At 35.6% G+C, this 72,089-nt stretch overlaps 2 protein-coding genes across 3 annotated transcripts; both read left to right on the top strand.

Annotated features, from left to right (window-relative positions):
- Positions 1–21,068: 21,068 nt before the first annotated feature.
- On the top strand, positions 21,069–23,382 carry H2AZ1 (H2A.Z variant histone 1). Its single transcript, XM_081049483.1, has 5 exons — positions 21,069–21,256; positions 21,689–21,766; positions 22,046–22,159; positions 22,509–22,638; positions 22,934–23,382. The coding sequence occupies exons 1-5, from the start codon at positions 21,254–21,256 to the stop codon at positions 22,993–22,995; spliced, it is 387 nt and encodes a 128-aa protein (XP_080905609.1). The 5' UTR covers positions 21,069–21,253; the 3' UTR covers positions 22,996–23,382.
- A 1,308-nt stretch (positions 23,383–24,690) lies between these two features.
- On the top strand, positions 24,691–71,803 carry DNAJB14 (DnaJ heat shock protein family (Hsp40) member B14). 2 transcript variants are annotated; one of them, XM_081053923.1, is made up of 8 exons: positions 24,691–24,990; positions 41,822–41,993; positions 49,129–49,274; positions 61,075–61,260; positions 62,845–62,939; positions 63,733–63,842; positions 64,712–64,884; positions 66,746–71,803. In XM_081053923.1, exons 1-8 carry the CDS (start codon positions 24,858–24,860, stop codon positions 66,868–66,870), a joined length of 1,140 nt encoding a protein of 379 aa, XP_080910049.1. In that variant the 5' UTR covers positions 24,691–24,857; the 3' UTR covers positions 66,871–71,803. The 2 variants fall into 2 exon arrangements, with proteins under 2 accessions (XP_080910049.1, XP_080910050.1); XM_081053924.1 differs by lacking the exon at positions 41,822–41,993 and having other exon boundaries at positions 24,750–24,990; positions 66,746–71,739.
- The last annotated feature ends 286 nt before the right edge of the window (positions 71,804–72,089 follow it).

Below are 72,089 nucleotides of genomic sequence, written 5' to 3'. Positions count from 1 at the left end.
AATCATCCATATTTTGTACATGGATAGATGAATGGATAGCGAAAATGTGGCATTATCTAACACTGAACCCCAGGACTGGAGTGTAACAATCCAAAGATTCAGAAAATGATTGCACAAGCAAAGCACCTCTTGGCATTGAGGATGGTGCAAGGCCAATGTTTTGAGAATCGCCATCTTAGGCCAACAAGGGCAGATCAAGATTAAAGCAGTAAGTGTACATGATACAGAATAGAGAAAGGACAGGAGATGAACAAAAAAATAAAATAAAAATAAAATAATATGAAGAAAATGTGGTATATACATACGATGGGATATTATTCAGTCTAAAAAAAAGAAATCCTGTAATATGTGACAACATGGATGAACTTTGAAGACATTATACTAAGTGAAATAAACTAGTTACAGGACAAATATTTCATGATTCCACTTGTATGAGGTACCTAAAATTGTCAAACTCTTAGAAGCAGACAGCAGAGCAGTGACTCCCAGGGACACAGGGCAGAGGGAAACAGAGAGTTGCTAATCAACAGGTACAATTTTTAGTTATGCAAGTTTAATAAGTTCTTGAGATCTGCTGTACAACATTGTGCTTATAGTTAACAATAGTGCATTGTACACCTAAAAATCTGTAAAGAGGGTAAATCTCATGTTAAGAGTTCTTACCACAAGAAAATGAAAATGTTTAAAAAATCATACATATCTTGCTTCATATTTTATCACATAGTTGATATATACTTCTTCCTGAATAAAAATTATTTCTTAATATTCCACATACCACTTTTCATTAAATCAAAATTTTGACTTTCTAATATTTATGAATTTCACTTGTATTCAATGTCTGTTGAATATATTTTTGAGTAACAGAAATTTAGCACCATTATGTATAATTAAGCCTATTTTGAGTAAAGTTGTTCTAAAAGTTATCACTTAATTTCAAATTAACATCAATAATTTATGACAATTTTAAAACTTTTTGGTGAGTAGATAGGTATTTGCAATTCATTAGCTCAATTATATGTGACATTTCAAAATATTTGCATTTGTCCCCTATTGTATAACTCTAACACAAATAGAAATTTTGCTTTGTTTCTTGTGCCCTAGAAATATACTTCGTTGTTTAGAAATAGGGCTACTCATTGACAGCAAAGCACATTTGCAAGGCAATTCTGAAACCAGGGCAATACAATAGTTTCCTGCCTAACAAAATATTGTTTCCCAGTAGTGCCTAGTGTCCATTTTTTTCTTTTTAGTGTGTGTTACATTTGTGGTTCTAGAAACACTCACAAATTAGCTGATAATGATAATCACCACAGTTGCACGTGGTAACTGAGGAACAATTTTCAATATTGTGTAATTCATATTACAATTGAACATGTAAGTCTATCTAGCTATAGCATCAGTCAAGTCTGCTATCAATTCTTTATATTACTGTACAGATACAAGTATTGCTTTAAGAGACAGGATACATTGCTATGTAGGTAACGGCAATGAAGTTTTAAGTGTTTTGTAAAACCTTATGGGGTACCAATAATTTGTCACATGAGAACCCATTACAACAATTGAAGATGACGTGTAAAATTCATGATTCATTACCAAATCTAAGTATTATTGCTCTAAGAATTGTATTAAAAATCCAGATACTATTGCTTCAGCCAAGTAGTTTTGCCCAATTAAAATTAATTTTTAAAACTATCAAAAAGTTTTAATGAATCAAAAATTGTTGTTTAATTTGGTATGTTGTCAACACATATTAAATGAAAATCTTGATCATAACATAGTGATTTTTCTAAAATGAAAGCCAGAAAAACAATTCTTACAGAGTAAATATATATTTTCTTAATTGCACATACCTTTCCTTTATACTATCCAAACATCGCTGGTCTATCAACAGAAGGCCAGACATGCCAACCATAATTAAAATCAGTCATTTTTTACATTTTCTGTGTTGGAGGTATTATGAAAATAACACAGCTCTTCACATTTTTCTATTTTTGTCATTGTAAATGTAATTTGGTCAATGTAGGGAGATAAAGCATAAATTATTTAACAATGTTAGGTTAACTCTTAAATTGTAAATATTCAGGAATATAGTATTTGAGCCTGCACATAATGCTATGGCTGATTTATTCAAGGTCACTCCATAAAGGCATAAAGTAAGTATTGTTTCATTGTCAAAGAACTGAGGATTTATATCTTATTTACCTGCCTCATATGCAGGTTATCAGCGAATACAGTTTGTGATGCTGCAAAGAGATGGCTCCCCATACTAAAGAAACTCGTTGGAGATTGCAAAACAAAGCCAAATGCAGTAGTAGGATAATAAAAATTGGTCGCTTATTAAGTTATTGACATCTGTGTTGTTTTATTTCCTGTCCTATAGAAACAGTTTATTTCTTGGAGCTTTATTATAATCTAATAAATATAACCTGTAGATACAAATAGAATTATTAGATATATCATGTCAGACATTATTATGTCAGCGTTAAAAAGATTCTAACAGAACGATTAGAAAATAGTAGGTTTATTGTATTGGAACTATCCTATTAGAATCTTAGAGATACAAATTTAATAATTAGATAGATTTATACATTGACAGTCCTGTTAATACCTAAGTTTGTGATAAAGATCTTGACCCAGGTGCATTTGAGACTCCCCATTCCTAAAGTATACCAACATTTCTAAATGAGAATTATTCTAGATTTTTAGAAAATTAAAACATATTTGAGACAGTCTTTAATATTGAAATATATTTTTATGTTGTTTTAATATTGAAATATATTTTTATGTTGTTTTATTGTCACATTTCTTTATTCCCCAAAGTATTTCTTCTATGTCAAGGGCTTCCTTGCAATGTAAATATTCCCTATTTGGAAGACTTCCCAGTACAGTAGGTGAACCCTAACTTCTCAATAATACAGACAGTTTCCATGCAGGGTGTACAAAAGCTCATCAGCAAAAGATGTTCCACTGGAGATGAGTGAGGAGGGGGAAGAATGGAGACAGGAAGCTGGAGAGTATGTTTGGGCGAGAGGCTAAAGGGAAAGGGAAACCTATTAGTTGATGGAAGATTTGGGAGCGGAAAGGAGGTTGTGACCTGAAGAAATTTAGGGGAAGAGGAGAGATGTGTAAAAGGTGTTTTATGAAGTTTTTCATGATTTTCTTAAACTCATCTCCCTTCATTTTATAGTCTTCAAGTGAGTTTCATTTGTAGATTATAGTCTTTTCCAATACCACTGAAAAGAAATATTTATCAATTAAGGTAAAAAATTTTTCAACCATTTACTCTCTGTAATCATCTTTATGTACAAGTGGTACATAGAAATGAGTAGAGAAAACAGAGGCTTTAGGACGAAGCCCTGGGAAGCTGCCATCTTGAAGTCTGGTAGCAAAGAGGCAATAAAAGGGGAAGAGGCAATGGAGGGAGAGAAGGAGCAACAACGTGGTATCCTGAAAATCAAGAAAAGACAGTGTTTGAAGCCAAGAATTGTCATGTGGCTGAGAGACAGAAGGCAGAAAACTGACTCTTGGGTTTGGCAACACAACAAGAACATTTTTTGGAGGCCTGATATAAGATGGTTGAAGAGAAACTTGGAGATGAAAAAATGACAACTATCTGCATAACAAAGCTTCATGAGAAGGGTTTTCAGTGAAGGAGAGCAAAGAAAATATGGCTATTGGAAGGAAGCCTATGGGACAAAGAGGAGCTCTATCTTAGCTACAAGGGGAGGAAAGCAGAAGAGGGGTGCAGCTGCAGTAGGGGGCACATTTGACGTTGGTAGGAAGAGCATTTCGTTTTCATGAAATGAGATCATCAACTGGGATAGAGGGTGTGGAGGTGGGTTAGTTACTGATTCTCAAACTTAGCTACAGTTGGAGAATTTTAAATAGTACTAATACTTACATCCCACTCCCAGAGATTCTGATCTCATTGGTATAATGTGAAGTCAAGCCATTCTGAGTGGCCATACCTTTCCAGGTGATTCTAATAGCAGCAAATTTTGAGAATCACCAGGTAAGGTTTTCTGAGGATAAAGTATGAGGCATCAACTATTTATTTGCTTAAGTCCAGACTACCTGCTATCTGGGAAACAAAAGAAATACGAGTCATTTCTTGCTTTCATGGAGCCTACAAATCTGTAAACTGTTTGGAAATCTCAAATCTGTTCAGGAAATAGGAAAATAATTCAGGACTATCAGCAAGTTTAAACATATTAAAGAAAGCGGGGTACAAGCCACATTCAGTGAAGCATAAGAGAAATAAGAGATCTGTTTTAGAGATGATGGTTCAGGGAAAGTTCATTAAAAGAGTATTAAGCTGCATTTTTAAGAAGTAAAGGGCAAAAATTGAAAGATGTATGAAGGACATTTCAGATAGGGGAAGCAGTGTGTACCAAAGCAGGTGCCTGATGAAAACATGGGGTAGGAGAGAAAATTTTCACTAAATACCTCTTTTTTTTTTTAACTTTTTAAATATTGAAGCGTGCAAAAGTTTCAGCTTTGAATGGAAAAAGAGAAATCTGGATTGAAAGAATTAAGAATACGCGAGGAGGAAGAAATATGTAAAAGCCAGTCAATGAAGATATTGGGAATGCCGACAATCTCTACAGGAATTTAATCTGTTTTTTCTATCATTTCACCTCAAGTGACAGTATAATAATTTAACTCAATAAAATCTACCATCACTGTAGTGAAATGAGGCATAATGCAGACATAAAATAAAAAGCCAAAGTGGAACTAGTATGTGTTTGTTGAGCTGATCTAATCCTTCTACTGATGATAATACAGAGTCAGATGAAATGTGTTTTTTATTGCTGTTTATTAGGGAAAAACATATTTTTGTTTGTTTTCAAAGTACTTTGTAGCTCTTAAAATATTAATTGCTTTAAAGAGATAGTCATGTTTTTCATGTGGCTTTTTTTTTTCTGAAGAGAAGGCAGAGAGAAAAGGTTACATTTACAATTATAAGAACAACTTTTTGTTAATGTAGGATGCTGTCTTGCGGGGTGTCACGGGGGTCTCAGCTCCCGCTCCCCACATAAGAACACAGGACATGGTGAGGCCAAACAGGAACACCCATGGAGCCATTATATTCTCACTGACGGCATCCGCCTCTCTGCTATCTGCTCTTGCTAGCTCAGCCAGCATCTTCTTGCTAGCCCCCATTTTGCTGCTAGCATAGCCATGGCAGTTATATTAATGGCCAATGGCTTACTGATTACAGCTGATGGCCAACTAGCCACAGCTGATGGCCATCCAATCACAGTTGATGGCCATTTACTACCTGAGCCAGCACCTTTCCACGTGAGGCCCAGAGCCTGGAAACTGCACTCCTGGCTCTGTCTCCACAGATGCTTAAGTGCCTTAAACAATTTAGAGAAAAGCTGTGTTCAAGGGCATAACAAGCATTAACAGCACTGAATATTAACTGCAAACTGAAATTATAAATTACTGAAAACAATCTAAGTCACAAATGTTGCCTCTTGTTACTTAGTATGGTACTAAATTCACCTATAAGTTGTTGGGTTTTTTTTTTGGGGGGGGGATATTGGGAAACGGTGTGTTTCTCCAGGGCCCATCAGCTCCAAGTCGTTGTCCTTCAATCTAGTTGAGGGCACAGTTCAGCTCCAAGTCTAGTAGCCGTTTTCAATCTTAGTTGCAGGGGGTGCAGTCCACCATCCCATGCAGGAATTGAACCTGCAACCTTGTTGAGAGCTCAAGCTCTAACCAACTGAGTCATCTGGCCACCCCACACCTATAAGTTTTTTAAGAAGTGGGTGGAATTTATTAAGTGCTGAAATTAAAATAAACACACACACACACACACACACACACAGATAACCTGATACATTAAAGATAAGACATAACAGAAAAATTGAGGTAATTATCTGTATTATAAAATTATTATTTCTTTACTCTGGTATCTTTTAATGGAAAATTTTGGAGTGCTTATTTGGTTTATTTTAAAAAATCAATTCAGATAATTTTTCACTTTTGTAAAGTGAAAATAGTCTTACAAAATGCTATTAGCATACATCCTTCATGCTAATAGTATTTATCTTGGTCTGATGCTTTAGAGTAGAAAAAGGCCCTCACGTAGCTCATGCAGTCTTTAGAACAGCCTGTGATCATTCCCATGTTGCCCAGGAGAAGTGTCATATTCCCAGAGGTTGATTTGACCAATGGCTTTTAGCTGGGAAATGTCAATGTCAAATACATGTTGTTTGAATTCAATTTTCCTCTTTTTCTCCACTACTGCCTCATTGCTCCTTATCTTTTGTGGTCCATATTGATATCCTGTGAACTCTTATGCAAGTTCCTTGCATGTTATTTTAGTATAACCAAAGCAAAGTAAAATTAACAACAAAAACATTTATATGGATAAATGTATCTGTTAGAGACGGCTAAGCACAACCTCAAAAAACAAGATATCCTTTGTGTGGTGAAAACAGAGTGGCTGAGAAGCCAGCCTGGCTCGTTCAAATCAGATATAGGGGTTGCCCTTTATTAAAAAAAAAAAAAAAAGGGCAAACTGTGATGCAAAACATACCGTGCTTCCCCGAAAATAAGACCTAACTGGAAAATAAGACTTAGCATGATTTTTCAGGATGCTTGTAATATAAAATAAACCCTACCATATTTCCCCCCAAATAACATGGGATCTTATATTAATTTTTGCTCCAAAAGATGCATTAGGCCTTATTTTATACTACAAGCATCCTGAAAAATCATGCTAAGGCTTATTTTCCAGTTGGTATTATTTTCGGGGAAACACAGTGTCATGCAGGGTCTCTAGTCCCGCTCCCCACATAAGAACACAGGATATGGTAAGGCCAAAAAGGAATACTCATGGAGCCACAAATAGGGGAGTCACACACTATACTCTCGCTGGTGGCTGGGTTGGAGACACAAGGAGCAGGAGCCACACTGTCTGCAACTCGTTGTCCTAATTGCAATCCACGCTTGCCAGCCACCATCTTCTTGCTAGCCCTCATTTTCTCTGCTAGCGTAGCCACAGCAGTTATATTAGTGGCCAATGGCTCACTGGTTACAGCTGACGGCCAGCTAGCCACAGCTGATGGCCATCCAATCACAGTTGATGGCCATTTACTACCTGAGCCAGCACCTTTCCATGTAAGGCCGAGAGCCTGGAAACTGCACTCCTGGCTCTGTCCCCACAGTCCACACCTACAGGGTCTCGCCTCATAATCTACGCAACAAGCGTCTTCTGTGAGGGGCCCTGTGCAAGGAACCTGGAGGTGAATGCAATATCCTGGACACAGCCAGGCTCTCCGGGCACAGCTAGGGTTTCTCAGGGCACCACCAGTACTTCTGGGCACAGCCAGACTTCCTGGCCTTCTTAGGATACCACCAGTCTCCCCAGACACAGCCAGGGCCTCTCAGGGCACTGCCACTCTGGGCACAGCCAGACTTCCTGGACTCAGCCAGGGCTCTCAGGCACTGCCACTCTCTCAGGGCACAGCCAGACTTCCTGGACTTGGCCAGAGCTCTCAGGGCACTGCCACTCTCTCTGGGCCTCTCAGGGTACCGTGCTGGAACAACAGCAACTCATAGTCAAGGTGCTTACGTATTCTCGATGGAGGCCTGTAAAGCCACAAAAGCAAACATCCACAGGTTCCACACATGGTGGAATGTTCCCAAGCAAACAGTCAAGCAGTCCACTAAATTAGGGATGGAACCCCATAGTCCATAATCATTCGCCAGGGCTGTCCTGGGGGTGAGGGACAACCTTGACCTCACCCTCATCTCCCACAGAGGACTTAGCAAACGTTTCCTCCTGGGACATGTCCCACATCCAGGCTGTGTCAGCAAGTACTTACCAGCCCACAGGGCCGGAACTACCTTCACTTTCTCTGGCCTCTGCTGGTTGGGGAACCGTCCTCATTTTTCCACCCCTCCACAGGGATTGAGCTCTCCAGCAGCTGCTCCTCCTGGTCTTCCTGAGACTGAATGTTCAAAGGCACAAACTGCTCCACTGCCCTTCAGAGGGCTTTAGCCGGCACCGTACCCTGCTCGCTGTGCCATTTGTCATGCAGGGCGGCCTGCGGGGTCTCTGGTCCCATTCCCCACATAAGAACGCAGGACATGGTGAGGCCAAAAAGGAACACCCACAGAGCCAGAGGTAGGGGAATCATACTACTATATTCTCACTGGCTGCTGGATTGGAGAAACAGGAAGCAGGAGCCACACTGTTCGCAGCCCTCACTGCACTGCCTGCAGGCTCAGCCACCATCTTCTTGCTAGCCCCCATTTTGCTGCTAGTGTAGCCACGACAGTTATATTAGTGGCCAATGGCTCACTGGTTACAGCTGATGGCCATCCAATCACAGTTGATGGCCATTTACTACCTGAGCCAGCACCTTTCTATGTGAGGCCGAGAGCCTGGAAACTGCACTCCTGGCTCTGTCCCCACACACGGTTGTTTAGGACCCTAAAAATGGGCAAACTGCATGACTACAATGCAAATTTCACAATTTTTTTCCTCTCCTACATGAAGATACCATTTGTAGTAATTTCATTACTTTAAAATTTTTTTTCAACTTTTCCTGAAATTTTCGAAATGTAAATACCCAGTTTCAACAATCATCAGCATTTTGCCATATCGTTTCTCTCTCATGCACTTTAAAAAAAATTCTTTTTTTGACTAGAAATTTTAAAGTAAATTCCAGAAAATCATTTCATCTGTTCCCTAAATACTTTAGTGTGCATCTATGGGGACAGAGTCCCAGAGAGCAGTTTCCCAGGCTCTCGGCCTCACATAGAAAGATGCTGGCTCAGGTAGTAAATGGCCATCAACTGTGATTGGATGGCCATCAGCTGTGGCTAGTTGGCCGTCAGCTGTAACCAGTGAGCCATTGGCCACTAATATAACTGCTGTGGCTACGCTAGCAGCAAAATGGGGGCTAGCAAGAAGATGGTGGCTGAGCCTGCAAGCAGTGCAGTGAGGGCTGCGAACAGTGTGGTTCTTGCTTCCTGTTTCTCCAACCCAGCCGCCAGCGAGAATATAGTGGTATGACTCCCCTACCTATGGCTCTATGGGTGTTCCTGTTTGGCCTAGCCACATCCTGCATTCTTATGTGGGGAGCGGGAGCAGAGACCCCGCAGGCCACCCTGCGTGACAAATGGCGCAGTGAGCAGGGTCTCCCACATGACAGCATCTTTAAAAATAATAAAATGAGGAACATTTTCTTACATAACCAAATGTCATTATTTTATCTAATAACATTAAGTCCTTGATATTATCTAATAGTAAGTTCACATTGAAAATTTCCCAGTTATCTAAAACTTAAAAAATAAAAAAAAATCAACCTGGGGATTCAAAGACATCAACTTCCAAAGAAGGTTCACACATTATAATCGGTTGTTCTGATTCTTAATTCTTTTTTTAAAAATGTCTTAATCTGGAACAGCTTCTCTCTCTTCCCCTTCCTCTCTTCTCCGTGCTATTTCCTTGCTGAAGAAACAAGGCCCATTTCCTACATTCTATATGTGAGTAATGCTTCCTTGCATTGACTGTCTGGTGCCCTTTAATTTCCAGTCTCCCAGAACTTAATTCTAAAGACTAGAACAAATATGAACCACACAGCCCATCTATGAAATATTCTTTAGAATAAATTTTTCCAAGTAAACTTAGAAATAGTATTACTCTCAATCTTCATTAGAATATACTATAAAGACAAGATGGTTTTACCATCGATTGATGACCTTTAAATGATTCATGTGAAGATTATAAATGGGAGATGTTTTCTAAATATATCGTTTCTATGGTATTAGCTGGAAATTTTTTGTTTAGAAGAATTTTCTTCATCGATTAGTTCCACAGAAACTGAAATATAGTTTATAGCAGAAAGAGAAGATAAATGTTCATGTCCTCATCTTTAATTATCAGTCTTTGAAGTAAACAGTTGGTTCTGTGGACACTTCCAATGACATCCCGTAAATTTTCTTTTCTCTTTGTCTCTCCTTCCCTCCTACCACTCTGTCGGCTCTCTTCTCTCTCTTTTCAATTTGAATTCATTGCTTTTCCTAAATTCAATGCGGTTGACTTAAACTTATAGTCATTATTCTTTTGATGTTCAAATTATCCCATCTGGGCCAGTGAGAGATTCTTCAAACTTCTTCCTGTGTTCTTTTAGCAGAACTCCAGCCTTTGGTAGTATCCTTACTTTCTGGGACAATATAACAGCTCAAACTCATTACGTACATTTTCTGACCCAGTCCTAAAGTCAGCCATTTCTCCAAAGATTCCTTTTAGTGGGAAACGGTATTTAAAGACCAGGATCTTTCCACTAGGGCTATTTATTGCTATTGGCTTGTTATTGTTTCCAAGCCTTTTCCTTGGACAGAGCTAAGATATACGGTTTTTTTAAAGAGGAGGGGGAAAATCATATATTCTCACTGATGTTCAAATATAAGATTACAGGGTCTTAAGTTTTTAAATTTCATATTCATTTCTCTTTTTTATGCTAAATTATTGATACTTAAGAAAATCAACATACTTAATAACTTGCTTTATCCTATAATATACATATTATCTAATAATTTTTAAAGTAACAATACTGATATTATTTCTAACATTGACTATTAAATGAAGTGTAAGACTTCTTGGTATATATTTTTGACTATAGTATTTCCCACTGAAAATTGAGAATAATACTATTTCCAAGTTAGAATAATTCCTTTCTCTGCAAGAATGTGGCATCAACTTAATATCCAGTTAGATTTATTTAATTCCATTTGCCATAAATATTTACAGATTGCTTATGACATTTTCATTTTTTTAATTATATAAAAACATTCACAACATACCAAAGTACAAACTGTAAAACAAGAAGTTTTGTTTCCATCTCTGTCCTTTCTCCCTTTTGCTATAATAATTTTTATTATTTTTTGGTTTATCATACACTATTGTTTCTTTTTGCAAATGTGAGCAAATATGCAACTTCTTGCATAAAAGATACTAGATACTGAAAGAGCACTGCTCTTTCATTCTGTACTTTCTTTCACTTAATTTTTTTCTGAAGATCATTATATATCAGTGTGCAGAGATTTTTTCCTCATTCCTTTTTACAGCTCCATCTTCACTATGTTGACATACCATAGTTTACTAATAAGTTCTCTATTAATGACCATCTGGGTTATGTCCAATTGTTTGTTATTACAAATATTGCCACAATAAATAACTTGTGCATAAGTTATTTTGTATTGTTGCAAAGCACAATCTTTTTAAAAGTACAGAATAACAAAAACAAGTATGCTTTAGTAGGGAATGTTTGCCAAAAATTCTCCTTCTATTGTATAGTAGTAGCAAATGAGAGTAGCATCCTAATAATAAAAGATTACACAGATATAGGTCTCTCAAAATCACCTTTGCATTGATTCTTTTGTGCTGTAAACCTAGTGTATTAGTTAGGGAAGGCTAACTGCCGTGGCTGTAAACCTGGTGTATGGCTAACTGCTATAACAAACAAACAACAAAATTGTGGTGACTTAACACAATGAGAGCATTCATCGGTGTTACTGGCTGTCAGGTGGCCTTCAGTGTGATTGGTCTTGAGGATCTAACCTCCTCTCTTCCTTTGAAATCTCCTGCTCTGTGTACAACAGCCAACTACAGAAAGAGAGGGTGGAGAAGGCACACCCACTTTTTAAAAGCCCTGATGTAGAAATGACACAGGCTACTTCCACACATCTTGACAAGAACCCGTCATGTGGCCACCCCTCTTTGGGAGGGAGCAGGAGTTCTGGTGGAAGCTCAGGAAGCAGTGGTTTTGGTGAACGGTGAGCCAGTCTCAGCCTTTCAGGGCTCTGATTGCTGACTTCGTATTCTGCAGTATATGCAGTCCTGTGTTTATACAGGAAGCTATAACCCATATAAAGATCATGTCCATGAAAAGGCACTGTGCCCTTCTTTCAAAATAGCCTTTGGAAATGTGTAAAGCAAATGGAGTGACGGTGCTGATGACAGGTGTAGTTTTGAAAATGTTTATATTTTCACCTGAGCTATCACTCAAGGCAAATTTCAGCACCCAGGGGTGTCCTGGAAGATGTGGCCACCTCCAAAACGTGCTGCCTGAATAAAAATGTGATGATTTGTGAATGCACTTTCAAGTCATGCCTCCCAGTCTTTGAGGCCATTCAGATTGCCAGAGGCAACCAAGAGCAGAGGTTATTTCACATCCTGTTCATTTGGAATTTTCAATGTTATTGGAAATTGAACTATAATTTTAATTACCCATAAAAATGTTTACAAACCAACTAAGAGAACACAAAATATAGAAATTTTCAAATACATACTTTAAAAGTTCTTGAGCTTTGACACAAGTAGACCTGTATCAGTTATAATAGCATTACAATTAATACTATTATAAATTCTTTTTTTAAATATTTAAATGTAGTATTTGTTCTTGGCAATACTGTTTAGCAGCCACTTGGAGTTTCACGTGTGTGTATTCATATGTAAAAGTATTATAAAATTGTTATATGTTTATATATCATGTATTTATCTTCAAGATATTGTATTTATCTTAAAATGCTCTGTAATTCATGATACTCATTAATTTGAACAAGCTCTTTCTGCAAATTAGTAGTTTTACTACATCACAAAATCAGTGATATGAAACAAATATTTCTATTATACATTACAATAATATACAATAACACAGATTTGCCAGGCTTTTTCCTCTCCTTGTAGATTTTGTAAAATGCCTGAATTGCCGGCTTAGTTTGGAAAAGAAGTGACCCGTGCCAATTTTGAGATGAATATACTGTTTTAATTTTTTAAAACAGGAAATAAAAATCTAAACAAAGAGCCAGCATGTAAATTTTCATATGCTGTGGTGAAATATGATAAAAGACCTAAAGTTTTTGCCTAAAGATTTTGGACTAAATCTATTTTTTTTTAAAGTTTATTTATTTTAAGTGTGTGTTTCCAGGACCCATCAGCTCCAAGTGAAGTAGTTGTTTCAAGTTGTGGAGGGTGCAGCTCCCAGTGGCCCATGTGGGGATCAAACTGGCAACCTAGTTATTAAGAGCACTGTGCTCTAACCAACTGAACTAACCGTCTGCCCTGGCCTATATCTATTAATGAAGGAAGAGATCCCCTCAGACTGTTACCTGATGAGACTCTGAGCAGTAGAACCTTGTATTAAAGAAATTAATGACTATTTCAGGAAACATCAGATCACTAGAAGAGAATGAAAACAGTATCCATCTAGAAAGAATGACATCGATGTCTTAAAAGTTGTTCAATTAGAGAGTTTACATATTTCGTTTAAGACACAGAAAATCACAGGTATGTTTGGTCATAGGCACTAACTAAATCCTCTTCTGAGAAGTTTTTCATTCAGAAGTATGAAGCTATAGAAAGAGCATGGATAACTTACATGTGCTCCTTGTATCCCTGAATGATCCCTAAGTCTGTTCTTCATCTTTTAAAATGAGGATAAGCCATACTGATGTCTACCTCAGACATATTTAGGTTGAAATGGGCCCCTACGTCAAATTCCATTGAAAACTCATAAAATACCATATAAATGTAAAGAATCATTAGGAAGTATGTTCGAGCAATTTATCTTGCTTAATATCATGTTTCAAACATGTTAAACCTCATGACTCAATCATTATCTGATAACCATATTTTTACTCCTATGAGCAAAAGCACTGCTCTTTCATTCTCCGCCTGGGCCCTGACGATATTAAACCTCAATAAGAGTAATTCTGGAACAAACTGTTAGGAGTTATAATACCTAACAATACATTAGGTATCTGATTCTCAGATGTATTGTTATCTGTATTAGTTAGCTTTCACTAGGTTATTCCGTGCTAACAATTCCAAACTACCCACCCCACCCTACATACACACATACTACACCCAAAATGAAATTGGGAAAGTCTAAAGAGGTGGAAAAGCCTTTAGATTCTTCGCTGAGCCATTTGTATCCAATTGAGAGAAGTGAGGAGTCATATTTATCTGTATAAGTTTGTGACAATAGGTGTGATGGCCACATCTTTTATGTGGATTTTGCCCTAGGGCTGAGTCTGTGGAGTATAAGTTGTATGGTTTTACACTGTTGTCTTTTTTGTGCTGCGTCCCTTTCCTCAGGATGAAAGTGGCATTTGGAACCCCTCTAACACTAAGAAAGTTGTGTGGAATTTCAAACTTACAAAATTTAGCCAACTGGCTTTTCTCAGTTATCATTCTCTTGTAACACTGGGCATAAGAGATGTATATAGCAACCAAGAGTATTGATAAAACCAGATTTAGTCACAGAATCTATTGCAACATTATCTTTGATAAAAAGAAGAGAGTAGTAAAGATCAAAAATAGATTAATGTTCCTTACCGAGAGCTAGCAATACATGTGTGGAAATGGTCTCAACATCACCTGGTTAGATATTAGAACTATAGGAAGTTTTCTAGTTTGGTATGGAATCATTATGCCTAGTGAGACCACACTTTACCTCTGGCTCTTTTTCTTTGCCTGCTCTTCAGCTTTCAATTGTATTCACTCTTTTCCTTGGATGCCATTAGACTGAGGTGGCTCTAAAGCTGAGGTATAAGCAAACCAAAATCTAAGGTTACAAAATAAAGACCAAAGGACAGCCAATGACAGCCAACGAGGCTTTAAGCTATAGCCAATCAAATAATGTCCTTGCTTTGCTTCCATATCATCTGTGTACCTCGTTTAAGTCTTTCACCTCAGCTCCTGTCACTTCCGGTTTGGTGCTGTCCAATTGGAATCAGGTTTTGCTCAAAGAAACTCTTGAAATTTTTAATATGCTTCAGTTTATCTTTTAATAATTCTGACATAATCTAACTTTTTTTTCCCTTAGGAATACTCCTTGGAATACTCTAGAAAATTCCACTTGGATCCCCTTAATGTCAACTGAAATATTTCATAACTTTCCTGTCCATCCATACCTACCCTCTTGGCTTTCCTATTTCTGTGGATAACACTTTATATCCCAGACCATGAATCTAAAAAACCTTTGATGTAATCTCTCATTTGCCCATGTCAACCCCCTCTGCCTTCCTAAATGTCATACCCAGTCAGTTACTATAATACATTTTAGTGATTCTTCTTTCAAGATGTTTTACATCCTTCTCGTGATTTCGGCCTTACACTGGTGTCAGACTTTATAGCTAAATGACATATATCATTTTTACCAGACTTCCAACAAAATCTTCCCTGTTATGATTTGCCTTGTACCCAATGCTAAAATTGAGGAGCACTGTTCTTTCCTTCTCAGAAATATTAATTGGTTTCTTAGTGCCTCAGGGTGAAGTCTGCTATCTTTCTGCAAGTACTTAGGGTGTTGGCTTACTGAGATGGTTCAGATTGGGTTCAGCTGCAAATGACAGACAATCCAAAATAAAAGCGTCTCAGACAAAATATAGAAGTGAAAGTTCAGAGATCCAAGGCAGTTTTGATACTCCATAGTACCAAAGACTCTTCATGCTCCTATCGTGTTATTCTTTCACGTGTGGCCTACCTTCCCAAGGTCATTTCATGACCCAAAATGGCTTCCAACTCTATCTCTACTCCAATCAGCAAGAAAGGCTTGCCTCTTCTGTAAGAAAACTTCCTGGAGATTGTACCTACCACTGCTGCTTACACCCTTGAGTTAAAACTTATTTCCATGGACAAATAGACATATTCTGATGACCAAGTGTCCCACTAAAAATTGGAGGTTCTATCAGTCAGAGAGATGGGAAAATAGATATTGGGTTATAACCAGGAGTCTCTGCCACACCCACCTTCTAGCTGCTACTTCCTTATGCAAACCTGCCATTCTAGCCAACCTTTCCCCTTGTCCATTTAAACATAATTTCTTCAAAACACTCCAGCTCACACTTTTCTTTGACTTTAAACTAGAGAAACAACAGTCAATTTGGCAGCCAATCAGTTGCTCATTTTGTAACAGCCTTATTAATATGGTCTTAATGATTAGAGCATTGTTTAAATTTTCCTTCTTGTCTAATCCTCTCAGCTAGATTGGGGGAAGGACCTAAAGCCTATACATCCTATTTCCCGACACTGTTGCTTGGTATGTTGCCTGGCAAGCAGTACAACTTAATGACTGTATTCTACTTTACCTAACAGGCTGACAGCACGAACCTAGAACATATCACATCTATTCCTTTATGAAGGAGGGATTATGTATCATGTGTTATGATGTGTGGATTGCGTCACATCTCAGTTGCACATATACAGACAAAAGAAGACAACACAATGATAAAATTGTATTAAATGACACTACTGTCAAGTAGATTTACAATTTTGCTGGGGACGTAAGAGTTATAGAATACCAATACGGGCAATTGAAATCTTACTTGGGAAAATAGTATCAACACATAGACTCCATTCCTCTGCCCAGCAAATCCTAAAGATCAATATTAGATAATGAAAGGATAATATGAGGAAAGGCCCTTGATAGTTTATATTAAATCAGCAAATTTCCAAAAAATTCTTACATCTATTGAGTATCGAAAAAGTAGGTTAGCGCTGTATTAAAAGAGATATTGGGTCCCATAATCTTTGAATTGTTTTTCTGAAATAGTGGATCTGGGTAAATTCAGCTGATCCCCTTTGTAACCTATGTCCTAGTATGTGTGAATTGAGTATGTAATCTGCACATACTCAAATCTGTACATACATGGGAAGCTTGTAACTCAACAGTTTGGAATTTAAATCCATGGCCTTGGTTTCATGAACACTGAGTCAAACACGTGGGCTTCTAGTAACATAACCATATTTATGTGAAGAATTCAGGGAGAACAATAGCTTTTGTGCCACAAACATTAATACATCATTCCATACATTCTTCACACTTCATGGAATTCTTTCATAATTCTGACGTGTATTTGGTGCTATGAACCTCTATTTAACAAATGAAGAAACTATGGCTTAGAGTTTAACTTACTCAGGCCGTATAGCTAGTGAGTGGCCACCCAGACTCATTCCCAGTTCTTTTACTGTAGGTAAATACTTTTATTATACTGCACTGGAACTCTGCTATTGACAACTGAGTGAGTGTTTGAAGGCACATTCTTTCTGGGATGCCCTAGGTAGAGAGAACGAGAATTCTAACGTGGATTTCCTGAAGAGAAGAATTCCACCATTATCTATCTAGGCTAATATCCTTTGAAATAACTGGGAAGTCTGTTTGTATTTTTTTAAATTGCTATTTAAAGCAAGATATATTCGAGAGATTCCCAAGTGTGAGACTTTCACATTCTCAACATAAAAAGTCAGGAACAGTATTAACACATATGCTAGTGTTTGAGAGGAGATAGTATCTGGTCATAGAAAGGCCGGTTTGAATTAGGAAACAGCTAGTAAGGAGAAAGTCAACAATAGTGGGGCCATCTACTTCTTATTAGTTTCGTTTTTATGACAAGAGAGCTTATAATCATGCACCACATAATGAACGACATTTTGGTCAATGAAGAACTGCAGTTACTATGGTGGCCCCCTAAGAATATGACAGAGCTGAACAATTTCTATCACCTCGTGGCGTTGTCCTAGCCATCTTAATGTTGCAGTGCAACACATTACTCATGTGTTTGTGATAGTGGTCTAAACAAACCTAATGTGCTTTTGGTCATATGAAAGTATAGCACATTAATTACATACAGTGAATACTCGATAATGATAGTAAATGACTATGTTACTGGTTTATGTATTTAACAGACTATACTTTTGTTGTTTTAGAGTGTGCTCTTACTATTTTATTTAAAAGTTTGCCGTAAAACTGTATGCTGTTATACCGGCAGCAGCAGGCTCATACATCTCATGCTTACTGCGTCTCTTGATTGCATTTCTTTTGTGTTTGATCTTGTGTTGTTTTATACAGTAACATGCTGTACAGGCGTGTGGCCCAGGAGCAATAGGCTGTACTGTATAGCCCAGTTGTGTAGTAGGCTATACCATCTAGGTTTTCGGAAGTGCACCCTATGATGTTATCATGACAATGAAATTCCCAATGACACATTTCTCAGTACGTGTCTTCATTATTAAGTGGGACATGACTGTATTAAGTAGCTAACTGGGAATGGTTCTGAACAATAAGAATTACATAGCTCTGGTTATGTATATTATACACATGTATTAGCATAAATACAAGTAGAGGAGAAATAGCAAGGAATATTAACATATTTGCCCCATGCCTTTCTAGAGCAGCCAAGAAAGACATTTTCACAAAACTTCTGTGAAAAGTGTAGAAACTTATATTTTCTTGTTCTCTAAAGGAAAAGGAAAAGTACTGAATGTATTAAACCAATTTTGGATTTTAGATTGGATGTCGGATGACTTGGTTATCTTTACTTGGGCAGGTTTCAGCTTGCTGCTTTCATGTCAAAGGAAGACAGTGTAGGAAATAGGAAAAAAGATTTAGGAATCAAGGACATTTTATTTCAACCCTTCCCCAGCATCCAATGCAGAAGATAACAGCCATTCTCATTGACTGCTTATTGCGTGACAAACACATGTGAAAGTGTAAACCGCATACCTTTCCTTCAGTCTTTCAACCACCACATACAATAGGTGTTACTATACCCTTTTCATTGAAGAGGAACTAAAAACTCCAAAAGGTTTGTAACTAAGATGACACAGTGAGAAGGAAGCAGAGCAGAATTCACACCTATCTGCTCCTGAGCTTATTCCCCCTTTTTAAAAATTTTTTTTATTAAGAATAGCTAACATAAAATAATTATTTTAGTTTCAGGTGTACATCATAGTTATTCAACAGTACCCACCTGGCCCTATACAGTTATTACCACATTGATTATATTCCCTGTGCTAAAGAAGTGGCCAACATGGTAAGTCCAGCAACCATTTGACGATGCACCATGCTAACACAATATTAACAACTATATTTCCTATGCTATATATTTTATCTCCAAGACTTATTTGTTTTATACCTGGAACTTTGAACCTCTTAACCTTCTTTATCTTTTCCCCCCTTTTAAAAACTTTTCAATTAGTTGATATTCCATATTATTTTACATTAGTTTCAGGTGTCCAGCATAGTGGTTAGATATTTAAATAATTGAGGAAGTCATCCCCCTTGCTAGTACCCACCTGGCACTATAAATAGTTATTACCATATTGATTACATTCTCTGTGCTTTACATCCCCATGACTATTTTGTGAATACCAATTTGTATTTCTTAATCCCTCCACTTTTTTCACTCTTCTCTCAACCCCTTCCCATCTATCACCTCAACAAATCTAGTACCTATCTGACACCATACATAGTTATTACAATATTATTGACTATATTTCTTATATTATACCCTACATCCCCATGACTACTGTGTAACAACCAATTTGTACTTCTTAATCCCTTCCCCTTTTTTCACCCACCCCATAAACTCCCTCCCATCTGGCAACCATCAAAATGAAAAAATTGGAATGATTGACAAATTTTGCATGTCATCTTTGAATAGGGGCCATGCTAATCTTCTCTGTATCGGTCCAATTTTAGTATATATTCTGCTGAAGCGAGCACCTGGGTTTATTCTCTTAACCACTTCTCAGGGAGACAACAGTGAATTCCTTTAGTTGTGCCTTATAGCAATGAGTACATACATATTCCCTAAATTGGAAAAAGGATTAATGTTGGCTTGTGAGTGTTATATCAGGAAGCTTTAGCGGAGCCCGGGTTAACTATTACATAAGGTTTCATAGCTTTTTATTGTGATTATATCAATTCAGTGGGGGAACTGATTAACTCTTGCTATTCATGGCATCATAAGGGTTACTCAGTTCCAAGGGAAAGAAAGAATAAGCCTTGTGTCAAAATTGTTGGCAACCTCTTTTCCAGAATTTATCTCCCAGAAATAGAGGTGCTCTAATTTAATAAAATTTTTCAGACTGAAACCCAATATAAAGTACTTAAGAGAACATATCTGAAATTTTCTTCACATCAGCGATAGTGAATTATGTTAACTGTAATACACGACTCAACACTACAAATATGTTTTAAATCACTAATGTCTCCAAGCAACTGGAGATGTACACAGGTGTTATTAATCTATCAGTTGGAAGGCTAAGTAGTTGGGATTATGATACCTCGTAGTGTGGGTACAGTACTATGTTTTAAGCCCACCATTTGCAACTGATTACATGGACCATCTGTAACTGCCTGTGAATCACGGTAGGAATTAGCCCATGACTTTTATCGAACATTGGTCATGTAGCGAAATGTTCAGTATAGAAAAACTGACCCATAATAGCTTTGAAGTTTCACTAAATCAACTTTAGACACCAGGCTGTAGGAATAGCCCATTGATGTGATTTGATTAAAGAATACCGCCTCACCCCCAGCCCTCTGTGCACAGACCAAAAGGCCCTTTGTGTCCAGCGAGGTGACTGCTCCACCGTTTGTTCCCGTGGGGAGTTTCAAAAGTGGCGAGGAAAGAAGAGATGAGCGATACCGCTGAAAATGAAGTGAAGGCGACGGGTCGTCATCAGTCGGTGGCGGGAGACTGGCCTAGGCAGGAATAACGTGGGATCTCCGTGGAGGCTGCGGTCTGCGGAGGAGTCGCGGCTCCTGTCACAGGTTCGCGCCACCTGTCAGACCAAAGGAGCCGCCGGGCATGCAGAGAGGGGTGGAGAGCAGGGTCCCCGGAAGAAGGATGCGGGCAAGCCGCTCTCCAACCGCGATGCACTAGGGGCGGAAGGGAAGGGAAGACGCTGTAGACCCGAAAGCGACTTCACGTGGTCAACGGAATCCCGCTAGGAGACTGAGGGGCGCTGCTGCGTGCTCCTCCCCTGAGCTTCTCAGCTCCTCCTCCCAGACACGTGACCACAGGCAGCGGGTGTCCTCGCTCCCTCAGTGTAGTTCGCTCTGTTTCTTCCCTCCCGCCCCGGTGCCCTTCTTCTCCCCGGTTCCCATCCCTCCGCCCTCCCCCACCTCACTCCCCATCGCCCTCCCCATGTCCCAATAGCGGCTCGAGCTGCTAAGCGCCCGCCCCTCCGCCCTCTTCTATGCTTTCTCATTGGCTGAGGCCTCAAGGACGCGTCCCGAAGGCGGGTGGCAGCCATTGGTGGGATGAGCAATCCGAGTTCCCGGATGAGGGAACATTCTGCAGTATAAAGGGAGCGGGGAAGGCGGGAGACAGCGCAGTTTGAATCGCGGTGCGACGAAGGAGTAGGCGGTGGGATCTCGCTTGGTGTTTGATTAGTCCTTTCTCTGCCTTGCTTGTTTGAGCTTCAGCAGAATTTGAAATGGTAAACTTCACAGAGGCGCTCGAAGACTCCGTGGGTTTTTGTCGGCGGGAGGAAAACGCGTTACCAACGGGGATGGGGGTGAAGAGGCGACGGTTGGGAACGCGCGGAGACAGGATTTGGAAGCGCGGGGGGAGGTGATTTGTCGGCGGCGAGCGGAGCCGCCTCCGATCTCGCGGCGGGCGGCGACGGTTGGGTGGCGCACAGAGCGCCGCTGGGGGCCAGCGGGCGGACGGAGGCGCGCGGCCGCGGCGGGCGCGCAGCGGGGGACGGGCGGGCGGGGTCGCCCTTGCGACGCGCGGCGGGCCGGAGACCCCGGCAGGGCGGTGGGGCGCGCTCGCGCCCGGGCCGCGCCGCGATGGGGGAGGGGCGCTCCGCCCTGGTAATCCTATATTCTCCGTTCCTCCTTCGCTCGCGGGCGTGTGCGCGCTGCAGGCTGGCGGTAAGGCTGGGAAGGACTCCGGAAAGGCCAAGACAAAGGCGGTTTCCCGCTCGCAGAGAGCCGGCTTGCAGGTCAGTGGTGGCCCGTGCAGTCGGGGAATCATGTCGTTTTTCTTTTCTCCTCCTGGTTTATCATCGCTCTAGATGGCAGTTTGGTCTTGGCGGGGATGATGCGGTGTCGCGACTTGGTTTGCCGATACGATAAATATCGGGGAAGGGGGGGCGATCACGTGTGTCGATTCTGGGGCGAGTTGCTGCACCGGCATCCGTGCCTCTTGCTTTGGCGCGCGTATTCTATCATTTTTGACTCATATCTTTGTGCATTTATGTTTGTGTGTGCTTAAAATTAAGTTTCCGGTGGGCCGTATTCATCGACACCTGAAATCTAGGACGACTAGCCATGGACGTGTGGGCGCGACTGCCGCTGTGTACAGCGCAGCCATCCTGGAGTACCTCACCGCAGAGGTAAATGGGTGTACGCCTATAATCTGGAAAAGGTTTGGGCGGGGGTGGCGGGGTGGCGGCGGCGAGAGGGAAGGAGGAAAGTGATGCAAGAAAACTCCCAGGCCGTAAACGCGGCGAGAAGCCTCTGAGAACGCTAGAGGGAGCTGGTGATCGTTACGGGATCCTACCGAGCTTGAACAGCTCTTGGAAATAAAATTGCGTTGCCCCCATTATAGCTTTGGAGTATCTTGCCATTCAGGTGGGGGGGGAGGGAAACGGCAGTTGGTAGATTTAGTTCGCGAAGGTTTGATTCTGCTTTGGATCTTGACCCTAAGACTTGAAAGGAGATTGATTAGACTGTGCCTTGTAGGTACTTGAATTGGCAGGAAATGCATCAAAAGACTTAAAGGTAAAGCGTATTACCCCTCGTCATTTGCAACTTGCTATTCGTGGAGATGAAGAATTGGACTCTCTCATCAAGGCTACAATTGCTGGTGGTGGTATGTAAATACTAAAATTTCACTTTAAATTCCTTTAGAGAAAATTCGTTGCTTTAAGTCCTGTTAGTAATTTTTAGCCTAGAAGAGGACACTTGTGTATTTTCACGGATAAGGAGTATGGTTACATCATAAAATAGGGTTTATGTATATAACTTAATGAAGTTTTACTCTGCATACTTGAACTTCGCATTTAAAGACATCTTCGAAGTTGAACAGTAAACTGTCCTGGTCTAAGTACAGTGTGGTCTTAAAAATGTGTGTTAAAAAGTAGAATTAATCCCTGTCCCTTTCTTAGGTGTCATTCCACACATCCACAAATCTCTGATTGGGAAGAAAGGACAACAGAAGACTGTCTAAAGGATGCCTGGATTTCTTATCATCTCAGGACTCTAAGTACTCTAACAGCTGTCCAGTGTTGGTGATTCCAGTGGACTGTATCTCTGTGAAAAACACAATTTTGCCTTTTTGTAATTCTATTTGAGCAAGTTGGAAGTTTAATTAGCTTTCCAACCAACCAAATTTCTGCATTCGAGTCTTAACCATATTTAAGTGTTACTGTGGCTTCAAAGAAGCTATTGATTCTGAAGTAGTGGGTTTTGATTGAGTTGACTGTTTTTAAAAAACTGTTTGGATTTTAATTGTGATGCAGAAGTTATAGTAACAAACATTTGGTTTTGTACAGACATTATTTCCACTCCGGTGGATAAGCTCAATAAAGGTCATATCCCAAACTAGTTGTGTTTTAAATTGGCCTGACTATAATAAGAACTCTTTTGAATAGGATCTCCATCCAGCAATAATTCAAGCATATTTCTTCTCTGGAATTAAATTGTTAATTCTGTAGATCAACAAAGTTAGACGGCCCAAGTGTAAATTTTTAAAATATGTAATGAGCTATTAAAAATACTTAAAACTTGGGCAGGAGCTGGAATGGGACACGTTTTTTAGGCTGTTTGACCATCTTAATTTGTCTTTTGGCAGCTTCCTGTATGTAACAGCACTACACTGGTGCACTATTGCTGTGGTGGGAGGGAAGGGGCACAGGTAGCGCAGTACTCTAGCTACCTCCAGAGGGAACTTTCAGTTTAGATTAGAGATAATAGTGTTTTTCTGTGTGCTACACAGTTTTGAAGTCTTAACCTAAATTGTTCAGTACTCAGTAACATCTTTGGGGAATAACACTTTCCATTTTACAGAAGAGATTTCTTTGGAAGTCCGTTTTGGCATTTGCTAGCATGGTTAACAATAGCTTGACTGACCATTGTAAAAATAGTTATTCTGTGATTGAGTGAATTGTGACACTTGGTTGCTGGCAAATTGTCTCTTTAAATTTGGATGAGGACATTAGCAAGCTTTAAGTGGCCCTTCCCCACGGTACCCCCACCCCCACCCAGGAGACCTGCATAACGGTGCAGCATTTCACAGGGACAATGTCATGACAACCCGAGAAGGGAGAAAACCAAGTGGTTTACTTCTGTGATGGTAATGCATTCCCAGCGAGCTGGTTCCTGCCTTGATGTGGTCATAAAAGGCCTAGGGTTAAGCCTTGAGAATAACGGCAAACTATACCTCTTGGATATCCTGGGAGACAATTTAATGGAATCCAGGTTAGAAAAGTGGTGCGTAGCTGAAATCAAGGCACCACAAGCTCAGGTGGGGTCCACGACGCTCCAACGTGGTCCACACCGGTGCCAGAAGGGGCTGACGGGACGCTGCTCAGCTCACCGAATCCTCCTCAGGCTGAGGGCGCCTGGAGGCGGGGCCGTCGGTCCCTGGGAACTTGCGTGCAAACAAGCATCCCCAACCCCGTCCGTCGCCCCGCGGCCTGGAAGGCGGGCTACGCGCCGCGAGGGGAGGTCGGGTACGGCGGGGCCAATGCGGGTGGCCGGTCCCCTCCTCGGTGGACAGCCCAGCTGGTCCCTCAGGTTGCGCGGCTGTGAGGCTCTCGGCGTCGCGTACGGACGCCCAGGCCCGGGAGCTCGGTGCAGGCCCGAGAGCTGCGACTCGCGCCGCAGCGGCCGGCGGGGGGCGGGGAGGCCGCCGCGCAGAGGCGGAGCTGGGAGCCCGCCAGGACGCCGCCGCGGCTGCCGCCGCCACGGGCCTGCGCTCCTCCCCGCCCGCCTCCGCACGCCCCCGTCGGGCTGGCCTCGCCTCCTCGGCGGCGGCGGCTTCCGCCCCTCGAGCTGCTCTCCCGGAGGAAACGGAAGAAGGCACAAACCATGGAGGGGAACAGGGATGAGGCGGAGAAATGTGTCGAGATCGCCCGGGAGGCCCTGAACGCCGGCAACCGCGAAAAGGCCCAGCGCTTCCTGCAGAAGGCGGAGAAGCTCTACCCGCTGCCGTCAGCCCGCGGTGAGGCCCTTGGTGGTCCCTTCCCTACCTGCCTGGTCTCCAGACCACCGAGCAGCCCGTCCCTACCCCCACCGTCGCCCCCCTGGGAGCCGGCGTGGCCTCGGGTCAGCCCGAGCCCTCCGCGGGACCCCGGGGAGGAGCGTCCCGACACATTCCGACCCGGCCCCAACCGTCCCGGCCGGGCTGGGGACGGGCTGCCGGGGACTCCCTGCACCAGCCTGCCTGCGAGATGCCGGCTCTCGGCTGACCGGCGAGAGGTGCCGGTTCCCTGATCCGATTTCGGAGATGTCCGGCTGCCATTCTCCCAGGAGAATGTCCCTGGAAGATGTGTCGGGTCCTGTCTTAATCTTAGCAGAGTCAGGCTGTGCATCTGGGTGTTAGGTCCTGCGGCCCGCTCCCCCCTCATCCTCGCTCCCAAATAAGGCCTAGGCCCCTAGTAAAGTGAGAGGAACGGGGAACTCGAGTCACTAAAGGTATCCGGTTCCACCATCTCTGGGGTAGAACCTTGTTCCCAGAGCAAACATTTTCGAGTACCTGAGATGACATTGCTTTTCCCTGGGAGAGAGTTACTTACAACAGAGTAGTACAAATTTGGCAAAAATGATAGAGTCTGTAATGATTTGTTAAGTAATATCTGCTTTGATAACACCATACTTATTGACAAATTAGGCAGGTCTCTAAGGAATAGAGTACTGGACTTCTTTTAGTTGAATTCACCCTGTTGGTGTCCTGCTTTCTAGGCCTTAGTAATAGTTGCTAACATTTGCTGACCGCTTACAAACTGCCAGGCCTTCTGCCTGGTGTTTTATATGCATTTCATTTACTCCTCAGAACAATCTTATGTAGAGGTACAGGATTCATTTGATCTGGTTTACCCATAGGGAAACAGACGGCCTTTTGGATGGATGGATGGATGGATGGATGGATGGATGGATGAAAATAGCTTACCCAAGGTCACACAGAAATTAATAGCAAAGTCAGAATAGTACTTGAGCTTTCCAGCTCCAAAAAGCCTTTAACCACTAATCTCTATTGCCTTTCCAAGAGGATACTGCTTCCCTGGAGGTTCAAGGTATTTCCAGGTTAAGAAAAAAATTATTGAAAAGTTAGTAAGAATGCGCGGTTACCTGTTTTATTGTTTTCTTACTTTATTTCTACATTGGTGAATCCCTTTTATTCTTTGCTTTTCTCTATCCTTTCATTATATTGCTATTGAATACTATACCAGAGAGGACAGAAAAGGGAAGTGAAAAAGGAAATTAATTTTTTTAACTGTGGCAAAAAACACATAAAATTTACCAGTTGAACCGTTGTTTCAGTAATGATAACTATTTTCACATTGTGCAACGGATCTGCAGAATTTTTCATCTCACAGAACTGAAAGGCTATACCAATTAAACAACTTAACATTTTCCCCACCCACCAGCCCCTGACATCCAACTTTCTTTTAAAATTGACCACTTTATATACCTTATATAAGTGGAATCGTATGCAGCAGTTCCTCACTGAACATGGTCGATAGGCTGCCACCTTAAGCTAAATGACGTATAATGAAACCAGATTTACCATAGGCTACTTAATATAAACAAGAGATAAGGTCCTACTGCATCTCATCAACATAATGAAGTTGAATGAAACAATGTTATTTGAGGACCTGTTGTAGTATTTGTCTTTTTTGAAGCTTATTTCACTTAGCGTGATGTATAGGAAGTTCATCCATGTTGTATGTGATAGATTTTTTTTTTAAGTTGCATATACGAGGTGTGATCAAACAATATGGTGAATATTTAAATAAAAAACTTATTACAGTAAAAAGCACATTGACATTAATCCCTACCAAAATATGCCTTCTTGCTTCCAACACACTTATCCCATCATTTTTGCCACTTTCTGAAGTAATTCTGAAAGTCCTCTTTCGTTGAGTGTCTAGTTGCACTGTCCTGTATGCCTCGATGTCCTGAATCATTTTGACTTTAGGGAAAAGCCAGAAGTCACATGGTGCCAGAGATCTGAATAAGATCTCTAAATAAGGTGGATGAGGACACATGGTAATGTTTTTATTTGACAGAAATTGCTGTAAACCAAAAGTGATGTGTAACACGGAACGTCCTGATGGAGGATGATTTACTGCACACTTTAAAACACACCTTCTCTCAACAGTAGCTCACACCTGCACTGAACGAGTTGAAACTTGTCACACACTGTGACTAAGTTAGATGCGCTGCTTCCTGTATTGAAGATCCCTGTCTTTCCATTGGATGGCATTTGGCAGCAACATTCGCCGTAATTTATGATCAGAACAGAAAGGCTCCTCATCCACTTTATTCACCAGATCTGGCACCGTGCGACTTCTGGCTCTTCCCCAAAGTCAAAATGACCCTGAAAGGTAAATGTTTTGAATCATTTCAAGACATCGAAGCAGCCATGACAGCACAACTTGAAGACACTCATGAAAGAGGACTTCCAGAACTACTTTAGAAAGTGGCAAGAACAATGGGATAAGTGTGTTTGAAGTGAGGGGACATATTTTGAGGAGAATTAGTGGCAATATGTTTTTTACTGTAATTTTTTTTAATTTAAATATTCACTGTATTGTTTGATCACACCTCATATATCCCACATTTTCATTGTCCATCTGTCAGTAGGCATTTAGGTTGTTTTTACATTTGGGCTATTGTGAATAATCCTGCTATGAACATGGCTATGCAAATATCTCTGTGATCCTGCTTCACATCTTTTGGGTATAGACTAAGAAACCCATTTGCTGGATCATATAGGTAATAATTCTATTTTTATTTTTCCGAGGGACTGCTATACTCTTTTCCATAGTGATTGCACCATTTTACATTCCCACCAACAGTGCACAGGAGTTCTAGTTTCTCCACATTCTCACCAACACTTGTTATTTTCTCTATGCTTGTTTGTTTGTTTTTGATAGTAGCCATCTTAACAAGTGTGAGGTGATATCTCATTTGATTTGCATTGTTCTGACAATTAGTGATGTTGAACATCTTTTAAATGCGTTGGCCATTATATATCATCTTTGGGGTAATGTCTCTTCAGATCCTTTGCCTATTTTTAAATTGGGTTATTTGTTTTATTGATTATTGAGTTGTAGGAATTCTTTATATATTCTGGATATTAACTTCTTATCAGATATATGATTTGCACATTATTTTATCCCATTCTGCAGGTGTTTTTCACTCTGTTGATTGTGTCCTTTGATACACAGAAGTTTTTAAGTTTAATGTAATCCCATTTGTCTATTTTTTTCTTTTATTGTCTGTGCTTTTGGTGTCATTGCTAAGAAACCATTGCCCAGAGTTAAAATTTTTTTAATCTCCCTACTGTATGAATACATGATGTCATTTAGTCATTATCTAGTCCTAGAGGGACAGTTTGAACATTAAGCAAGTAATCACTTGAGACAGAATACTTTGACTTTTGAAGCCTACTAACTTGTAACCTTAATTTTGGGCAAGTTAGAGAACCTCTCTAGCCTTTAGCTTTTTCATATGTAAAATGGGACAATAATATACTGATTTCATAGGGTTGTTATGAGGATCAAATGAGTTAATACATGGAAAGCATTCATAGTAAGCACTCAATTATTTTGGTATCGTTTCCACTTTACAAAGCTCTCAGAATTTTTAAGCTTGTAGTCTGTTATTCTTCTACCATACGAGCAACTTGAATCAATCTACTAAAGGATACCGTAGGATATTAAAGCACAACACAATTTTGGTCTTAAAGACGTGGATATAGGAAAATTTAAGAATTGTAAAGCGAAAATTAGTAGTTCAATGTATTGTAATGTGGCAGTATGTGATTACCAAATAAAGTGATAGGGTACAGTTGTGGTGTACTCTGAAAACCTTAGTTCAGGTGCAGACTTTGCCTCTCACAGCTTTATAACCAGCGACGAGTTACTTAGCTTCTTTAATCCTTGTTTAGTTATGTGTAAAGTGAAGATTTCATCACAGGGTCGATGTGAGCATTAGCTGAAATAAAGTTATGTGCAACTACTTAGCAAAGTGTATTTTACATAGAATGTTTTCAGAATTTATTTATTGGAATAATTTAAGAATTCAGAGGAAGGAAAGAGCTAGAATATTTTTGTAAGTTCCTGATAAAATGCTTAGTGGAGAAAGAAATTGAAGCTCTTGGTTAAAACGAAATTGCATATTTTTGTCCCTGAATATCACCTATTCTAGACTACCATCAAACTCTTGTAGCTCAAAAGAGTTTTGACTGAATGTTCTTGTGGATGTGTTTTCATACTAAGATAGGTAAAAGAAAACATTTTGATCTCCATTATTCTTATACAGCGAATGGGAAGATAACAAAACTAAATACTAGCTATATTCCAGAATTTTTGGCCTCTTTACATTTTATTCTTACCAGGTTGATTGATAAAACACTTTTTAAAATTGGCAAGAATTTTCCTTGAAGAAAAACTTGATCTTCAAATGGATCTAGGACGTTGTTGCTTTCTATGCTTTTATTTGAGAATTTTATTTTGCAGTTTATTTGTTGCAGTTAACTTCTTAGTGAATTGAGTTTTATAGCTTTCAAATATTTTCATACTGTAAGTTTAGTGTACGTGTGGAAGCATTGACATATACGAGTAGCTACTACGTAGGAAATACAAATATTCTGGAAAAATAATGTCAGGAGACAGAAAAATTACATTTTGTTTCTTAAACTGTATATTTGTTGAATTATTGAAATGTTTGGGACTTTCCCGGGATACAGTCTCGCTATCTTAATACTTTACATTGCTATTGTAATACTTTGGTGTTTAGTGCTAATTGGGGGGCAGTTTGAACTATAGATTTTTTTTTTCAGGAGAAAAGCATTTTTATTATTTTCAAGAATTTCATAGTAATTTGAACCAAATGGCAGCCTACCACTTCAAAAAAGGCCATCCTGTATCTTTAACTAATGGATAGTTTATATTTTGCAACATCTATCTGCACAATAGCAATTAAAGTAGTCCTATTTTTATTTTTTCTTCATGTACAACATATGTGTGTAGATTTTTCTTCCTTTGTTTTGATACATTATTTTAAAATTTAAATCTAATAAAAAACATTCAAAGTACTGTCACCTTTTGTCTCACTTAAAATAATAAAATAAAGGTTTTTAAATTGTGATTACACATCTAGAGTATTATCCAACCTATTCCTTTTAAGACAGTTCAGTTTTTTTTGTTTCTGACTTAATTAAAATTTAGTGACAAATACAAACCGTACATTCAGAACAATTATTTTGATAGCATCAAGTTAAGTGTTACAATGATTTTCAAATTTCAGCTAATAGCCAAATGATTTGAGACATTATAGCTGAAGAAAAAGTATTGAATTTGGTTTTGAATCTTAATTTAGTAGTTGTGCGACTTTGCAAAGATAACTACCTTTCTGAGCCTCATTTTCTCATTTATAAAATGGGGATATAGTTACTTAACAAATACATACTGAATGCACAGTGTTTTGCTCCTGGCACAGTTCTTAGGAACTAGGGAGTCAGTGAACAATAAGACAAAGTCTTTGTCCTCTTGGAGCTTGCATGTTGGAGGAGTGAAATGTGAAATACCTGCTGGACATAATGGCTTGATTCCTGACATTCCCTTTTCCTTTCCTTAGCCTCAGTTTCCCCTTGTCTACTATTCGCCAGATTATTACAAGGATATTTTACGAAGTGCTGTAAGAATGCCATATATTGCTACTATGGAAAAAGTATTTGGATAATGCTTTGGAATTAACTGTATAATATTTGTCTTTTTTCTGTCATTTTTGAGTTACTTATTTAAGCACAAAATAATTGCTTTAAGTTAGGATTAATCTCCATTTGGATTCAACTACTTATTCCATGCTTGGTAACATGTAGCTCTCTGCCCTGCTGCATTCATTCCTTGTTGTGAGTGTGTGTGTGTGTGTGTGTGTGTGTGTGTGTCCCTCTCCTAAATTAAAAACTCCTTTGCTGTCAAGAACTATTTTAATTTTAACCATCTTTTTATTCCTGTGGTGCCTAATAGTGTTATGCATATACTTGTAGCATTTATAAGCCTGGATTTTCCAGAATAATACTTGTTTATATAATTGCATTCCCTTTAATAAAGATGATTTGTTAAACAGATAATTAAATGAAAAATTTATAGCTGTACGCTTTTCACGGTCATATATTTAAAAAATGAAGCTCTTCCGTAATCTGACAAGTGTGCAAAAGAATATATATATATGGATTGTCACTATAACAAAAATTTGAAAAGAACATAAATTCCCATCAGTGGGAATTGATGAAATAAATTGCATTACATTCATATATTGTGTACCTCTTAAAAAAGCTGATGCTCCTCAGTAATTTTCCAACCACTTACCCCTCACTATGCTCATTGGCTATAAATCTCCAGCTGTCTTTGTTGCATTCTGAGTTGAGCCTGATCGCTCTCCCCTATTGCAATAGTCCTGAATAAGGTCTTAAAAAAAAAAAAAATTATGTGGACCTATATTTATTCCTGTCAAAATATATATGTATTGTATTATGAATTAAATCAAGCTAGGCTACAAACACATGTAGATTATTCTAGTGTTGTTTTTTTTAAATATATCTAAAAAGCTAGCCAGCTAGCTAACTTTAGTAACTAGAGTTAAATATACCAAAGTGATTGATTTTTTTTTCTTGTGTGGGATTTATATGTGACTTTTACTTTGTTATGTCTTTTTTAGTGAGCTGAGCAACATTGCTTTTTAATCACATAAATAAAAGAAAGCTCTTTCCAGTTGTGAGGAGGAGGGGAAAAATCCATTTGTTTTTCAAAAAATGTGTTCTTATTTTAGATTCTGCTAATGATGGGCATATATATGTCCAGGTGTGTGGCAGAAACTTATTAAATAAAAACAGACCTTGGTTCTTAATTTTTGGATTATCTACATAAACATTTTTAATAGCAGTATATTTACTTTTTCACTGGTTCTCAATATGAAATATTGTGTTTCCCTGAAAATAGGACCTAACCTGAAAGTAAGCCTTAGCATGATTTTTCAGGATGACGTCCCCTGAACATAAGCCCTAATGCGTCTTTTGGAGCAAAAATTAATGTAAGACCCAGTCTAATTTTCGGGAAAACACGGTAAATGAAGACTACTTTAAAACCCCAAGCAAAGCAGTATGTCTGGAAAGTGAATTTGTAAAATGAGGTTGGATAGTTTTAAAACTGAAAGTAAAAGTAATCTGGTTTATAAGTACTGTATCTGCTCAACTAATGTTTGTAATACTGCACATTATTGTAAATGAAATCTCATATAATAGCTAAAATATTTAATAAGTCAGGAAAATCCATTGTGTTCTAAATTCTGACAGTATTTGAATTGAATTATATTACTTTCTCAGGCTTTGGTTCCAGTGATTATTAATATAGAAAACCTTGCTGATTTCCATTTTTAAGATGACAAAACTGGATGTTGAGACTCAGAGGTAATGGAACTTGTGCGAATTTTTTACTCTTTGGAATCAAAGAGTGTTTGATGTGAGTGCATGTACACATACAGCCGTTGTTAAGCAGAACTCTTATATATGAAATTGTAGAAAAATTTTCAATATAGTAACGTTGAATCTGAAACAATAATATGTTCCTGCTTTAGCAGTATTGAGCATGTAGCTTTTAACATGGAAGAGGTCCAGAAAAACACTGGGAGAACATGTTTGTACTAAGTCTGAAAGGAAATGTACAGATAACTTCTAACTAGCATGCATATGGATTTTGTGGCCATCTGTAAATACTAAACACATATAACCATTTTCATTCATATCTGGCACCGCAATTTTTAAAAACAAATTTCTTCACTTATTAGCTGAAATACTCCAATAAAGAGACACTTCCCCTTCTCCTGTCTTAGAGTTACACAGTGCTATAATTCATGTAGGAAAGCTTAATTGCTTTTATCAGTTTTCAAGAAAAGGAATTGGTTCCCTTTTTTTTTTTCAAAAGCAGTAGGAGCCCCTTTAAGGTTAGCTCCTGAGTCCTCTAGACACACTCCCAGTAGTCTTTATTTGTTACCTTGCTCTTTGGTATAACAGAATGTTTCAGACTCTTACACATTTCCTATACTAGTCCTGAAAACACATTTCCTATACTAGTCCTGAAATCAAACATAATAGCCCTACTTTCTCTTAATTAATGGAAAAGGGTGTTTCAGCATCACCACGTGGCATTAAGGATGCTGTAGATGCTAGATTGTTCGTTGTTTCTGGGCCTTTTCAGTGTACAGACTAGGAAATACATTTTTTAATGCTAAAACAGTTTATGAGTTTATATAACTTATTTCCGATTCAAGTCAAGCACTTTGGGGTGTTTACGTAAACTTTTCCAGCTTGTATTTCCAGCTTGTATGTTTCTAGCTTATATTTCTATCTCCTTCCTTACATAGTAATAATTCTGTTTCTCAAAGCCATGGTAAATGACATGATTATTTATTTGCTTTATGCCACATCATATACATAATAGTTTCAGAGTAATATTACCAACACTAATATAATTATTGAAAACAGTTAAATTTTCTTTGCATATACTCCATTTTAATTTCTTTTTTTTTAATTTTGAAATCATTTTCAAACTTACAGAAAAGTCACAAGAATAGTGCAGACTTTCCTTATACATTTTACTCAGGCTTTCTATTGGATAAAATTTTACCATATTTGCTTTATCCTGCCCTCTCTCCCTGGTACTCCTCCTACCCCCCACACATATACAATTTATTCTTATTATATTTTTTTCTGAACTGATTAGTAATATGTTGTAGACATGACGTCCCATTACCCCTAAATAATTCAGTGTATATTTTCTAAGACAAGGGCACTCTCTTACATAACCACAATATAACCATCAAATTCATGAAATTAATGCATGTACCTCATGTAAATTCTGCCATTTTTTCCAGTAGCAAAAAGATACATGATGCATGTATGGGCATGCTTTATTCTCCAGATACCATCTTTTATTCTTTACTTTGGCATTTTTGATGAGTACAGATCAGTTATTTTATAGAATTTCCCTTAATTTGGGCTTAACATTTCCGTATACAAATTTTTTGGCAGAGATACCATAGAAGTCATATTTTCTTAGTGTAACATATCAGGAGACACATCATTAATTTGGTCTTCATTGTTGAGGTTAACTTGCGTCACTAAGTTAAGTTGGTGACTGCCACTTAAAATTTAACTTTTTTCCCCTTTGTAATTAATAAATATTTTGTGGGAAAATACTTTGAGATTGTGTAAATGTCCTGTTCCATAAAATACTTTCAGCAATTCCTTTCAGCATTCGTTGATGATTCTTTCCTGGATTAGTTTCTGATGGTTGCCAAACGGTGGTTTTCTAATTCTGTCATTCTTTTAATAATTTATTAGTTGGCATTCAACTTATTCAGTGTATGAGTATGAATTCATGGATTCTTATTTAATGTTAGTATTTATTTTGATGCTCAGATCTCCTCAGATTTAGTCAGTAGGAGCCCTGTGTCTTTTTGATGTTCTCATCCTATTAGTGTCCTTACCTTATGGCACAAATAATTTTCAAGCCCACTTTTTACTTTCTGCCCTGGGAATCAGCTATTTCTCCAAGGTACCCTATACTTTTTAGTGGACAGTGGTACTTGGAAAGATATACACACTAGGTAAGCTTATTACAACAGGAGTGTCATTGCCTCTAGGTCTCTTCAGTAGATACAGCGTGTATAAATGCATGTATGTATATGTATGTGTATGTATATCTGTTAATGTGTGTTTGTGGGAATACGTACATCTATAGTAATTTAATCTGTATTAATCTATATTATTTTTGATATCTGTGCAAGATTCACATGCCTCTTTTTTAGTTCACCACAGAATTCATCTAGCCTTCTCCATTTCCAGATTTGTAATTCCATTCTCTGACAGTATCCTTAGGTGAGATAGTGAGAAATGTGGCTCCTGTTTTCTTCAATTTATTTATTCATTTTCCTCTGTGTGCCTTAAGTTGCCTCCTTATCCCTATTGGTGCACGTCCTATCAAGCTCAGGCTATTTTTGGCTGTGACTTCTTTCTTTGGTCTCAGTAAGCTTCCTCAGTTGAGGCCTCAGCTGCCAAAAGGAAGAGAAGGGAACGGAAGAGAAGACCAATATTTTTTTTTCAAGTAAGAATAAAAACAAAGGAAGCAGCCTACAATTTTTAAAATATTTGAACCTATCTACAGTGTCAGAACATATTATCATTACCTACTATATGCTCTCTCATTTAATCATTTAGTCTTATCCGTATATGGATACACTTAATTCTCCACATCAGTCCTGTGTATCTCTTAATTATTTTGGATTCCTGAAGCTTGTCCTCTAGTAGATTTCTAGGAAGGGCTTGTGGGAGTTGTGCTCCCTAAGTTCTGGAATGTTGAAAACTGTCTATCTGTGGTCTTAATGTTTGAAGTTAATTTGGTGGATATAAAATCCTTAGCTCCAGTTTTGTTTCTTTGGATATCTAAATATGTTAAGCTGTTGTTTTGTGCAAGTACTGCTGATGAGCAAAGTCTGATGACAATCTCGTTTTCTTTATAAATATCTGATCTTTTTGCCAATTATATAGCTGTTTTCTCCAATTATATAGCTGTTTTATTTTTCTTCAACAGGACTTCCATTATATTTATGTTGGATCTTCTTTAACTACCTTCAATATTTGCCATTTTCTTTCTAATTTTTTGTCTTTTTTTCATTTAAAAAAAATTTCCGCCTTTTTGTATTGTCTTTCATTTACACAACATTATCTGTTGTGTTTATTAACTCCTTCTTTCTTTTAGTTTAGTCTTTTTAGAATTGATTTCTTTTTTCAGATAGATAGATTAGATAGATAGATAGATAGATAGATAGATAGATAGATAGATAGATAGATTAGATAGATAGATTAGAGAGAGAGAGAGAGAGAGAGAGAGAGAGAGAGAGAGAGAGAGAGAGAGAGATACTTTTTGGGATTGTCCTAATTCTAATTTTTGTGTTATTTCGTATTATGTATAACTTCTTTTTTCTTTTTTAAGATTTATTGGGGAATATTGAGGAACAGTGTGTTTCTCCAGGGCCCATGAGCTCCAAGTCGTTGTCCTTCAGTCTACTTGTGGAGGGCGCAGCTCAGCTCCAAGTCCAGTCGCTGTTTTCAATCTTTAGTTGCAGGGAGCACAGCCCACCATCCCATGTGGGAATTGAACCTGTGACCTTACTGTTAAGAGCTCGCGCTCTAACCCACCCGAGCCATCTCATCACCCCTCCAGCAGCTCAGTGGCAGCTCATAGTTTTCAATCTAGTTGTGGAGGGCGCAGCTCACTGGCCCATGTGGGAATCGAACCGGCAACCCTGTTGTTCAGAGCTCGCACTCTAACTGAGCCATCCGGCCGTTCTTAAAGTCTTTTCAGCTTGGTTTGAAGTACTAGGTTATAGTGTTTACCTGTTTTGTAAGCAAGTCTTTGTGATGTGCTTTCATTGTCTTCAGAGAGTTATTTTAGTTCTGTTCCTTTTTTCTCATAATAACTTTCTATCAGATTTCCATTCTATTATTTTCTTTTACACATTTTTATATGAAGTTAGTTAGCCTTTCTAAATCCACAAAGATCTTTCTTCTGTTTTTATGTAATGGTTGAAAATATGTCACCATATAAGATCTCCTCACTTCTTTCTCTTTCTCCACTTTATCTGGAGTTTCTCTCTTTTTTCTATTGCCCCTGCCCTCTTCAGTTTTGTTCCTGTTTCCAGTAGTTTCTCCTCAGTGTGATTTTGTTCTGGAAGAGAGCTTTGGCTGATTAATTTTGAAAGTTTAGGGAGTGGAGCGTTCTATGCCTTTAAGAGTTTATTATGGACCCTTTCATTCATGTGCTATTGTAGTGAGCAAAATCCATTCATTTTTATACACTTTTCTCAGTTTTGCCTGCTGTGTTACATACAGAATCCCTATTGATAATTTTAGAGTTATTTTGCTCTGTGAATTGGCAAATACCTTATTACTATCCTCTACTTCTTCCCACACATATGGTAATACCCACATAGATCTGTTGGTTGGTAGTCCCCACCTTCTTGTATTTTGTGCATGAGGTTTTGAGTTTGCTAATTGATCTGATTTTATGAGAGAATTTGCAGAGATTTAAATTTTAAGCTGCTGTCACAGCCTTCTTTGAGAGTTTCCATAAAATTTTTCGTATTTAAAAGTTGTGAACCACTATCCCATAGATCATGCTACTTCTGATATCAAGGTTAACATTGTGATTGCATTAAATAAAAACTAAACAATCAACAGTTAAGCTAATCAAGTACTGTGTGTTATACTTATCTTGTTAATAACTAATAGATTGCTGTCTAATTAAGAGCCTTTCTGTAGCAGCTATAACTAGATGGTTATTAAAACTGAATTTCTTATGTCTTTGATGACCTCTTGAATGCATTAGCTAGGGAAAAAATATGGTAGAAAAAAGTTCATATATATATCTATATATCTATATATATATAGATATATATATATAGATATACACACACAAACACATATAAAGAAATATATGTTTCAATTTGCCAATGACACTGCTAGGATTTAAACATATGTATGTATGTGTATATATATATATATATATATATATATATATATATATATATATATATATATATGTTATACATACTGTGTTTCCCTGAAAATAAGACCCAGTCTTATATTAAGTAGTGCTCCAAAAAACGCATTAGGGCTTATGTTCAGGGGATGTCATCCTGAAAAGTCTGCTAGGGCTTATTTTCCAGTTAGGTCTTATTTTCAGAGAAACATGGTATCAGCTATATATCTATATATGTGATAGATAGATAGATAGATAGATAGATAGATAGATAGATAGATGTATATCTATATATATCTAAGATGTATCAGCTTTATTGAGATATAATTCACATACTGTACAATTACTTGACTTAAAGCATACTATTCAGTAGGTTTTAGTATATTCACAGTTGTACAAACATTACAGCAATGACTTTTAGAACATTTTCTTCTCTTCAAAATAAAACCCCATGCTCATTAGCAGTCACTCCTCATTTCTTACCAATTCCACTCTTTCTTTTCGACTAGCCCTTGCAATGACTAATCTACTTTTCGTCTCTGTGGATTTGCCTATTCTATTTCATATAAGGGGAATCATACAATATGGTCTTTTGTGACTGGCTATTTTCACTTAGCATGTTTTCAAGGTTCATCTGTATTGTAGCATATATCAGTACTTCATTTTTTTTTTCGTTGTTGAATAATGTTCCATTGTATGGACGTATCACATTTTATTTATCCATTCATCAGTTGGTAGAAATTTGGATTGTTTCTACTTTTATTTCTGGAACATTTAGGAACCAGTTTTTTGTAGATGTATGTTTTCATTTCTCTTGGGTATATACCCAGGGATAGGATTTTTGGGTCAAATGGTGTCTGTATGTTTAGTCTTATAAATAACTACCAGATGATTTTTTTTCAAAGTAGCCACAACATTTTACATTTCCACCAACAGTGTATGAGGGTTCCAATTTCTCCCCATCCATGCCAACACTTGTTACTGTCCATATTTTTTATTATAGTCATTTTAGTGAGTGTGAAAGAGTATCTCATTGTGTATTTTCATTTTCCTAATGGCTATTGATCTTGATCAACTTTTCATGTGTTTATTGACCATTTGTATATCTGTTTTGGAGAATGTCTGTTCAGATCCTTTGCACATTTTTAAATTGAATTTTTGGTTTTATTATTGAATTGTAAGAATTCTTTATATATTTTGGGTATATGTCTCTTTTTTTTATTAGTTTCAGGTGTACAAAGCAACGTAATAGACATTTATACCCCTCACAAAGTGATAACCGCCCCAATCTACTACCTCTCTGACATTGTATGTAGCCGTTACAATACCATTGACTTTATTCCCTATGCTATACTTTACATCCTGTGACTTTATCTACATCTATATCTATCTAAATCTATATTTCTCTACATTTAATTATAGTAAACATTCAGTATCATTCTACTTCAGCTTCAGGTGTACAGCGCAGTGGTCAGGCAGCTACACCGCCCATTAAGTGATCCCCCTGTAAGTCCAGTGCCCGTCTGGTACCCTAAATGATCTTTACAACACTGTTGATTCTATTCCCCACACTGTATTTCATATCCCCGTGACTATATTGTGACTACCAATTTGTACCTTCTAATCCCTTTACCTTCTCCCCATCCCCACCCGCCTCCCATCTGGCAACCATCTGTTTTCTTCTCTATATTTCTGAGTCCATTTCTGTTTTATTTGCTCATTTATTTGTTCTTTAGATTTCACATTAAGTGATATCACATGGTATTTGTCTTTCTCAGTCTGACTTATTTCACTGAGCATAATATTCTCTACGTCCATCCATGTTGTTGCAAATGGTAAGATTTCATTCTTTTTTATGGCTGAGTAATACTCCATTGTATAATGTACCACAGTTTCTTTGTCCAATTGTCTATTGATGGGCATTTCTGTTATTTCAATATCTTCAGTATTGTGAATAGCGCTGCAATTAGTGTTTTGGATTTCTTTGGATAGATACGCAGGAGTGGAATTGCTGGGTCATAAAGTAGTTCTATTTTTAATTTTATGAGGCACCTTCATTCTGTTTTCCATAGTGGCTACTCCAACATCAAGTGTACAGAGGTTCTCTTTTTCTCCACATCCTCACCAACACTTGTTTTTTGTTGTATTTATTGATGATAGCCATTCTGACCAGAGTGAGGTGGTATGTCGTTGTGGGTTTTTTTGCATTTCTATAATGATTAGTGACATTGAGCATGTCTGTTGACCATCTGTATGTCCTCTTTAGAGAAATGTCTCTTCATGTCCTCTGCCCGTTTTTTAATGGGGTGGTTTATTTTTTTGGTGTTGAGTTGTATGAGTTTTTCATAAATTTTGGATATTAACCTCTTACCAGATGTATCATTGGCAAATATGTTCTCCCATTCAGTAGGATGTCTTTTTGTTTTATTGATGGTTTTCTATATGATTTTATAAACATTTTCTCCCATTTTGTGGCTTGTCTTTTTACTTTATTAGTGATATTCTTTAAAGGGCAAAAGTTTTTAATTTTAATGAAGTCTAGTTTCTCTATTTTTTCCTTCGTTGCTTGTACTTATGTTATCATATCTAAGAATGTTTTGCCTAAATCAAAGTCACAAAGATTTACTCCTATATATTTTTTTCTAATAGTTTTATAATTTTAGCTCTTACATTTATGGGTATGATCTGTTTTGAGCTATTTTTTGTGTATGGTGTGAAGAAAGAATCCAAATTCATTCTTTTGCATGTAGATAGCTGGTTGTCCCAGTACCCGTTGTTGACCCTTAAGTTCTGATTTGTAGTATGTTCATTCTTATTCAGTTGTTTTCTTATCTCCATTGTGATTATTTCTTTGATACACGAGTTGTCTAACATTTTTCTTTCCAACCCATTTGTGATCCTTCTAGTTACATTTTTGTAATTTATTTCTCTTAAATGCATTTTGCTTATAAATTGTGGTATATATGATACTTATTCTTTGAGATTTGCAGAGGATAACATTATGTTCCAGCTCTGATGTAGTAAATTTTTATTTCTTGAGTGCCTGGAAAGAATGAATATTCACCAGTTGTTGGATATAATGTTGTTATGTCTCTTAGATCAAGCTTGATAAATTAAATGTTTGTATCATTTGTATCCTTAGTGATTTTTTAAAAATTTGCTCAATGTTAATTATTGTTTGAAATGTATTAAAAACGTTAAAATCATCTACCATCATGGTTAGTTTCTTCATATTTTTCCTTTTAATTCTGCTAATTTTTCTTTTTACTTTTTTTCTTTTAGTTTCAGGTGTAAAAAACAATGTAATAGTTGGACATTTATACCCCTCACAAAGTGATAACAGCTCTTCTTCAATTTTTTTTATGTATAGTTTCAACTTATAGGAAGTTTCAAGCATTCACAGGAGAGAGAATAGTATAATCAATCTCTGTCACCCTCCCATCTTTAACCATTATGAATATATATAACCAATCTTATTTCATATATTCCGTCTACCCCCTCTTTTATGCACCATCAGTATTTAAAGCAAATTCTAGATGTAACTATTATTGCTTTATCAACTCAATGTTTAGATTTACTCATACATTTATCATATTTACTCATACATTTATCACCATTTCTTTTTACAGCCTGTTGGGAAATGTTTTCCTTCTTCCCAAAACAAATGCTTATATTACAGTATACTCTAGAAATCTTAGTAGTAAATTTTCTAAGTTCTTGTTTGTTTGAAAATGTTTCCAATCTTGGTGTAGTTTCTAGAAAATTAGTGCAGAACTCAAGTTGACAGTTATTTACCCTGAGCATTTTGAAGATATTACTCTAGTGTCTTTTAGCTGCCATTGTTGCTGTTGAGAAATAGATAGGAAGTCGATTTCTGTTTCTTTGTAGATAATCTGATTGGCTCCTTTAAAGACTATCTCTTTTTCTTTGGTATTCTGCAATTTTACCATGATATGACAAATGAAAGTATGTCATACGTAATTGAATGATAGTAATTTTGAGTTATTAGCTGTAAATTTCTTAATATTCTTCTTCCAAATGGTGATTAGTGGTCTATACACAGTTAAGTACGTAAGGGAATACTTGCTATTTTAAAAGCCCCTATGATAAATCTTTTGGGAGTACCTGATTCTTAATTTGTAAGCTTTATAACTTTGTTCTCAAGATCATGTGTTTGTACCTTGATGTAAACAGGCATAGTATGCTTTCTGTATCTTTCTACAGCACTATTGGAAATAATTATGAAAAATGGAAGCACAGCTGGAAATAGCGCTCATTGCCGAAAACCATCAGGTAGTAGTGATCAAAGCAAGCCTACTTGTACAAAGGACAGCACATCTGGTAGTGGTGAAAGTGGAAAAGGCTACACCAAAGACCAAGTAGATGGAGTTCTCAGGTAGGAATAAATATGATTTATATCTCAACTACAGTTGATACTAATGTAACGTTAAAATGTTGATAACACCTGGGTGGCTGGTTAGCTCAGTTGTTTAGATCATGGTGCTAATAATACCAAGGTTGCTGGTTCGATCCCTGCATGGGCCACTGTGAGCTGCACACTCCTTTAAAAAAAAAAAAATGTTGATAACTCCTAAAGAAGTGTTTGAATTATAAGTCAATAGAAAAACAGATGTCAAGGGATTGGATTCTTATGGGAAGTTCCTTATGCTTTATATTCTTTTTAAATTAGTCTGTAAAGTACCAACCCTGTGGAAGGTTCCATCTTTTAAAGTAACTATAAGCCACAAAGTTACTTCTAGATCATTATTTTGGAGGAAAATTATTTCAGTCTTTTGACACAGTACAGTATTTAGATAACAGTATTGAAAAAGGATACTTGTTTTGTCTTGAAAGCAGGAGAATTTCATATGAGAGAAAAATTGAGGGCAATAGCAACAGCATTTTCAATTTCCTACTTATATTAATGAAAGATAGCTTTTTTTTTTCTATTTGTTTTCTTTCCTAAAGCTATCTTTATATACAGAGGGTGCCAAATATATATATATATATATATATATATATATTTTAAGAAAGGAAAACTGTATTAAAACAGCAATACTCAATATATATCAATAACACAAGATGAATACAAGTCACGTTTGACTTCTGGAATTACAAGAGGTGCTCAAAGTGGTTTTTATCAGCGTCCAGACACTTCTGCTTGAACAACGTTGACCGAAGTGTCCACTTGTATACATTTTTTTGGCGTCCCTGGTATATATTCAAATACCATAACATCTTTTCCTTTTAATTTGTTTTCACTCTAACTATCCTGTCTTAGTGCTTTAGTTTTATTCATGACACACTTCTACTTACAGTAGAAGAATTAGGTATAGTTGAAAAATTATGAACTGGGTTTTAGGGATTTGACTTTACTAATTTTATAATTAAGAAAATAGTTTCTGGAAGTAAAATGAACCTCTGAGTATGAAACACTAGAGAAAGTACTGTTTTGCTTACCACTACAGCTTAATGAAGCTGTATTGATGTACTAATATTGCTCTCTAGGGAAACTAAAGTATAAGGATGAAGGACTTTGAACAGTGATTAAATGGATAATTTCACATAGAGAGTACATTTTAATACAGTGAACTAGCTCAGGTGAAGAGTTGGTAAAACTAGTTAGATTGTCTTTCTCTTTTGCTTTCTTATCTGCTTATTTTAGTCTTTACTTTCTCATCCTTTTTTCCTCCATTCTTACTTTTTTTAGTTCATTCTTTTTTACTCACTATATATAATTTGAAATTAAAGTCATTTTAAATCAAATATCAAGGTAGTTATATTTTGCTTTTTCCCCTAGATATTTAGATGCTAAAGCTTGATTGTAAAAGATTCCTTAATCATAGTAAAGCCATGAGGGTAAGCCATGAGCCAAGAGGGTATTTGATTAGAATGAATCTCAGAGTGAAGCACTCTGAGAATATAATGTTGCTAGCCACCTTATAAGTGTAGTATTGTGTCAGAGGTGGCTGAATAAGTGAGATAAGTGAATAAGTGAGAGACTTGTTTTGAATTTCTTTTTTAAAAAGCTTTAATTAAACAGAGTGCTGAAACATGTTCCAGGAAACCACCTGTATCTGAAAACAAATTATGCGTTCTTACAGAAATTACTTTTTATTGGGAGAACATGTTCTCAATGAAAGACCTAATTAAAGTTAATTGTGTGTGTGTATGTGTGTATGTGTGTGTATATCTAGATAGATAGATAGATAGATAGATAGATAGATAGATAGATAGATAGATGTGTGATTTTTATTTGGAATCATTTTGTGATTATTTTTTAGAAAGACTATAGAATCACCTATATATTTGAAAATATCATTAAAAATGTAATTGAAAATTTTGAAGAATCGGAATGTACTAAATCTGGTATTTGTTTTTTTTAAATCTCTTTTTCTTAATTTTCTCTACCCTAGCCTTGAAAGGAAAAGAGTAGCACAAGGTATGGCAGAAATAAGGAAGGGAAATCAACTCTTTGTTTTTCTATCTCTGTTTTAATATTTAGGCAGGACGACATCTTAAGAATGGAAGGATGAAATACGATGGTGCAGATACACTTTCTGTATGTCCAGAGTTGGCCGGAAACATAAAATGTTAAGGGAGTTTTTTTTGTTGTTGTTTTGTTTTGTCTCTTGGCTTCTATATTCTCTGTGAAATTGGGGATGAGGTTATCCTCTGAGAATTATAAGAAAAGAAATAAGATGGAAAGCTTGAGGAGAGTGGTAAAAGTGTGAAATATTTGCAAAGGGAAAGGTAAAGGGAATGAAAGGATTACTGGTTAGCATTAAGGACCCAGCCAGATTTGAGACCATGAATTCTTACCAGGAGGAAGTATTAGCTTAGTAGTATACCTGTATTACAGACTATTTCTCTGCTTAATAATTTTATACACCTTTTTTATTAAATTTTTTTTCCTTTGTAGACTAAATATGATTGGAATATTCTCTAATAGAGTCCCTAATTTACTCAAAATACTTCAGTCAGTACCTATGTGAGAGTTGCTTAGTTTAGTCATGTAACACTTTTTCCTTATATTAGCCTTCGTAAGTGTTGCTTCAGTGACGTAACAGATCACCAGCAAACATTTACATGCTGTTATGTTTTTTTTTGTTTTACCTATACACAGGGGATTTTTCTGATGAAAGCCATGTTATCTTGTTGGTTAGCACGATTGTGCAAACAAGTTGCTCAGTGACAATTTGGCTCAATGGGAGAAGCCATGCAATAATACTGCATCCATTGCATAAGTAAGAGCTAGCTTACAGTAACACAGAAGAAAAAGTGTGTAACTTTGTATAAATTACGTTCTGTGAAATTAAGCACTGATTGTTGTCTTTGAGTTGAAGTATATTGAAAAATTTCAGAGAAAAAGGTGTCATGGATCTGATTTGAAAAAGTTTTTAATATCACATTGGAAAAAGTCATTTTAAAAATTTACAAGATCAATGTGAAATCATTAATTGGGCCATTGTTTTATTTTTCAATTTGGAACACTTCTGTACAACTATTAAGTCATTTGAATTATGGGGATTTTATTAGAATTTTATCTAAGTTGTAGTTCTTTAAATGAAAAGAAATCATTTTGCTAAACTTATAAAATAAATAATCCTTTGCCACAAGAATAAACAGGTATTTCCCTAAATACCAATTAAACTTGGAATCTGTTTAAAAAATCAGCTATAAAGTATGAAAAAAAAGAATTGAAAGAGGGCCCTTCGTCCCTGCCCACTACGCTTTCATGCACATAGAGGAAAACACAAAGGCTGAATCAGACATACTTCCCCATTGTTGAGCCACCAGACAGCTCTCTGGTCTTACACAATATTTACTTCTGGGTAGATAATGGGTTACCTCTTTTTAATTCTTTTTTTTCTGTCTTTTTTTAATTCTTTGGTGAGGATGGAGAAGGTTTGAATCTTTCAGTAAGGAGCAAACTGTAAAGAGAGTGACAAATGCAGTTTAGCTGGTGAAAATGAGCGTGAGGAACAAAAATGTTAATTAAAATAAATACATGAATGGTAATTTTTCATTCAGGTGTGAAAAATTAGGTAAATGAGTATATTTTGAGCATTAGTTGAAATACGTAGTCTTCAGCTTGTCCTTTGGTGATGTCGACTTTATACCTCTCTGCTGGTTTTTCAAATAATTTCTCTAGTATATGATGAAAACTTTAGTGCACGGAAGATATGGCAGAGGGAGATAAGCTAAGAATTAGTGAAACATTGTTTTTCTTACGTTTTCTGTCATTGTGGCAATTCTTAGCTTTATGACTCACCCAGAGGATTGTAAATTCCAATCTAATATCCCTGCAATCTCCAGCAGCCATTTTCTGGCCTGCCTTTTTCTATTGCCTAGCTTTTTGTGCTCAGGAAATAGTAACAAAACAAACCTAGAAGGTTAATCTGGTGTACAATTAAACATCTTATGCATTCAAACCAAATATTAATGACTTTAGAATTGTTCAATGTTTTGTTTATTACTACATTTTGTTTTCTTCATTCACATAATGTCTGTCATATTCGTAGCTCTATTCTGTTTTTCATAGTGTATTCTTCTCTATTCCAAATTGAGTTTTGGTACCAACCACATTTTCATTATAGCTCTTACCACCTTTGGTCCAAAAATAACTTTTAGATTTTCACCATTTCTGCCCTCAAATTGAACCAGTCATTGATTCATTGAACACCTATGGTAAACAAGACACAATCCTTCAGGGGACATATCGTTTAGAAAGAGTAGTCAGACAAGTAAACAGGTAGTCGCAGTACATTGTGATAATTGCTGCAATAAGGCTAAGTTCAGAGAGCTTTGAGAGGACATAAGAAGGTCACCAAACCTAGTCTTGAGGAGTTTTGAGTTCTTGAGACAAAGAGCTAAGCTGAGATCTGAAGAAGTTGTGGAAACTTACTATAAGCTAGAAGGCACCAACACCAACATTTGAAAATATCTAGGAAGGAAGAGAGTCTGTTTAAACACTGACTGGAAAAGCAAAAAGAAAGGAAGATGGGTACTCAAGTCTGAAGAGGCTTCTTTTCTTCTTTATTCTGGTTCTGAACCAGAATAACCTAGACGAACTGAAGTTTGAATCCTGTGAATCCTTTCCCGGTCACCTTAGCAGGCTTCCCATTCCTCTCTGTTCCCCTTTAGCACTTTACATTTCTGTAAATATTTATCACCATGTGATGTACTTTATATTTTATTTGTATATTTGTTCATTGCTTGTCCCTCTCCCAATTGTAAATTTAATGTGAGCAGGGATTTTGTTGTTTGACTGTTTTATTCACTAGTATAACATCTGAAACAGTGTCTAACAGAAAGTAGGTGTTTTCACAAACACCTACTTTTTATTGAAGAAATAAATTCTGGTTCCCATCTATTACTTGGTTATATGACTTTTAACAATTTACTTAACCATTCAAAGCCTTAATTTCGTCATTGGTTAAATAGGAATAATATCTACTTAATGAGGAGTAAATGAGATAACGTGTAAAATAATCAACGTAAGATTCTGTAATTCTCTATGTGAAAACTGTGTGAACCAGATGTAGTTTGGAATTCAGAATTCTTCATATTTTAGAAAGATAATAAGGAGCATATATTATACATTACATAAAATCTTAGCAGTGTCTGGTAAACAGCCCAGAAACTAATGGGTAATATTTTTACAACAAAACATACAAATATTCACACTTAAATGGGATAAATGAAGTTATATAGCAGTTTCACATGCATTCAGGTCAAATGTTGCCTCTAAAAGACCTTAAGTTAAGGTTTTGCAGGCAAATTAGTAACAGAATTACTTAAAGTTTTTCAGAGCAGAATGGATATTGGAACATGGATGTAGGATTGTGGACTTGTGCCTGACACACAGGAGTTGTTCTATAAGTGTCCCCCTTCCCCTTTTTTTTTTAATCGCATAGTTTCTAAACATATTTAGGGGAGTGGGTCTCTATAAAGGCAGGGATTGTTCTGTGTTCACCAATATACGTAGCTCAACTACTCGAACACTATCTGGGACATAGTTGGTGCTCAATAAATATTACTGACTAAGTAAAGGAAATGTCATGTTTATGAAATAAAATAGACTTGTGTTAATATTTATTAAGTATCTAAAGTAGAAAAATCCAATTTTAATTATTATTACTATAAAAAAGACTGCGTAACAGACTTTTGTTAATGTGATTATGAGAATATTTCTATAATCGTATACAATGTCTTATCTTTTTTCCTATTTTGTATACCAAATGATGAATTCTTGCATTATAAAAGGAAAGCTGAGGCTCATTTATTCTAGAAATATTTAATGAGAACCTTCCATGTACCAAGTGCTGTGATGAATATAGATTTAGTAGTTTTTAAAAAAAGATCAATCCTGTCTGTTTTCTGTGAAAACTTTGAGTCAGTGCCAGCTAATACTGGCAGTTAGCTGCCAGTGAACAATTGTGCCTCGGATCCCTTTACCTGTTACTACCTCTGTTATCTACTTCACAGGGAATATATCAAAGTCATAAAGTACGCCACAAAATAATGTGTAAAATGTACATGGATTTTAGTGGAGAAAAACTATTATGTTGTGGGAGAATGTTAGCATCTGAAAATGTTAATGTTCTCTGCTCTATTTACAGTATTTCTTTTCCCAATATATTTTAAAGATTCCAGGCTTAAGTCCGTTACATCTTTAGGGTTATAAACTATGTAAGTACAGTATGTCCTCGAATAATGATGTTTCAAAATTGTTTCGTTATAATGTTGATGAGATGCTGTAGGAACTTAACTCTTGTTTATATCAATTCACCTACGGTAAAATTGGTTTGATTATATATCATTTTGCTTAAAGTTGCAGAACCTATCTATGACGTTAAGTGAGGACTTACTGTAATCTTTAATAGTGTGCTTATCACGATGAAAATAAGGAGTAACAAACATTTTTGAGTCCCATGATATATTTTATTATGAGATTTTATCTTTCTCAGAGAGTGGCACAGATGAATTCTCTTTAGCATAGCCAAGTTGCCTTACCATTTAAACCGTAGTGTACTGTAATTGTTTTACATGTACTAAGCTATTACTTTGATATTTGGTTAGGTCTGCATTACGCAACAACAAAACTCTCGGCGTGCAATGCATCCTAATCTTTAGCTGTTACATACTTGTGAGGAGTATTGGAATTTCTTTATGCTCATAAAAGTACTATAAAATTGTTCATATCCTCTAACTTTAGTTACAGTGTGTGCTCTGTCCTTCATCCACAGTTGTTACGGACTTTGCTTTCCTTCTCTATAGTTGTGATGAATTGTACCAAGGACATTCTCATGGCCGACTCTCCTTAGACTGGGAAGATGTTGGAGGAATGGTCTGTGGTCAAAACCCAGAATGAAGCAGTAACCCTTCACGGGATAAGCTAGCATTTGAAATTGAGAAAATAATCCACAAACGTTTCTTTACATTATTCTAATAAATAAATAAAAATTGAGCTGTTACATGAACTTCTTCCTTGAAATTTACATTATAACACACTCTGTTGTTCACAGCATACACAAATGTAAAAACTACTATGAAGTGCTGGGAGTGACCAGAGATGCTGGCGATGAGGATTTGAAAAAAGCGTACAGAAAGCTTGCTTTGAAGTTCCATCCAGACAAGAACCATGCACCTGGAGCGACAGATGCGTTTAAAAGTAAAGCAAACCTTTTAAAGCAGTTTTACTAAGCTCTCTTGAGAACCCACGGACAATGTTTCAGAATATTAAATTCTGCCGTTAGACTGCTGGTGCATTTAGGAGCCAGCAGAAGCAAGAGTCCTCAAAATCCTTTAAAACTTCACTGTTAACTTGTTGTACCAAGAGCCAAACAGATGTAGTTTGGCTTCACGAAAGCAACATGCCAATTTGGGGGAAGTCCTAAGTAACTTACAGAGACATACCCGTGCATGCTTTCTGCTTTACCACACACAAGTAGTGTGATGATTATGCTCGAGCTTCTAGTGTATTCTTACCAGGTGGTTCCAAGGGAACTAAAAGCAAAATACAGTTTTTTAAGATACGTAAGAGTTTTAAGAGTTTTTAAGATATTGAGATATTTATTAGATATTAGAATTGGGAGATTACTTGGAATTGCTATCTGTTCAGTGTTCTTCTATTTCTATTAATTCTGGCCAATTTTTGTGTTTTTTATATGTAGTTCTAACTAATGTGACTTTTTTTTCCTTTTAAAAATTAGTTTCATTTCTCTTGCCTGCTATTCATTTGTCTTCATTTCTTTCTCAATAATGTTTCCGGGTTTTTGCCATTTAGTAAATAAGTGTCAAAGAACTGATTTTGTAATATCATATTTTGTTACATACAGTTTATTCATAATAGTTAACTTCTAATTCATAGGAAAATGATTCAATTTGTGATTTTTTTTGTTCTTGTAAATTTGGCACCCATAGAGCCAAGTATAATGTTTACAGTGAAATGCTGGGATCTTGTAATAACAAGGAGATACTTATTTTTCAAATGTTCCTAAAAGATAGATGATCCAATTGGTCTTTCATACGAAACAGTTTCCAAACAGTTTTATTTCTTGAGGGAAGTTGCCAAGCAAAATGCATTTGGGGATTGTTAATATATTCCAATAAAAGCAGCCTCCAGTGTGGTCCTGGTGAAAATAAAATGCTGCAGTGACAGAACCTTCTATATCCTTAAATTAAAAGTGGCCTGTTGATAGTACAGGAAAATTTTCTTGATATATACATGATATATTACAGAATTGTACACTTGAAACGTATGTAATTTTATTAAACTATTGTCACCCCAATAAATTTTAATTAAAAAAATAATAATAAAATAAAACCTCGATTTCAGATGGAAAACAAACACACTAACTTTAGCATATATTCCCCCCAAAATTAATAAAAATTTTCATATTATGAATTAAAAGCATTTAATTTAAAATTTGTATTGTTTTTATAATGTTTAAAAAACATTTTGGCAGTGAGTTATTTGCATATTTATGACCTGCTAGGTGATGTCAGTATTAATTGTTCATTAATGTTAAGGATGTTAAACTGTTTTTTTCTCCCACTTCTGCACTGAAGTCATGTTAGCATTTATGGTTTTGGAATAACAGTAAGTGGATCTTCCAGTATTTTTATAGCCTGTGTTGCATTTTGAAGAGATAAGCAGCATAAATGTCATCCCAGCTAGACACTCAGAAGAGGTTTTACAAAGGTGATTGCACTTTGGTTTAGTACATTTCAGATTTTAATGCTCTGCTTTATAAAACTAGAAACTTAATATTAATCAACGTGCTGGGAGGTGATTCATTTCTAGAGGAGAGGCTCACGTTATTCAATATATAGGGGTTATCTGTCAATCAGAATGCCAATTTGTTAATCCCAAAGAGGATCAGATTGGGGAGCTGGTTGATGAGCCTCTTTTTCATTGAGTGTAAACTACATAGAAAACCCAGGTTGTAATTCACAGATGCTTGGTGAGCAAAGGTAGTTATTTAGAAAATATTACGTGTAGTGTCATCATACAGAAATGTCAGGTTTCATTCATTTAGCACACAGGATGTTTTCATTACCTTCTGAGTCATTTTTAATTTTAACCAATCAGCTTTAAACTTTTGATTTTGGGATACTAAGCTGTTTATTCTAAGCAAAGACTATAGCTTTTTCTTTTGTGTAAAAGGTAAGTATAGATTGATTGCTCTGTAATTACCAAAACACTTTACAGAACATGGAAACTACTTGCTTTTTATTTCCTTTTAGAAAAAGAGAGGTTTAGGGAATTAAATAAGATAGAAGAGATATTTTCATTTCTGTGTTTTGTAAAGCTTTGAAAATAAAAGCTTTCTATCAAGGATGGTAGACTAAATGAACTCTTAAGTTCATGCAGCTGTTTGTTCTTTACAGTTAGGTTTGTAAGTTTCTCAAAGCAGGGAATATTTTACTTACATCTAGAGAGTATATTTAAACGTACTTTTAAAAAAAATATTTGATTGAAATGGATGCCTTTCCTTCTGACATGATTGTTTTCAAAACAGTCTGTTATCTTCAAAGACTTGCAAGTATTTCAGAGTCTATTTGAATAGTACCTGTGTTTGTTGACATATACATGAATGTGGTAGCAAGGAACAGGGATTAGCTGTGTATGTGTTTGCTTGGTAAATAATAATGAATCAGATGTTATTGCCTATGCTAGGTCTGGTAGTTCAATATTCTTAATATCTAGAGTGTATATCCAAGAACAGAGAAGTCAGTTCTACCCTTTGGTCAAGTTCTTGTAGAGAAATACAATAAGAGAATATGAAATATCCTTTTGCTCAAAGAATTTGCCATTTATAAAGGGGAGACAAGTCATATAGAGAACATTTGGAATAATAATAATAACTAACATTTAACAAGCATTTTACAATTTTTCATTTCCAGTTTTCATTTAATGCTTATTAAAAATCTTGTGAAATTGTTGGGACCAGTGTCATCCTCCTTTCACAAATAAAATTGAGGCTCAGAGAGATTAACTGATTTACCCAGAATCTCTCAGAAGACTGAATATAATTAAATACCAAAACATGGAATAAATACATCCAAAATAAAGTCAGAAAAATAAAGTAGCATTATAATCAGAGTAATTGGAGAAGCCTTTATATTATAGGTGAGAATTAAGGCTTTTCTCAAGATGAGTGTGATTTCTGTGGTCAGGCAAGAGAGAAGATGGCAGAAACTTGGGTATGAGAATGAGGCAAGTGATTTAAAAATCAGTGAGAACTTCCATTTTTGAGAAGATGAAGGAGATGTACTTTTCCCTGTCCTCATACTAAGTACAACTTAATACTGTATGTAAAACAAAACAAACATTAGAAAACTCTGGAAGGTTGAGAGTAGGTAGACTGGCCAGCAACTTTGGGACCCAAAGAACGACATGGCAGTGAGTTGCTTGGGTTTTCATTTTGCCTTTTATATCTCAGACTGGGTGCTAGAGAAGCAAACAACTCAAACACTAACAAGCACAGACATACAGTCCCCAGGAAAAGCCTGACCTCTAGCCAAGTGAACAGGAAAGGAGTAAACTAGCAAGACAGGAAAATTTTTCTGCTGCAGCCAAATATCAGCAAAAAGACTATGGCCCTCCCCACACCCACACCAGCAAAGGCTGAGTAGAGAACCTAGCCTGCCACCTTCTCTGGGCTGTAATGAGATTCTCTAAATCCTCTCCCCCAGGATGATAACCGAGAAGATGGAGTAGGAGCTCATATTTCCACTCCTACTTGTCAATAACAAGGTATCCCTTTCCCTCTCCACTGGGTTACTGTATTAAGTCGCCTAGTAGAGAGTCAGGACTTTCACCACCAACCAGAGGCAAACAAAGCCATATCTTTATGGAGAGCAATAATGAGGCACTCCTATCTTTCTAGCCCAAGATATAAGAATGGAGGCTTGATGGAGAACTGGAAATTCCATCCCATCCCTACCCATCAGTAATGAGGAGCCCCTCTTTTCAGATGTCATCAGGCGCCAAGGGAGAAAACTGGACTTCTATTGCCAGGTGGAATAACAGGTGGTATCTCCTCTTCCCGTACTAGAATAGTGTCAGAGGAAGACAGTTAAAACAAGTTTTAGATAAAGGTCAAAGTCTCATAAGGTAATACCCCAAGTGATGACAGTTCAGTCAGCAATCATTTGTCATATTGTGAACCAGAAAACCTCAAATTGAATTTAAAGTACATCAGTAGATACCCACATGGAGATGACAGGAAATCTTTGCTAACAAAGATTGTAAAGCATTCTTCATAAAAATATGACTTGCAGCTATGCTTGAAACAAATTTAGAAAAATAAGAATCTTAGCAAAGAAAGCCTGAGCAAATAGAAGGTATAAAGATTAAATGGAGAATTTTACAGCGTAAAAATACAAAAACCAAAATAAAAACTAGCAGTAAATAGAATAAGCTGAATGACAGAGGAAAGAATCAGTGAACTGGAAGATAGAAAAATAGACATTATCCAATCTGAATAACAGAGAAAATAGACTGAGAAAGAGAAAGAGAACATAGCCTCAGGAACCAGTGGGCCTATGCCAGAAGATTAGGTGTTCATATCATTGGGGTCCTGGAAGGAGAGCAGAAAGAGGGCATAGCTGAAAAGTACTAAAAAAAATAAGATAAAATAAAGGTTGAAAACTTCACATATGCACACTTGGCAAAAGATACAAGCTTATATAATTCAAGAAGTTGAATGAATTCCAAACAGATAAACCCAAATAAATCCACACCAAAACGCATCATAGTCAAACTTTTGAAAACTAAAGACAAAAAGTCTTAAAAGCCACAAAAGAGAAATGACACCTTACCTATAGGTGCAAAGCAGTTCAAATGCCAGTGACATTCACATTAGAAACTGTTCAGGCCAGGAGGAAATGGCAAATTTTTCAAATATTGAAAGAATTATCAACCCAGAATTATATATCAGTAAAAAATAACCTTCAGGAATGAAGGAGAAGTCAAGACATTTTCAGATGTTTTTAAAAATAAGAGAATTTGTCATTAGCAGATATACCCTAAAAGAATAGCTAAGGGAAGTCCTCTAAACAAAAGGAAACAGTAAAAAAGGAATCTTAAAACATCAAGAAGGAAGAAAGAACACAGTAAGAAAAATATGGGTAAATACAATATACCCATATTTGCTTCTCCTCTTGAATTTCTAAATTATGTTTTACATTTGAAGAAAAACGTTTAACATTGTCTGAAATGGTTCTAAATGTATGCAGATAAAATATATAAGGGGATTATATGATAAATGGGGTAGAATAAAGGAAAGCAAAGAGAAGTAAGGCTTTTACAGTATACTTGAACTAATAAAATAATGACACCAGTGAGCTGTTGTAAGTTGTATATATATAATTTACATCTGGAGCAACCACCAAAAATGCTGTACAAAGAGATACACAGAAAACACTAGATAAGTCAAAATGGAATTCTAATAAAAAGTTCAAATAATTCACAAGAAGTCAGGAAGCAGAAAACAAAAAATAAAATGGTAGACATTAACCTTAACTTATCAGTATTTACATTAAATGTAAATGATCTAAGTGTAGCAATTAGAAGACAGATTGGAAGAGTAAATTTAAAAAATGACTCAACTTTGTGTTATCTACCGAAACTCAGTTCATTTATAACAATATATGCAGGCTGAAAGTAAAGAGGTAGGAAAAAATATATCATGCAAATGATCAAAAGAAAGCAGGTTTGGCTATGTTAATATTAGATTAAATAGACTTTAGACCAAAATATTTACCAGAGAGAGATATTTTATTATGATAAAGGGTCAATCCTTCAAGAAGACATAACAATATAAATTTGTATGCACTAAAAAACCGGGATGCAGAATATGTAATTCAAAAACTGATAAAACTGGAAGGAGAAATAGACAAATTCACAATTATAGTTGGAAACTTCAACATCTCTCTCAACAATTGATAGAACAACTCGACAGAAACTCAGCAAGAATATTGAAGAATTAAACACCGTTATCCAACAAAATATAATCATCATTTATAAAATGTTCCACTCTATAACTGCAGACTATACATTCAAGTGCTTACGGAATATACTCCAAGATAGAGCAAATCCTGGGTCATAAAATAAACCCCCACTGAGTTAAAAGACAGGATTCATATAGAGTGTGTTTTCTGACCACAGTGAAATCAAAGTAGAAATCAGTAACAGAAAGATACTGCAAAATGTTCACTCACTTGAAACTGGACAACGCATTTCTAAATAAAATGTGGGTCAAGGAAGACTCAAGAGAATTTTTTTAAATACATTAAATTGAATAAAAGTATAGCATATCACAATTTGAAAGGACCAGTTAAAGCAATGCTGAGAAGAAACTTGTAACATTAAATGTGTATATTAAAATAGAGGAATAGCCTCAAATCAGTCATCTAGGCTTCCACCTCATGAACCAAGAAACAGATCAGCAAAATAAATCCAAATAAAGAAGAAGGAAGGAAATAAAGGTGAGAGTAGAAATCAATAAAATTGAAAACAAAAACAATAGTGAAGATCAATGAAACAAAAGAACTAGTTCTTTGAAAAGATCAATGAACTTGACAGACAAAGGAAAAAAGAAAGAACTGACCTTTGTCAGAAATGGTATCAGAAACAAGGATACAGACCCTGGACACATTAAAAGGATAATACTATGAAATTTACAAATGAGATGAAATGGACCAATTCTTTGAGAAATATAAATGGTAAGAATTCACTCCATCTGAGGTTGATAATGTGAACAACCCTATAACATAAGTAAATTACTGTGTTTCCCCAAAAATAAGATCTAGCTGGACAATCAGCTCTAATGCGTTTTTTGGAGCAAAAGTTAATATAAGACCCGGTATTATATTTATTATTATATTATATTGTATTGTATTGTATTATATTATAAATTATATTATATACCAGTCTTATAATAAAATAAGAGTAGGTCTTATATTAAGTTTTGCTTCAAAAGACGCATTAGAGCTGAGTGTCCGGCTAGGTCTTATTTTCAGGGAAATAGGATAAATTTGTAATTAAGAAACTCCCTAAAAGAAATATCCATGCTCAGTTACCTTTACTGCAGAATTCTTTCAAACTTTTAAGAAAAATTAAAACCAGTTGTGCATAGTGTCTTCCTGAAAATAAAAGGGGAGGAAATATTTCCCAATTTATTTTACCCTATTAAAGTATTACCCTATTAAAATCAGACACTACAAAAAAAAGACCACAAAGGAAACACAAAAGAAAACAAAACTACAGACCAGTATTCTTCGTGGAATAAGCCCAGATATCCTTAACAAAATATCAGAATTCAGCAATATATAAAAAGATTATACATACACCCTGACCAAGTGGAATTTATTCCAATGATGCAAAAAGCTGGTTCACTATTTGAATATCACTCAGTGTGATCTACTATATTAAAGGCTAAAGAAGAAAAATCTCATGATTTTATCAATCAGTGCAGTAAAAGCATCTGAAACATTTCACCACTCATTTATGATAAAAACTGACAGGAAAATAAGAATTAAAGGGAACTGCCTCAAATTGATAAAAGAGCAAATACAGATAACCTAGGGTAACATTACAGTTAGTGGTGAAAGACTGAATGCTTTCGTCCTAAGGTTGGGAACAAAGCCAGAGTGTCCCCTTTCACCACTCTTAACATAGTGTTGGGAATTCTAGTCAGTGCATTAAGGTGAGAAAATAAAAGAAAAGGCACTATACGGAAAGGAAGACATCAAACTGTCCATATTTGTAAGTGACATGATTATGTATAAAATCCCAAGGAATGTATCCCCCCCAAAAATTCTAGAACTAATAAGTGAATTCTTTAGAGTTTCAGGGCGTAAGATAAACATTCAAAAATCAATTTCTATTGATTTAAAGTAGTAGATGTATTATATTTAAACATAGTATATATATATATATATATATATATATATATATATATATATATATATTAGCAGTGAATATGTAGACACTGAAATTAAAAATATTACCATTTACAATTACACACATGAAATACTTAGTTGTAAATTTAACAAAGCTTGTGTAGGATTTGTATGCAGAAAGCTATACTATACTAATGAAGGAAATCAAAGAACATCTAAATAAATGGAATGATATAATAAATGGAATGATTTATCATGTTCATGGATTGGAAGAGTCAGCATAGTAAAGATGTCAAGTCTCTCCAAACTGATACACATATTTAACACAATGCCTGTTAATATCCTAGCACGACTTTTTTGTAAATAAGCACAATTTTATTCTAAAACTCATATGGAACAACAAAGAACCTGAATAAATAAAAATGATTTATTAAAAGAATGGAGTAAGAGTAATCAGTGTACCTGATTTTAGGATTTACTTTATATGTTAAAATTATTAAAACACAGTGATATTGTTAGAGGGATAGACACAGAGATCAATGGAACAGGATGGGGAACCCAGATATAGATCCATACAGATATAACCAACTGTTTTTTTTTTTTTTTCAATTACAGTGTACTTTCAATATTATCTTTATTTCATGTGTGCAGCATGGTGGTTAGTCATTTATATAATTTACAAAGGGATCCCCGGATAAGTCTACTACCCACCTGGCATTATTACCATATCATTGACTATAGTCCCCTATGTTTTACTTTACATCCCCATGACTATTTTGTAACTACCAATTTGTACTTCCTAATTTCTTCACCTTTGACAGAGGTACAAAAGCAATTAAATGGAAAAAAGATAACCTGAAAAGCAGTTGGATATTCATAGGAACAAAAACAAAAAATCCCTGACCTAAATTTCATGCTTTATACAAGAATGCACTCAAAGTGAATCATGAATGTAAATGTAGAACAACACTTTTTGAACTGTTAGCAAAGAATCATGGGAGCAAATCTTTAGGGTCTTGGGCTAGGCATTGACTTCTTAGAATTAACACCAAAATCACAATTTATAAAAGGAAAAATTGATAAGTTGGACTTTATCAAATTTGTTTAAACTTTGCTCTGCAAAGACCCCACGAAGAGGATGAAAAGATAAGCAACAGGATGGGAGAAAATATTGGCCAAGCACATATCTGACAAAAAACTAGTATCTAGAATATATAAAGAACTCCCCAAACTCAAAATTTTTAAAAAGACAATGCAGTAAGAAAATTGGTAAGAGACATGCAGAGGCATTCCACTGAAGATGATATACTTCAGAAGAAGATGATATGGCAAATAAACATATGCTTAACATCCATTCATTAGCCATCAGAGATAATGCAAAGTAAAACCAAAGTAATATCACTACACACATATCAGAATGGCTAAAATAAAAAATAGTGACAATATCAACTACTGATATGGATGCAGAGAAACCAAATCACTCATACATTGTTGATGGGATGTAAAATGACACAATCACTCTGGAAAACAGTTTGGCAGTTTCTAAAAAGCCATAGTTTTATGCTACCATACAACCCAGCAGTTGCATTCCTGGACATTTAGAACAAAGAAATGAAAGTTTGTTTACACATAAACTTGTATATGAATGTACATAGCAATTTTATTCCTAATAGCCCCAAACTAGAAACAATCCTGATGTTGTTCAGTGGGTGAATGGTGAAACAAGCTAAAGTATATCCATACCATGGAATACTACTCAGCAATAAAAATGAATGTACTGTTGGTTTACATAACAACTTGGATCAATCTCCAAAGAATTATGCTGACTGAAAAAGCCAATCCCAAAAGGTTCCATTTATATACTGTTATTTATGTAACATTTTTGAAATGCCAAAATTATAAGAATAAGTTAAAGCAGTTGTCAGGGATTAAAGAGGGGATGGAGGAGGAGGAAATGGGTTTGGTTATAAAAGGACAGCATGAGGATGGTAGTAGAATGTTCTGTATCCTGCTTGTATCAATGTCAGTATCCTAACTGTGATACTGTACTGTAATTTTAAAGATATTATCATTGAAGGAAATCAGGTATCAGGTACAAAGGATCTTTGTATTATGTCCTATAATTTCATGTGAATCTAAAGATACCTGAAAATGAAAAGTTTAGGTAAAGAAAAATGAATAAAGTGGAAGATATCTTTTGGTGAAATAAGTGAGACTGAAGTAGAAAATGTATTTTGTAAGTCTTTTAAATACCATAATAAATTTTGGATTTAATTCTCTAGATAATAAGGAAAAAATTCTTGTTTGTGGGTGTAGCACAAAGTAAATCAATAGAAAATTAGTCACAATGGATAGAACAAATTGTCTTACATATACAATTATGGATTATAACAGTATTTTACAAATATAAAATATCTTAATGTTTGGCAATTATGTTTTTAAAAAGCAAGGCCTTAAAAATAGAATTGGATTGCCAATATAGTAATAGTTTTAAAAGTAACAGCATTATGAAATTTCCTGAAATAGTCCCTTTAGTGTATAGAGGTTAAATCCTAAAACTGATAGTATTATTGGTAGTTGGTATTATTAGTATTTGGCACATATTGATAGATATGTTTCTTTTCTAGATATGGGTTAATACCTTGGTGTTGTTTGTAAGTACATTGCTTGGATCTCCGATTGTGCTTTCCCACTGGAGCAACATTATAAATGATGGCAGTATTTCTGAGTCAATTAGATTTATTTGAGAATCTGAAGAAAGTTTGGACCATCTCCTCAGATAAATGGACGATCCACCTACTTTTTCATCCAATAGGGTTCACAAACCATCTGAGACATATCTTTGAATTCCAGGTTTAAGAAGCCCTATCAGAAAAGTTTCAGAATATCTCTATATAATTAATTTTAAGGGTGATATGTCATCAACCAAAAACAACTACCTAATGAGCATCTATTTGCTTGCACAGTACCTATGGCAGCCAGACGTGGGATACAAAAAGTATTTTTAAAATAGCCCATATTTCATAAGGCTTATGATAAAAAGCAAGCTGTATTTATGAAAGGATTAATTATTGGAAGTGTCAGAATGAGAATAGGATAGTTCCTTCTTTTAGATGAAAGCATTACAAAGCTTTTGTAAGTTACCTCAAGAAGACATTTTGGTAACCAGTGTACCATTGCCTCTTTATTTATATAATTTTTTTCAATTACAATTGACATATTATATTAATTTCAGGTGTACAACAGAATGATTACACGTTGATCGCCCTAATACCATTACCTGTTTTGGACATGGGAATATGAGATGGAAAATAGAATTCTTATAAATGAATATCACAAAAGTAGCAAAGTGAGAATGGAAAATTGAGAATATCTGGATTCATTCAAAACCAAATTCAGACTTTATGCTGAACCATGGGGATAATGCAATGAAAAGACACAGTCCCTACACTCATAGAGTTTTAAGAGGAGTAAATTGTTCAGGAATAGAATGAAGAGTAGCTAACTCTCGGTTGGAGTATGCAAAAAAAAAAAAAGATTGATAGTGTAGGTTGCATAGAGTATACTTGCTGTACTGAAAAATAAAATTGACAAGTTTGAGCAAGTTTCCTAACCTTTTTGAGCCTCAGGGGGCTCATTTGTATAGTGGAAATAATAATGGGTAATATAGTAAGGTATTAGGTTCAGAGCCTGGCAGTCGGTAGTTACTGCTGTTATTGATTTGAATGGAACTAATGAATGACTAGATTACGATACTCAAAAATGAAGAAGCAGGATAATAGTAGATGCAGCACAAATGTTAGAAAGCAAGATGGACATTCTTTGATGTTTAAGACAGACAGTAGGGAGATTAGCCTAGTATAAAAAATTGTATTGGGAGGTAGTATGTGTAATTGCAAGCAAGTATAATACCTTTAAAAGAAATTGCTACTGTTTTACTATTTTCTTGATTAGCCTCAAGTAGGTTTTTTGTTGTTAACATGACGGCAGTTTTTATTTGGGGCAGTCTTATATAAAAATTTTGCTTACCAACTTTTATTTACTCATTACTTTTTCAGAGATTGGAAACGCTTATGCTGTTTTGAGCAATCCAGAAAAACGAAAACAGTATGACTTGACAGGCAATGAAGAACAAGCATGTAATCACCAAAACAATGGTAGATTTAATTTCCACAGAGGTTGTGAAGCTGATATAACCCCAGAAGACTTGTTTAATATATTTTTTGGTGGTGGATTTCCTTCAGGTATTTTAATACTAATTATAAAATATAATATTTTATGAAACTAGAAATTCTCACCTCTGGTTAGGCTATTTAGGGCTTTATTTAGAGCTTTATCTACCTTCTTGGTAGATATGGTTTTTTATGGTAGATGGTTAGGTAAATGGTTTTTTATGAAGGTAGAAGAGAAACGTTAGACTTACTACTTTTACTATAATATAAGTATGCCTTTTTCCTAGAACATATTTTAATTAAGAAAATAAAAAGAAATGAAGAGTACAGACATTCTGTATTTTGTATAAAGCTGAAGAAAGGATGTGTATGTTAGAAATCCAGTGGCAATGTCTCAGTTAAGTGTTATTACAACTATGGGTGACTATTTGACATAGATTCTCTGAAGTTCTTGGTAGATAGTCTATTAATAACATTATAGATTACTGATTTGGATGATGTATGTGGAGGTACTTTCCACTGAAATATTAAAATGTCTGGTTTATAGGTTATATAAAAAGTGAGTTTTTAAAATTACATTGAGATAGAAATAATTGCTTGAACTAGGCTATCAAAGTAAAATACTGTAGAGGTACTATTGAATAGCTTTTATAGTACCAGCATAAGTATTGAACTCTGCTTACATTTACTGTGAGTTGTTTGTATGGAAATTATTTTTTTTTAAGAGCAGCTCCTCTAAGGTGTTTAAAATTATAGCTCCAACCTCATTTACATTTCCGTAAGATGCTAAGTTAAACGTTGGAGAATCTTTATGAACATAGCAATATAATTTGGCCAGGTGGCCCCACATGAATATTACTGAGAAAGATTGTGGTCATTGATAGGGCGTTTTATAAAGAATCCTTGAACGAAAGAGATTGCATGAGTACAAATTAATGATTGAAAATATAATCTGTATTTTGACATATTAGTTTACACAGTTACCTCTCACAGAAAAATAATCCAGAGTAATAATAATTTTAACTACAGATAAGCTAGGAACAATCAGAAATCTTTCAGGTAATAGTGAATTTTCTGATAGTTGATTCACAGTCTTTTGCTTTTATAACATAGTTTTGTCAGTGGTAGACATTTCTGGTTGGTCACCTTATTTGAAAACAACTTGAGTGTCCATCAGCAAGAGAATATTTGAATAAATTGTGGTCCACATATACCATAGTATATTCTACAGCTGTTTTTTCAAAAATAAATTAGATCACTGTCTTTTGATTTTTTAGAAATATATGTGATACGGTGATAAATGAAGAAAGCAGAGTTTCAGAGTAATGATCCAAGGTTTGTAAAAGCAACGAACCACAACAAAAGTCCTCTATGTATACAGTATTAGGGAGGAACGCATATTCAAGTTTTCATAAAGAAAGAACTTCTACTTTGCTTTAAAGGAAGCAAAGTCCGGGAAGAATCATTCCTGTTTCCATCCACCCTTCCGTCAAAAGAGGAGAAGGCAATAGGCATCCACTTCTCAAACATGCATTATTTTAGTAATTAAAAAAGTTAAATATAAAGAAAATAAAAAAAATGTTTTATTTGTAAAAGAAAGTATAATTTTTAGTCATAACTGCCCTCTCTGATCTAACCTTGCGTTTAATATTTTAGGTAATGTACATTCATTTTCTAATGGACGAGCTGGTTACAGCCATCAGCACCAACATCGACACAGTGGCCATGAGAGAGAAGAAGAAAGAGGAGATGTATGTTGATGATATGATTAGAAATGATAAAATGGCAAATGTCAGCTTAGGAAAAGCAATTAGAGTTATCTGAAAATAGGGCAATTTGTGTCAAAAGGAAATAACGAGTTTTCTCTTCACAGAATTGTTCTGTAGAGACTAGAATATCTCTTAGGGATACTGGGGAAATGGATAGAAGTCACGGTGTGGGGAGTTTGGGCAACATGACACCTTCAAATTTGGTATTCTGTGATTCTAGTGACGATAGCCTATACAGTGTGTTTTGAAGATAACTTCTTACTGTTGGTCCTAAAGAATTTAGAATTTATATTAAAAACTTAAATAGGATGTAACTTTCAATTTGTTCTAATGCAGTTATACCTAAATGCACACAGCATTTAAATTACATAAAGTAGAAAGGTAAGTGGAAAGAATACTAGACTAGAAATGAAAAGGCCTGGGCCACCACTCTGCCTGCCACTCATCAGCTTCCATATTCCACCCTCAAATCCAAAGTAAAAATAGTTTTGCAACATGATGCCTATTGATAGAGTCTCTGTGTGTAAGAAAAGGAGAACTCACGTGTCAAATGAGATCAGGTTGTATCAGTGTTTTCTAAGTCAAGATCATTAGGTGAAGCACTGGGAAAGCTGTATTTTTGAGAATCTCCCCAGGAAGGTGGTGTATTCACACAGATTTGAAAGCACTGAACCGAATGATCTCAAATTCCTTTCTTACTCTAAAAATGTATGACAATTTATTGTTAACTACTCTTATATTACAATTTGTTATTCTTCGGTGATTTTTTTTATAGGGAGGTTTTTCTGTGTTTATCCAGCTGATGCCCATTATTGTATTGATCCTCGTGTCATTACTAAGCCAGTTGATGGTCTCTAATCCTCCATATTCCTTATATCCCAGATCGTAAGTAGCTAAGTGAAGTTTTACAAAAAAGAAATGTTGTTGTTTCTTATTTGGCTTTCTTTAAATGGTCTTGTGCTGTTTTAAAACTTTTAAGTGCCAAATCTTCTATTACTACAAATGTATTAGATTTTAAAATGTCTAATTTTTAAAATAGTTACTCAAGTGATACATTTATATTGTTAGTTTATATCAGTTCCACTGTGGATAAAGACAGAAGTGTTACGTGCTATACTTGAACTTGATAGCAATTTAATGTAATAGGTAATGGCTTGACATTAAAGACAAAAAAAATACTTTAAAAGACAAGAATAGAATTGTCATTGATTTATATAGATTTATGTTATTTATGTTATTATGTCACCCTTCTGTTTATAAAATAGTGACTAAATAAAAACAAATATTTCTTTCTGTTATATGAAGTATTTTTGCACTACATACTTTATATATAAGAAGGCAGGACATAAAATAAATTTAATGCGGCATCCATTCTAGAAAACTTTAGTGTAATACAATGAACATATAGGAAATTTTGTAGAATCATACTGCCAGTATTAAAAACATATTGGTCTAAAAATAAGAAATAACTTTTACTTCTTCCAAATAAGATTTTTGTTAAGTAGAAATTGAGAGAACTTACAAGAACTTATAAGAACGTAGTATATTAAAATACGCTTACTTTTTTATAACATGAATGGTAGTGGTCAGCAATTTGAGACCATGTAAATAAATAATTACCAATAATAACTTTTTAATTTACCAATAATAAATTTTTAACAATTTTTAATTGTTTTTGTTAGTTTGGTTTATAGTAGCAGATTAGAATGTACTATTTTAATTAAAAAAATAATGATCAAGCATTTCTTTTACAGTGGTTCAGGGCAGACTATTAAAATGCAGACCGAAAACTTGGGTGTCATTTATTATGTCAACAAGGACTTTAAAAATGAATATAAAGGAATATTATTGCAAAAGGTAGAAAAGAGTGTGGAAGAAGATTATTTGACTAACATTAGAAATAACTGCTGGAAAGAAAGACAACAGAGTAAGTTTATAAAAATGTTTAACATTTAAAAACTTATTCAGAGTCTTGGGAATTAATTACTGTGGATTTCCCTACTCAAGGAATGTTCTCGAATTGCCTAGCACGTAATTGGAGCTCAATACTTAGAAAGTATATTTTAATGTATAGGTGGCCTATACTATAACAATATTTGACACATAGCAAGGTAGTAAATGGTATTTGTGTTGTTGTAAATAGTTAAATAGTAAATAGTCATTGTTATGAATAACTATTTGGTTGAATAAGAGAATATACCATCATTGGGACTTGGTGAAATTTGAATGTGGGCTACATATTAGATGTCATTGTTAAATTTCTGAATTTGAAAATTGTATTGTGTTTATATAAGAATGCACTTGTTCTTAAGAAAAACATGCTTGAAGTAATTAAGAATGAAAGGTCATGATATCTGTAACTTACTCTCAAATGGTTCTGCAAAATAATCACCACCACAACAATAATAACAGCCCTTGTAGAGAGAGCTAAAGCAAATTTTACAAAATGTGAAGAATTGATCAATCAAGGTAAAGGGTTCTAGGGTGTTTATTGTAGTAGTTTTCATTTTTGTGTAGGTTTGAAATTTTCAAAATGAAATTCAACAAATTCAGCATATCTATAGCTTAGTGGTTTTGAATGAAGATGGAAGTGCGAGGTTCTCAGCTCAGTATAACAATCCATTGACTGAATGTTTCACTGGTTGATTAGAATAAGATTACCTTGTTTTATAAATGTCATTAAAAGATTATTGGCCAAAGTATACCCTTTTCCCAGGGTTTTTTTGTTTTGGAATCACTTCTAACGCTAATATCTAGATTGGTAAAATAGGTGTGTTATAAAATATAAATAAGAATTTGAGGTAACAAAAAGGCGATTAGGCTGGGAGTTGGAGATTTGGATTAGAATCTAGACTCTGCCATTCACTAAGCCTGTGAACTTTGGTTTATCTACCTCATTTGGTATAAGAATCAGATCCAAGTGCTTCATTTGTAAATAAAAGGGGTTGAGTGATTTTTAATGACTGAATGAAAATCATTTCTAAAGATCTTTACAAATAGAATACACTCTTACTTTTGAGTATATTTTGTTTGTGGTTCTGACTGATGTCCTCTACTTTGCTCAGTTTTCCAGAAAGTAACCAATTTTTTTTTCCTTTTTTGTTACATCTTCTTTAAGTATGCCACCCCTTGCTTAGAAGTGTTAACAAACGGTGAAGTGGCTGACAGTAACAGGAAAAAATAAGGAAAACTTCCCTGAAGAATATTTGATTTCTAGTTCATTTATTTTACTTTAGTGATGCTCTCCACATACTGAAGAAGCCTCAGAAGTACTTACTTGCTGAATGTCAGTACTGATTGTAGAGGAAGCTCTTTTTCTCGTTTGTTTTCCTTCAGTAAGGCCATTAAATAACTTTTTAATTCAAGCAAACTCAGAACAAGATTTCAAAATTTTCTACTTCTAAGTCTTGGCATAATTAAATAACATGAAGCCTTGGCAAAGGGTCACAGCACAATCAGTAGCAGTGGTAAAGAGCATATGATGTCTCTAGGATAAGGAGTCAAGGGAACGCTTTAGAGCAGTAGTCTTTAAACCATTGGAGACATGAGTGGAAGGAAGGAGTTGTAGGACTCTATCCTGTTTCTTATCTGGAGCAGCTCTGTGCCTGTTTACATGCGAGGCTTCCAAATGGCTTTTAGGAGTTGCATTTGGATTTCTTTCTTTCTTAAAAAAAGTTCAGTGAGGTAAATATACTGAAAGGCTTCTATGAAACAACATCATTTGAGTTTAAACAAATAAGTGATCTAAATTACTGTTTACTTAGCAAAATATTTTTGTTTGTTAATAGAAGGAGATATGCAATATGCAGCCAAAGTGTACCGTGATGATCGACTCCGAAGGAAGGCCGATGCCTTGAGCATGGACAACTGCAAAGAACTGGAGCGGCTGACCAGTATTTATAGAGGAGGATGAACTGGAATTTTATTTGTATCTTTTAGCATACTCTTCATTTTTTCTGTGAATTTAGTTTCATCATGAGAGCTAAAGAAAAAGATTTGTTGTAAAAACTAAACTGAATATTCGGTCCCTGAAATCTTGGACTGTTTATGATCTACTGACTCCTTTAAATAGTAAGAAACTGAAAACTAAAATTAATATTTTAGTTATGCTTCTGCAATTATTTTCACTTTAAAAGCTTATATGATTACTAATTTAAAAAGTCTCGAGAAAGGATTATTACTGCTGTAGAGGTTTCCAATTTTAGTGATTCTCCATTTTTCCCCTTGTCATGTAAATATTTATGGAATGATCACTTTGTGTACATACAGGTTATTGCCTTTTTATTTAAATTCTTTTAGTGTTTCGCTCCATGAGACACTTCAGTTTAAATTGATGGAATAAATGTTCTGTGACAAAATTACATTTTCCTTGTCAGATGTCGAATGTGTGGAGTTTAAAACAATGAAACTTTTTCAAAAAGAAAAGAAAAAACAAAAGCTCTTTAACTTTGTGTAAAATCTTGTAGCATTATCTGCTTAGAGGGAATTGATATTTTTAATAGTGCCATTATATTCCAAACTATATATCGAGATAAATGAACTGGTGTAGAGTATCAGTTTGCTATTTATTTAGTTTTATGAATGGCTAAGCCATGTGTAGAAATGAAATGCTATACAGATAAATTTTAAAGACAATATGAGGAAATGGCTATTAGATATTAAAGAGTCTTCAGCAGTAAATTGCAGTTATGTCATTTGCAATTCCAGTAATTAAAATGCCCCCAAATGTTCATATATATGTGTCTTTGAAGGCTGCTAAAATTTATGAAGAAGAGGACCTACCTGTTTATCCCCCATGGAAATTTGTTGTTTTTTCTTAGTAATCATTTCCAAAAGTAGGATCCAAAAGTAAATGGGTTCTTCTACAAATACATAATAAGAAAAATTACTACTTTGCTTTGTGCCTTTTAACCTGATTGCCGACTCTTAAACACGTAAGTAGATTACAGCACTTACTTGATCAAAGCATGATCTTTTGGCCACGTGCAACAGCGAGCAGAAATATAGCAACAGGTAGAATAGTGATTTATAGCAAGTTATTCTTACAAAATTCTGAGCTAAAATCTGTTCACCACTGAATAATTCAATTAATCCTGTAGGAATAAGCTCTTTATAGTTAAATCCATAATATAAATTTGAAAAGTCTGCTGGAAATTGAAGTTTTTGGTGCCTGTATATTGGGTATGAAACTTTTATTTCTAATCTTCTATGTTCAACAGTTGTAATATTTTAATGATTTTTGTTTCATACTCACTTAATGGGACATGAACACATCTTTGGTAGTTTTTTTGTGTGTGAGAGAATGCTAGAGTGGCAGTATTCATTTGTTTAAAGATTTTTTTTTTTGAATGTAGTTAAGTTAAACATCTGTTGAAACTTAAAATGAGCATTCTTTTAAAAATGTTCTCTTGTATCCGTTTTCCAGATGAGTCAGTAGAAATACCTGATTGAATTAGTAGGTTAAACTAAACAACGTCCTGTCCTAGGAAAACTGGACAGCTTAACCAACTTTCTTTTAGAAATACTATATTTTAAAAAAATTAGCAGTGCTTAAAAGAAAATACAGTTTTAAATATTCTCTTGAGCCTGTGGAACGAATTTTTTTAAAATGTCATAGTCTTCTAATTAACTTTGAATTTCCATATGCATCAGAAAACTTATAAAAATTTAAGTGAAAAATTTCATCCATTCATTTTTCCATTTTAATGGAAAATTTACATGATTATGGTTGATTCTTACATGACTTGAACTCTTGGTGACTGATTCTTTTTCCCTTAACCTTGTCTTTAAGGGGATAGATGAAGTTACCAAATTAAGTGAAGTTATGTTATAAAGTCATACGTGGCTTTTGGACAGTATTATATTTCAGTTGCATTGCTGCATTCTATTTCATTTCATAAAATGTTTGGGGAAATGTGTTTGATAAAATAAAATTTTCAAACACTTGTGGGAAATGACTGATTGAGTGCCTGACAATTTAAGCTACTTATAGAGTATTCAGGTAAAGATTAAGTTCTTAGTGTCACCTATATTATGCTGTAAAGGCCCAACCAAGTGTGTTAGAATTTGGGGTTAATTCTACAAAGTAAGAAGACTTTAGCTATCTTAAGATGTAAGATTTTCATGTTTCTAACTCTTAAAAATCCCAACATTTTGTCTCCTTAGTTTTAGCTATATAAGCTTTGCAATTTCAATTGGAAACTTGTACTGTTCATTTTAATCATTGCCCTCACTCTTTTAAGTATTGCTTTACGTGTTTCTCTTACTGGTATTTTAGAAGTTTGGCAGCAATTACATTTATGAATGCTTTACATTTTTATCCCTTTTTATACATACACATAAACATTTTTGTCCTTGTGAGGATTTGGGGAAAAATAGTACCATTTCTTCTCCTTTTTTTGATTTTTTAGTTCCCAAATAGACTGGTGCTACTACGTTTTAGAATTTATTTTGATCAAATCTGATAATTTAATTCTCATCAATGAAAAATTTCAAATTATAATCCATCTAATAAGTGAAAACAATATATTTTGGAAACAGATTTCATTTGAATGCTTAAATAAGTATTTGTTTCATAATCGTTAATGCTTCTTTATGATTTGCAAAGATTTGCTAGAGAAAAGAAAGTCCTTACGGCATATATATGCCAGTGCATTAAGCCACTCAGCTTTTGTGTCAGCTCAGGTGTTACAGGAACAGTAATGTGGAATTCCAGCCCTTTACTGTAATTGCACTTTTATGTTTACGTTTTCATCCTGTTAAATCTTCAGTTACAGTATGTAAAATAGTTACCAAGAGAAATGATTAACATCTTGATTTCCCTTTGTTGACCTGTAATCTTTTTAAATGCAGTTGTTACTTAACAAATGTGACATATTAATATTATTTAATAGTATATTCCTACATATTCATAAAAAACAAGTCTCCCGCCTGTATTAAGGCAGTGCAATATTTCTTGATATTGGCCTGAAGACCAAACGAACCATCTTTCCATTTAAATAAGTATTTTATAAAAGGATCAAATGGTTCAGAAGGAGAATTTTGTGTGTGTGTGCATCTATTTAGCTTCCCCATGTGAAGCTTAGGGTTAGTATTACCCAAATTACTGTCTACGTCCTGAGTAGAGTAAACTAAAAGGGCATTCATAATCTTTTTTCTTACCTGAACAGAAAAACTTCCGAAAATGAACAATAAATTAGAATTTTAATCTTTACTAAACAGGTGAAAAAAAAGTGTCTAATGGCCACATTGTACTGCTGCCTAGTTAAAATCCATAAAATTCTCCATAAACCAGTACAAAAGAAAACAGTCATCTGATAAAAACTTCCAAATTTTTTATTCTAATTTTTAATTACACAGAAAAAGTGGGTAGAATGAAGAGCTTCAAGGAATTTTTAATAATCTGGCAGGCAACACAGTCCTAGAATTCAGACATCCTTTTTGGTTTCATTACTATTAAATGAATACTTTCATAAAAGTGGAAACATTTTCCCTCAAAACATTATTCAAAACATACTCCTTATATTAAGGATTATGTAACCACATTTTTTTGTAAATTACCTGTGTGTCACTTTTTCCTGTTGGTACGTGATCCCTTATTTAATTTTAGTATCTGCTGGTTTTGGGGCCAATAGATTTGTGAATATTCTGTGGATGTGTCCATGTATAGCTGTACATATATATTTTTTCCAGCTATTACCTCAAATGTGTGATTGTTTAATATATACGACACTATGTTTGCACAGAGCAGGGCTTCCATTAGCAGTGAAGATATATACATATATATGGGGTTTTTTTTGTTTGTTTGTTTTGTTTTTTAAGGAGGGCGCAGCTCACAGTGGCCCATGAGGGGATTGAACCGGCAAACTTGGTGTTATTAGCATCACGCTCTCACCAACTGAGCTAACCGGCTACCCCCAGCAATGGATATTCTTATTTCTAACTTTGAAAATCAGTCCACAGAATTTCATTGGTGTGAATTTTTCCTGTTGATATTTTTCATATTTTAAAACAGAGATTCCTATTATAAGGCCCATACTTCAAATATAATTGTACCTTTCTGTATCTAACAATCTGGAAATATGTAGGGGTAAGAAGTGTTTATTGAAATGTCTTAGTTTAGTACAGTATGTTACTATCGAAAATTGGAATTACTGGTTGCCAGGCTGTCTAGTACTGTGTAACAGATGACATTCGGCATAAATGGAAACAAGCCTCATTCACTTTAGCACAGGAATTGGGACATTCCAATCTGATATTCTATTTTGCCATTTAAGAGCGTCACTAAAATATGGATTTTTCAGTAACATTGGAGTATTTTAAGAATCAATTTCAAAATGAATTGTTTTTGAGTTGGGTGACTATGCTAATGAGAAGAAACTCATGCATAAACATTTTATAATTTATTTGTATTAAGAAATGCTTCTTACCTATTTTTGGGTTTTTTTGTTTGTTTGTTGTTTGATTTTGGATTGCTACATAGAGACTTTCCATTTAAAGTTTAAATCATGTGTTTTTCAAAGCTGCAGGTAATTTTCAAGCTGTGATGGAATTTTAATGGAAGCCTTGTATAAGTTAAATGAAGTGAAACTGGTAAAGAAAATCTTAACTTTATTTGTCTCTAGTGCATTCAAGATTATATAATTAGATTTAAAAATAAATGTCTGATTTGTAAAATATTTAATGTTATATCAGACTTATATAAAATAAAATTTTCTGTGTGAGAACTCTGTTAAAGAAAATGAATTTGATTTTTAATGAATGTTTTGCTGAATGATTTATGAATTTTTGTCTTTCAGTCTCTGCAGTTTATCTCAACATAGGAATAAAAAGGTCTCTTCTCACTGTAAAGGATTTGTTTTTATCATGTTTTCTATTCTTAATATGCCCTTTTATACATTCAACCATTCAATAAATGTATGAGTACCTGCCACATCCCAGACAGTGAACTGAGTGCTGGGAATTAATCACTGAACAAGACAAAAATCCATATAAAGTTTACATCTAGCAAGGAAGATAAATGCCAACAAAATAACTAATTATAATTAATGATAAATGCTGTAAAGAAAATTACAAGGTATAGTGAGCATATATGTAGAAGATTTGACCCTGGGAGGAGTAGGGAAAGAAAGT

Source organism: Rhinolophus hipposideros (assembly GCF_964194185.1).
Source record: "Rhinolophus hipposideros genome assembly, chromosome: 1".
NCBI classification, from domain to species: Eukaryota; Metazoa; Chordata; class Mammalia; order Chiroptera; family Rhinolophidae; genus Rhinolophus; species Rhinolophus hipposideros.
This window is presented reverse-complemented; position numbering and strand designations above follow the sequence as displayed.

What these genes read in the sequence shown, in the direction of transcription:
- H2AZ1 (XM_081049483.1), top strand. An exon ending in CGCAGAGAGCCGGCTTGCAG is followed by an intron (nt 21,767 to 22,045) that starts GTCAGTGGTGGC and finishes CTTAAAATTAAG; the next exon opens with TTTCCGGTGGGCCGTATTCA. An exon ending in TGGAGTACCTCACCGCAGAG is followed by an intron (nt 22,160 to 22,508) that starts GTAAATGGGTGT and finishes TGTGCCTTGTAG; the next exon opens with GTACTTGAATTGGCAGGAAA.
- DNAJB14 (XM_081053923.1), top strand. Translation starts at nt 24,858, where the DNA reads ATGGAGGGGAACAGGGATGAGGCGGAGAAATGTGTCGAGATCGCCCGG. An exon ending in TATTCCTTATATCCCAGATC is followed by an intron (nt 63,843 to 64,711) that starts GTAAGTAGCTAA and finishes TTTCTTTTACAG; the next exon opens with TGGTTCAGGGCAGACTATTA. An exon ending in CTGGAAAGAAAGACAACAGA is followed by an intron (nt 64,885 to 66,745) that starts GTAAGTTTATAA and finishes GTTTGTTAATAG; the next exon opens with AAGGAGATATGCAATATGCA.